Below are 72,089 nucleotides of genomic sequence, written 5' to 3'. Positions count from 1 at the left end.
CTGTCTCCCAGGAAGCACTGAACTGCAGAAGGACACTGGAAGGGCTGAAGCCACCCCATATGGAGAACAAACTTGAACTATACGGGACAGTATCCATCTCCCCAGACAGGAATACACTTGATTTTTCTGGGGGTCAAGAAACCACTAATCCCAAACTGTGGAGGGGAGGGCGGGAAAGGGGAGAAGGTATCAATTTGAGAAGTGAATTTTGTGTCTCTCTGATCGCCAGAAAAGGAATCTACAAAAAAGGGGGGGGGGTGGGTAACCAGCAGGCCCATGGTCTGTCTGCAGCCAAGTCCTGGCACTAGATTCCTTCTCCCCAAAGAACTGAGCATACAATGGTTAGACGCCGACCCATCACTGCCTCTCTCAGACCTCTTGCTGCAAACCACTTCCTCTGGCTGGCAAGGAGGACCCACCCCGGGCTGGGGGCTGAGCAGTAAGGAGGGAATAAAGGGATCGCCTCTCCAGCTGGGGGACCCCTGGCTCCCCAGGCAGGCAGGCCTCTAGCAAGCAGCAGGCTTGGATGGGTTCAGTGATGCAGGCCTGAGCAGCCTGGAAAACCAGGCCCCTGGGAGGTGAGGGCTTTCTGTGCCCCTGGGGCAGTGCCAGGGCTTTGGGGAAGGAGAGAGGAGCTGGGGTCGATTTCCTAGTGGGGCTGAGCCAGGGGAGTGCCTGGCACAGATACATTCTCTGCATTCTTCCAGCAAGGCAGCCAGGACCTGCGGGCCTGTTTCCCAAGCGCTGCCCCCCGTCCCTGCCTCCCTCCCTCAAGCTTCTCTTCAGCATGCAGCCCTGCGAAACCTCGGCAGGGTTGCGCGTGGACACCGGGTCTCTCTTGGCCTCTTTCTGCCTCTCCCACAGCTGCCCCCGGCCACGGGGACTGAAGGAGTGCGCAGAGGAGCCCCAGGCTGGTTCCCGCGCCTGTGCTTTGAGGACAGCACCCCACCACCACCCTCCTGTACACACACTTACACCCCGGCTCAGCCAAGCGGCACCTGATGGGTGGGGTGCATGGCCGGGACCAGGTCAGTCTTTCAAAGAGGGAGGCCGGCCCCCGGAGCATCCTCCACTCCCGAAAGTTTCGCTTATGGGGCCTCAGAGTGTGCCCGAGGATAGCGCGGGGGGCGGGCGGGGTGAGGTGGGGAGGACAAGTCGCAGTGTGACCCCCACCCGGCGAGGGGAGAGTGCAGCGGAGCGAGGGGCGCGCAGCGAGGTGCGAGCAGAAAGCCCTGGCGCCCCCTCGGACCCAGGGCTGCCTCCAGAGACTCACCCTCCACAACCCCAGGCTCCGCCAGAGCCTACAAACCCCCGCCACCGCCCCATTGTCGCCCTTTAAATCGAAGTAGGCCTGGAACTCACCGAAATCAGAAGTCCAGGGCAGGCCGGGTCCAAGAACACGGCTCTGAGGCTTTTGGGGGGGGGGGGGAGCGGGTGCCGGAACCGCCTCCCGTGTCAAGACTTTAAAGGGGCCAGGGAGCCCCGCTCCTCACCCGGGCCCCGCCTCTCTCCTCCAGCGCAGCCAATCCGCGCTCATCCCGGGTGCGCGCCCCTCCCAGTCCGCTCCAGATGTTCCCAGGACAAGAGCGAAGTTGGTCCGGCTGGCGCAGGGCTCTTTTGCCAGGGCGGGAGGACCTCCTATCCCGCTATAGAGAAGCGCTCTCCTCTGGCCCCGCGGGCCTGGGGCATCTCCTCGGCCTGGGGAGGGGACTCTGAGCGCGGGCGCACAGGCATGTGCGTTTGCTCTGTGGGGCTGGGCATGCACGTGTGTCCGTGGTGGTGAGTGGCGGGGCGGTGTTTGTAGTTTGCCTTCCTGCATACGTGTTGGGTGTAAATCCTGGGGAAGAGGTTGGAGTGCCTCCTTGTTCCTCTGCGAGGATTGGTCCTCCCGGGGTAACGTGGAAAACTGGGCGCTAGAACAGGCTCCCCTCTTCCAAGAGCACTGCTGGCCGTGTCCTCGCTGCCTTAGGCGGGGGAGGGCTGCGCAGATAAAGGACACAGCCGTGTTTCTATAGCAGTGGGGGACCAGTCCCAACCACCTGCAGAAAACCAGCACGAAGGCCCCTTTTGGAGGCCCCTTGCATCCCATTCTCATTGGTTCCTAAGCATCTTTGGATACCATAATGTCCCGACCGTCCCGCAGTGTAGCGTACGTAGGTTATGCAGGTTCTGAACTGGGTTCCACAGGAAAATACAAGGGATCCCTGGGCATGGCCTGCCCATTTTATTAAACTTGCTTCTGTGGCGGGTGTTCACAGGATGTGACTTACAATGTGTTCCTCCGTAGAAGGAACATGGAAACTCCGGGAACATAAGGTGTTCAGATTGGCCAGGATTAGTTAAATTTGTCTCTAAAGGAGACTTCTTATTTAAAATGGATTTGAAGGACAGAGAGGATTCAGGCAGAGTAAGGAGACAGACTCAGGCAGGAGAAAGCAGATCATTACTATCTGTATGGCATGTAAACAAATCACCTTTGTAGGCTAGGAAGCAGAAGCTAATGGGAGATTCTGTGTGGAGACTGGGATGTAGATATAGATTTGACAAGCTGATGAGCAAGAAGCCATCCTAGGCTCTCAAGCACAGGGTTAGCATGATGAAAAGTGTGCCTGAGGAAGCTTATTGTTCGTGCCTTTAAAAAAAAATGGCATGATGGGGTCCGGCACTGTAGTGTAGAAGGTTAAGCCTTCTGCCTGCAGTGCCAACATCCCATATGGGCACTGGTTTGAGTCTTGGGTGCTCCACTTCTGATCCAGCTCCCTGCTAATGTGCCTGGGAAAGCAGTAGAAGATGGCCTTGGACCCCTGCACCCACGTGGGAGACCCAGAAGAAGCTCCTGGCTCTCGGCTTCTGCCTGAGAAAGCCCTGGCTGTTGCGGCCATTTGGGGAGTGAACCAGCAAATAGAAGGCCTCTCTCTCTCTCTCTTTCTCAGTATTTCTTTCAAATAAGTTAATTAAATCATTTTTTAATGCATTACGGTTACTCCCACAATGCTCTCATCTTTTTGTTTAAAAATTTTCTTTCACTGGGGCTGGTGTTGTGGTGCAGTGGATTAATCTACCATCTGAGATGCTGGCATCCCACACTGGAGTACTGGTTTGAGTCCCAGCTACTCTACTTCTAATCCAGCTCCCTGCTGAAGCTTCCCTTCCCTGGGAAGGCAGTAGAGGATGCCCCAAGTGCTCAGTCCCCTGCCACCCACATGGAAGACCCAGGATGAAGTCCCTGACTCCTGGCTGCAGCTTGGCCCAGCCCTGGCTATTGCAGGCATTTGGGGAGTGAACCAGAGGGTAGCTCTCTCTCTCTCTGTCACACTGCCTTTCATAAAAATGATTAATCAAACACTTCTGAAAATGATGACACCATCATGAGACAATGTAAGATTGTAAAGACAAGACCATTATTTGAGATAAGAAGAAGAGTCTATTAGGAAAGAAACAAACTGAGAGGCAGAGAGACAAAGAGAGCGCCCATCACTAGTTTACTCCCTAAATGCCTATGACAGCTGGCGCTGGGCCAGGCCAAAGTTAGGAGCCAGAACTCAAACCAGTTTTCCCATGTGGGTGGCAGGAACTCAAGCACTTGAGCCATCACCACTGTCTGCTACTGTGCTAATGCAAGAAGGCTTCTGTCAGGAGCCAGAGCCAGGCACTGAATCAAATTACTCTGATAGGGGGTGAGGCATCTTAACCATTATGCCAAATGCCCACCCCTGGTGTAAATCATTTTATGAACAAGTCCCCCCCCCATTTCCTAATGATGATGGCATCTTCAAAAGCCTACAGCATTGATTACTGTTCATTCAATCATTTTGTATTCGTGGAATAGGGATCAACAGGCCAGTCCTGGAATTATGACAAAAATTACACAATCTTTCCTCAGAAGGTTGAAAGACCAGTACCACTCCATTGCAGCTGCTGCATCCCCCAAGCCTTGAGGTGAAAAAGCCTTACAAGTCTGCTAGGCATTTAACTATTTTTGGGTATTTTCTGATAACAAGTTTTTTGAAGCACACAGAACATTATTTTTTTTAACTTCAATCATCTGTTTACCTTTGTTTAACAAGCATAGCCAGAATCTGAACGAAGCTCTTGCACACTTGCTGGTTAGGAATTTGGATTTTTGGTGGATTCTCTGTGCTCCACAACCTTCACCCTCCCTGGCACGAAGTGAAGGAAGTGTTGTCACCATTGCTCCCAGCTCCTCTTCTCTCTCAGAGGAAGCTGCATTCCCAGTGCTAGTGTTCTCTCAAGTCATTAAAACGTCTGCACAAGTCCCCGAGTTGAATCTCCTCCCTTGTGCATACCACAGATCATACATTGTTCTGTACTTGGTCTGTCGGTGGTGTTACAACACCAGTGAGGATTCTTAGATGTTTGGTAGCTGCAAGCTATTGGTAGCCAGCCAGTTTGGTGGTGTGGTCCAATTGAACATGTAGCTCTGATGAGTGATGGGTCTGTGATCTCAGAAAACCACCCTGCACGGCTCACATCAGTGTGTCCAGACTATGGGGTCATTCATTCAGTTTGAGGCATCTTCATTCTGAAGAGGTTGGCACTATAGCCACTGTGTTTACATTGGTGGATCAACTGACTCAAAGTTGGAACTCCTGAATCAGATATTCAAGATGATAACCAGTCTCTTAAAACATTTTACTAATCCTCAGGTGGGATTTCTTAAAAAGATTTTAAAAATTGATTTATTTGAAATGTAGAGTGACACAATGAGAGGGAGACAGAGATCAAGATCTTCCATCTGCTGGTTCACTCCCCAAATAGCCACAAAAGCCAGCTGTGAGCCAAGCTGAAGCCAGGAGCCATGAGCCAGGAATTCCATCCTGGTCTCCCACATGGGTGGCAGAGGCCCAAATACTTGGACTATCCTCTTCTGCCTTTGGACTGGAAGTGGAACAGCTAGGACTTAATCCAGCACTCCAAAATGAGATCCTGGGGTGGCAAGGAGCATATTTACCCACTACACCACAGTGCCGGCCCCTGGATTGAGTCTTGAGTGAAGTCCTGATGCCTTCCATGCTCTGTAAGAGGAGGAAAGGGGCAGGTCAATGTTTTATTTCTTTTTAAAGATTCATTTTATTTATTTGAAAGACAGTTACAGCTCTCTGTAGAGATAGAGAGAGAAAGAGAGATCTTCCATCCGCTGGTTCACTCCCCAATTGGCTGCAATGGCCGGTGCTGTGCTGATCCAAAGCCAGTAGCCAGGAGCTTCTTCTGGGTCTCCCATATGGGTGCAGGGGCCCAAGGACTTTGCCCATCCACCACTGCTTTCCCAGGCCACAGCAGAGAGCTGGATCCTAAGTACAGCAGCCAGGTCTCAAACCAGTGCCCATATGGGATGCCAGCACTGCAGGTGGTGGCTTAGCCCGCTATGCTGCTGAAGAGTTAAAATTGTATATGTACGGGTGTCAAAAGTTAAGCTTAAGCTTACAGGTTTAAACCTTCCTGGTACAGCTGCGAAAATAAGACAGAGTAAAGTAGCACCTTGACAGTAGGGACTCCATTTTGGAGCACGTGAGACTGCATTCTGGGAAAGCACCCCCCCCCCGTGAGACTCTGGTCTGAAACTATGATCTCAAATAGTCGGACAATAGCAGTGCACTACATCACCCTTGGCAACGCACAAAAACCCCCTAGCATGATTGCTCAAGCTTAAAAGTAGAAAGGTTGCACCTGGGTTACCTGGGCTGCTAATAAAGATGTGATTTGTCTATGTCTTAAGGTCATAATTGCTGATTGTAAGATTTTAGCAACCGCTTAGCAACCGTGTATTCTCTCCCTCCTCCCGATTTTGCGGTTTTTGCCTTTATAAACCCTATGCTGTAGTTCCTCACAGCTCCTCTGTCCTTGTCAGAGGGCCCCAACATGTTGGATCAATAAATTTAACCCTTTGCTGGTTGCATGAGAGAAAAAGTCTCTTGGAGTCGTTCCTCGGGCGGTGGGCTTTTTTTTTAGACCCTAACATTTGGAGGTTCCACCGAGATCTGACTGCTGCCTGTGGATGCCTCCAACGGATATCTCTCGGGGTGAGTAAGGCGCCTATTGTTTTGATTGAACGTGTACACTTTGATTTGTTGTTTGGTGAGGTTTGTTATTTGTTTGTAATCGGCAGCGTGGTTGTCGGGCTCGAGCGAGAGCTCCACCCGACTGTGGCGGGCAGACGTGCTCCAGAGCCACAGACCACATCCCGGGGGACGCCCCGGGAGAAAGGGAGAACTGGGGACGCCCAGTGTTTCCTGTTTGGTGGGTTGCCTGCAGTAGGGAAATAGACTGCAGAGACTCACATTTTGTTTGTACTGCTGAAACTTTGGTATTTGATTGAGCTCGTTAGTCTTTTGCATTTGTTAAGCATTTTTGGGATGCCGTGATGGCTCCCGTTTGGTAGACATTGGTGTGGTCGTTGTATGCTGCTTCTCTACGCTGTTTGTCTGTTTGTGTACATTGTGTTGTTTGCTAACATGGGCCAGACTGTGTCTACACCTTTGTCTCTAACTTTGAATCATTGGTCAGAGGTAAGCCACTAGGCACATAACCTTTCTTTGTCAGTCAAAAAGGTAAAGTGGCAGTCTTTCTGTGTCTCTAAATGACCTGCTCTCAGAGTGGATTGGCCCCCGGAGGGCTCATTCCATTTACCACTCATTAGCTGAGTGAAAGAGGCCGTTCTCCAGCCTGGCTGTCATGGGCACCCAGACGGGGATTTTAAGAAGACATCGAAGGTCAGTATTCCTTCCCTCAAGCGGGACCGGATCTGTGGAAGTGACCGTTGAGTGTCCGGCACCCCACAGCTCTCCGAGAATGCGGAGTCCCCCCGGCCACGGCTTAGCTATGGCCAAAACTCCAGAGGGATTGTAAGGAACGGGAGGGAAATTAGGAAGGGCAGTTGGCTGAGAGCCTGGAGACCCCCTGAGCTCGCTTTGGCTTCCTGGCGGCCGGACTATGACCCGAGGATCAGGTCTCTCTCTCAGAGGGACGCCTGGTCACGCTGCCTACTGCTACGCGAGCAGGGCTTAGCTTCGGTCGAGGCTAATATTGGCCCTTCAGGTAAACTCAGACAACTAGGTAGTGGGTAACCTTGAGCGATAGGAGATTTCAAACCCCACTCAGCCCCCAGACTGAGGAGCTTTATTGCTTTCTGCCTTCCTCCTTCTCCCAGGGGCTCCCTCCCCCCACTCTTTTGCTCTCCTCATCTTCATTCCTATACCACTGGCCAGGAGAAAGGGAGAGGGAAATTCCACAAGTCTCTCCACCCAGGGAAAAGCTGTTACCTGTTACCTGTTAACCCTTTCCAACCTGGTAGAAAGTTTTCCATCTTTGCAGCTTATGGCAGCTCTGGTGTGTCTTAAAGTTTTTTGTGAACTATTACTGTTGCTAAGCTTTGATTGCCTGAGGACTAAATCTGGAAAAAAGCTAAAGTTAACTATCTGTTGTAATTAACTGAGTGTCTGCAGTAGTCCTAATTGATCTGGCTTTGGTTAAATTATAGGAGGTTCCCGACACTCTTAGTAAAACGGAGCACCTACCCAACCCCACGGTTAGTCCTGCCAGGCCCTGGTGTGTGCAGTCTTCCCTGTAAATGGGGGAACACAGCCTTTCTCTGCACTCTATTCTAGTCCATGTGGCCTGCCTCACCCAGGCAGGCATAGCCAAATATCTCTAGGCAGAGCCCCCACGCCAGGGCTGCTTCTTTTCCCTCTCCTGGAGGAATTTCCAATTCAATACCACTGCTGGCCTTACCTAAGGGAGCCAGAACCTTAAGCCATTAACCCTTTCAACCTGATTAGTTTTTCTCTTTGCAGCTAATGAAAACCTAAACAATGGGTTCATATGCTGATAATCAGCTCTTTTCTGTGCTGCTGTCCCTGATTCATCTGAGAGCGTTCACCTGTCTTGAAGGTTTCGCGTTTTGCTATTGTCATTATGAGTCTTGATTGGAAAAACTACAGCACGAAGTTTGTTTACATTGTTTACCTGTTTTTAATGTCTGAGTGATTACCCAACTGATCAGAAATGTACTAATTTTGGCTAAATGGTTTGACTCTCTGACAGCTTAAATTCTAAACCGAGTCTTCCAACTTTGGGCTTCCAGCCGGATCCCTGGAACTCTCAAAGAATGAGACTCTAAATTTGTTAAAGTAACAGCTGCTTGGGTCAATTCAAATTATATAAAATATATTAAAATGTTATAAATGGTGTCAGACCTATGCTGTATTTATGTTTTTGCTTTCCAGCTAAAGTGGTCTTATAAAAATAAGAGTAAATTCTGTGTATACAAGCCTTTATGTTGTTAACTAAAGTAAGCCAATGCAGATTGGTTCAGAAAATTGAGGTAATGCAAACACCCTTTGGTTTGCTCAGTGGCTTGCTTGCTCAGTTTTACATGTCTTTGATATGCTTTAAACTTGTTTCTCTTAATGAGGAAGATCTTTTCAAAGTTGTAAATATACACTAGTGTTTGCTGTCCAGGAGGTATTATCCTCATGTTACTTAAAAACATAAAAATGTAATTTTAACTTCTATTTCAGATAATGGTGTGGTATTCATTAATAACTCAGTGTCTTAAGACATCTAGGCATCAGTGCTAAGTAAAACTTGGGAAAATATATTATATATACTTTTAACATCTCAAATTTGATAAAAAAAAAACTGTTTGAGTTTGTTAACATGTATTCTCATAGGTTGTCCATACATGACAATTCAAGGCTATGTAAAAGAAACTACGGGTATAAAGTTTCAAAAGGTGTAAACAAGTCATAAAAAGTTTTAAAATGTTTACAATTTTAAAATATTGTTTACAGAGTTGAGTGCTAATGCCAAAATTACACTAACATAAAGTTAAAGTCTGATCTTCTGTTATAACAATGGTTTTTTTTTTATAAAAATGTATACTAATGTTAGTAAATATCTAAAAATGGTCTAAATCATAAATCTTAAAATCTGTTTTTGCAAAAACTGTAACGTCTATTTTAACAGTGTCTGCTTATTTGGTTACTCTGCCATTTCTAAAGTTAGGTCCTGTAAGCTTTTTTTTGACTCTGTTAAATAATCCTAAATTATGTAAACTCTTATATACAAGGCTTTTTTTATTTCTGGTTTATCCGACAACAAGAGACATAAAATTCATGTTAATCCGTTGTGTACTCTACTGTCTCTGTTAAGTTATGGTTATGTGGCAGATGCTAGAAAACTGGGTTCCAAAAACCCAAGAAAACTCTAGTGTCCACAGGCTACATGGTAAATACCCGGAAGCCAAAGAATGGCAGAGACCTCTGCCACAATTTCTCCTCTAAGTCAGGCTACACAGTAAACACTGGTAAAACTGCCAGTTAAATCTAAAAGCCCAAAAAGTCAGGCTAGAGACCCAACTCGCTGCCTCACTTCTCCTCTTTTCTCTTCCAGAAGGGAAGTTACTACCATTCTGCAGGACTCTCCACTGTGATGTACGGTTTGATCCCCAGACCTTATGTAAGGGATGACTGACCTTTTCTGTAATAATGCCTGGCCACAGTATAGGGCCCCAAACAACAACAACAACAACAAAAAAGGTTGAACTATAAAATAATGTAACAACTAGATCAATTTTTCGGTGTAAAAAGTTACACTGATGACCTCAAAGTATGCAAGCAGGTCACCACAGTTAATCTTACCTAAAGAGTCATAGTTCTCCTCATGGGCGCGGTCTTAACTCACAGGAAAATACTAAGTGTCAGAATTTGCCCATGACCATAGTTTTTCTAGCTCACCCTGATATTTAAAAAAATCTCCAAAAATCAGGATTGGGTTGAGCACCCCCTTGACTGACATCATAGAGGCTGCCTCCTTGGTCTACTTTATTAGAGACCAGGAAAACGAGGAGCAAGCTAGCAGCAGAGGATAGGCAACAGACCAATCAATGGCTGCTTTACATGGTGATTGCCATCAAGGAGACCCAGCAAGGCCAGTGCACCCCAAATGGCACCTGTTGCTGATATAAGGAGACAGGGCATTGGGCAAGCAGCTGTCGTGACAGCAAATGCCTTCTGTCAGCCCTGCCAAGAGCACGGCCACTGGACACAGAACTGCCCTGGGTGTCGAAGGACTCCTGGTTCAGAACCGCTGACCCTGTGGCCCCGAGCTAAAAAGTCTTTGGCTCTGCCCAGCCTCTGCCCAGCTTCCAGCTCCAGCCACTGATATTGAGGGGATGGCCTAGGGTCAGTAAAACGCAAGTTGCCTATTTCCATCAGCCTCCTATTCAGCTCTCCTCCTAGTCCACCCATGTAATGCAAGTCAACAGGGTGCCTCCCTTAAAGGAGATTTGCATCTCTTTCAATTCTCTTCCAGCACCCCATGGATAGGTCTGGGCCTCACACACCCAGCCAGGCCTTAAAAGTCTATCCAATAACATTAAGCTTAAAAAGCCCTCCCTGCCAGTTCCTAAAAACAGGGCTTTCGGTAACAGCTAACTCAGATAGCCCTACACCGATTTGGACAGGGCCTCACTGAGGACTTAAAGGGTCTATCTCTTGAGGGGGGTGCACAATAATCCATAATATAAATGGTTTAATGTAAATAATTCATTAATCTGTCTTTTTCCCAGCCTGAGACTCTAGTCTTGTACATTGGCTTAACTTCCTAGCAAAACTGGCTACTAAATATCAAATATATATATATATATATATATATATATATAGTCTCTGGGTCAATCAGACTAGACAGGCACAAACCCAAATTTGTACTTTTCCTGGAAAAAGCCAAACAGCTCCAGGACCAGGCCAAGCAGGGCTGGGATTTCTGGCCTGACATCTGGTCACGGAAATCCTGGCTATTTCCTCTCCTTGGCCCACTAACTTCTGCAATCTTGATGCTTCTCTTTGCACCGTGTGTTTTTAATGCCCTTGTTCGTTTTGTCTCTAACAGACTAAAAGCTGTTGAACTCCAAATGGTCATCAGGCAAGACTTCCAGCTCATTCCACTGGATGACTTGAGCAGCCCTCTGGACCGAGCAACACAATCTTTCCAAGGCCACTGTTGCACACCATAAGACAGGTAGCAAGAGGAAATACCCAAATCCCCCTCGACGCCCACATGCCAGCTTCGAAGAAGTTACAGAAAACAGAACTCCATCCATAATCCCAAAGAAGAATTTTGGGTATTACCTCTTGAGGGGAAAATATTAGGCAGAAAGTCAGTTATGAGCTTATGTGTGTGTGACATAAAGGCCTAATGTGTCCAGCATATGCATCTACATCTCAGTCATCCTGACAATGTTTCACGGGCAGCCTGGCCTTTGCATCCTGCCCTGCCCCCTTCTACCTGATAACCTGCCAGGTGGAGATGCCCGCCCCTTCTGCCTGACAAATCTTCCACAATCTCCCAGATGCAGCCCAGTATCTGCATTTCAGTATTACAGAACAGGCGGGGGTTAAATCTCATTTTCATGGGGGTGGGTTATGCGTGGCCCTAAAGAAAAAAATGTTGTTTTTATGCTGACTGAACCGGGGTGGTTAGAAACTCCATGGCCAAACTCAAAAAACGACTGGAAAAATGGCAACGGGAAAGGAAAACTCAACAGGGATGGTTTGAGTTATGGTTCTGCCGGTCCCCATGGCTTACTACTCTACTGTCAGCCCTAACAGGACCCTTAATTGTTCTACTCCTAATTGTAACCATAGGACCTTGTGTGTTAAATAGACTCATCACCTTCATGTGGGAACAAGTTAAAAATGTTAAACTCATGGTTGTAAGACAACAATATGTCACATTAAAAGAGACAAAAACGAATAATCTCTAAGATTAGAGATCCTCACAACAAGGAGTGGGGAATGAAGAGTAAAAATTGTATATGTATGGGTGTCAAAAGTTAAGCTTAAGCTTACAGGTTTAAACCTTCCTGGTACAGCTGCGAAAATAAGACAGAGTAAAGTAGCACCTTGACAGTAGGGACTCCATTTTGGAGCACGTGAGACTGCATTCTGGGAAAGCACCACCCCCCCCGTGAGACTCTGGTCTGAAACTATGATCTCAAATAGTCGGACAATAGCAGTGCACTACATCACCCTTGGCAACGCACAAAAACCCCCTAGCATGATTGCTCAAGCTTAAAAGTAGAAAGGTTGCACCTGGGTTACCTGGGCTGCTAATAAAGATGTGATTTGTCTATGTCTTAAGGTCATAATTGCTGATTGTAAGATTTTAGCAACCGCTTAGCAACCGTGTATTCTCTCCCTCCTCCCGATTTTGCAGTTTTTGCCTTTATAAACCCTATGCTGTAGTTCCTCACAGCTCCTCTGTCCTTGTCAGAGGGCCCCAACATGTTGGATCAATAAATTTAACCCTTTGCTGGTTGCATGAGAGAAAAAGTCTCTTGGAGTCGTTCCTCGGGCGGTGGGCTTTTTTTTTAGACCCTAACACTGCAGCACAGGCCCCAGGGCTGGTTAATGTTTGATCTGTTTACTGAAAGAGAACATATCTTTGCTCCCACTGCTTGAATCTACATGGGATGGTCATATTCCTTGGATTATGACAGCATGGCCAACATGTGCACTGAAACCCCCTATGTGGGCACAAACACAATGGATCTGCTCAGAACCTTGAAACTCCACCTCTTTAAATTCACTTTCCATCATCTACAATTTACTGAGTGGTACCCAGGCACTGTATACAGTCTCAGGTAGCTGGTGTGGGGCTCACCTGGGGTATGTTGAGCAGTGATTGGAAGAGTCAGCAGTGGGAAAATCATATTTTACATGATTGAAGAGACTTTGGATGGATTTAAGGATGGAAAACTCTTATTTTCATTTTAGAAAGACTGCTGTGGTTGCACTATGGAGAAAAGAGCAGGATTGATGTCAGTTTTTGCAGCAACTAAGGGTGAAAAGGAGAAACTATGTGGTCTGGTAAATGGAAAAGAGATGACTTCACGATATAAATAAGAGTAGAGAGGCTGGCACTGTGGTGTAGCAGGTAAAGCTGCCGCCTGCAGTGCCTGCATCCCATATGGGCACCAGTTCAAGTCCTGGATGCTCCTGCTATGGCCTGGGAAAGCAGTAGAAGAAAACCCAAGTCCTGGGCCCCTGCATCCATGTGGGAGACCCTGAAGAAGCTCCTGGTTCCTGACTTGAGATCAGCCCAGCTCTGGCCGTTGCAGCCATCTGGGGAGTGAACCAGTGGATGGAAGATATTTTTGTTTCTCTCTTTTTCTCTCTGCCTCCCTGTAACTTTGCCTTTCAAATAAAATTCCTGATCCCATTCTAACTTTTTTTATTTGACAGGTAGAGAGAGTGGTCTTCCTTCCACTGGTTCACGCCCCAAATGGCTGCCATGGCCGGCGCTGCACCGATCCAAAGCCAGGAGCCAGGTGCCTCCTCCTGGTCTTGCATGCGGGTGCAGGAGCCCAAGCACTTGGCCATCTTCCACTGCCCTCCTGGGCCACAGCAGAGAGCTGGACTGGAAGAGGAGCAATCGGGACTAGAACCTGCTGCCCATATGGGATGACGGTGCTGCCAGAGGAGGATTAACCAAGTGAGCCATGGCGCTGGTCCCCCATTCTAACTTTTTGATTTATTCTTTGATATTGCCAGATATGCTTGTTACTGTCAATTCTTTTCTTTTAGCTATTTTATTATCTTCTATGTGTATATGCTATTTTTATTTTTTAAAATTAACTTATTTATTTGAAATGTGTTGGGGTGAGAGAGGGATAGACACAGAGCTCTCCCATTCACTGGTCCACTCCCCAAATGCCTTCCCAGAACACCATCTAGATCTCCTACATGGATGGCAGGAGACCAAGTACTTGGGCCATCTTCTGTTGCCTTCCCAGGCACATTAGCAGGAATACTGGATCACAAGTGGAGCAGCTGGGACACAAACTGACACTCTGATAAGGAACGCTGACATTTCAAATGCAGCTTAATCATAACACAGCACTGACACAAGCATCTTAATTGCTAGGCTAACTGCCCATCACTACAGTATACATTTTGATGAGTATTGGCAAATTACCTTTCAAAATGGTCACACTAATTTATATTACCACTAACATGGTACAAGAATGTCTATTTTCCTGTATTCTCACCACCAATTTAAAAAAATCATTAATTTGCAAAGCAGAGAGACAGAGACAGAGACAACTTCCATTTGCTGGTTCACTCTCCAAATGCTTGCAGCAACTGAGGCTAGGCCAGGCGGAAGGTAGGAGTGTGGAGCTTAATCCAGGTCTTCCATGTGGGTGGCAGGGACCCAAGCATTTGCACTATTACTTGCTGCCTCCAAGAGTGGGCATTAGCAGACAGCTGGGATCAGAAGTGGAGCCAGAACTCAAAGCTAGGCAATACATTATAGGATGTGGCATCTCATCTTAACCACTGTACTAGTCTGCCCCTCCCCCATTATTACTGTTTAAGAAATCTGTGAATATTGTACTAAGTGATGAAATGCTTTCTTTGTTTTTATTCATGCTTGATTAAGAATAAACAACCTTTCAGGTGCTTATATGCCACTGGTTCCTGTGAATGTCGTCTTTTCTGATACATTTATGAGTTTGTCTCTACTACAATGAAATTAGCCATTTGTCACACATTCACATATACGTTTTTTATATAGCAGTTTGTCATGCAATTTCATTGGCTTTTGGTTGTTTTTCCTTTTTTGCCTTGTGTAGTCAAAGTCATTGATATTTTTTGCTTATCACTTTAGGCTTCTTTTGTTCTTTGGAAACTAGTGCATCTTAAAAAATTACTTTCATTCTTTGGTATGCTTATAACTTCCTCTTTGCTGATAAATATCCTGCTTAGAATATACATAAGTGGTAAAGTTCATCACTGCTTCTCCTGCCCAGCATGAAGTCCTCATTTTGGGACAGCCACTCCTGACTGTTCTCAGTGTGCAAAGCATCCATGCCTGTGTGCTTTGCCAACAGGTGCTCTGGCTCACGGGGATGCTCCTCTTTCTCCACTGCCCCCAAAGCAACATTCCACTTAGAGACAGCTTAAGGCCCACATCCCCCAGAAATTCTTCCATGCCCACACCGACTGTCCTTTTTTAAAGATTTATTTATTTTTGTGAAGCAGAGTTACAGAGGGTGGGTGGTGAGAGATTGTCTATCCACTGGTTTACTCCCAAATGGTACAACAGCCGGAGCTGGGCTAGGCTGGAAGCCAGAAGCCAGGAACTCAATCCAGGTCTCCCACATGGGTGGCAGGGGCCCCAAGTACTTGGCTTATCTTCCACTGCATTCCCAGGTGCATTAACAGGTGTGGGGAGCAACCCGGACTGGACTGAGTTACTGGAATTAAGACTTATTCTATGCATCTGCTCTCCCACAATATGGCACTGGGAGAGGAGGCAACAGCTTCTACCCAGCTGCCTCTCACCAACTTGACAAGCTGCGGGACCTGCTCCTGATTGGAGGAGAGCAGCGTACTCGGCGTGTGGGCAGCCGAGTTAGGATTGGCGGAGGAGGACTATAAAGGAGGAGAGAGACGGCATGCACCAGGAACATCTAAGGGGAACATCTATCTGAAGGAACACCTGTGCAGCCCCTGAGAGAGCCGGCCGGTGGTGTGCTGCTCCCCTGCGGAAGAGGGGAAAGTGGCCAGGGGGAACCGCCCTTCCACGGAGGTGGAAGGGACAGCAGCCAACCCGGGAAGAACCAGCAGCAAACCCGGGAAGGGCTGAGCAGACGAAAGAACAGCGCAGGGTCCTGTGTCGTTCCTCCGTGAAGAGGGGGAGCGACAACAGGGAGCTGAATTAAAAGTGGAACAGCCAGGACTTGAACCGAAACAGTGCTCCTATGGGATGCCAGCATCACAGCTGGTAGCTTAACCTGCTGTGCCACAGTGCTGGCCAGGCTTTTTGAAAGCTCTTTGTCTCCTTAACATCCAAATATTTGCTGAATGAGTCAAATACAACCTTTGGAAGGTTTTTTTTTAAGATTTATTTATTTGAAGGGCAGAGCCACAGAGAGGTGGAAGGAGGAAGGGTGGGAGGAAGGAATGGAGGGAGGGAGGGAGTGGGAGGGAGAGAGAGAGAGAGTCTTCCATTCATTGGTTCACTCCCCAGATGGCCACAATTGCCAGAACTGCACCCATCCGAAGTCAGGAGCCAGGAGCTTCTTCCAGGTCTCCCTCATGGGCACACCTTCCATTGCTTTCCGAGGCACTGCAGAGAGTTGGATAGGAAGTGGAGCAGCCGGGACTTGGACCGGAGACCATATGGGATGCCAGCCTTGAGGGCAGTGGCTTTACCTGCTACACCACAGTGCTGGCCTCAGGGTTGTTTAATCTACTCTTCCTAAAAGTACGCTTGGTATGAAGAGGGAATTTGATAAAATGCTTTTTAATTATTTATTTATTTGAAACACAGAGAGAGAAATGATTGATTTTCCATCTTCTGGTTCACTCTCCAAATGCCTGAAACAACCAAGGTTGGCCCAGGTCAAAGCCAGCAGCTAGGAATTCCAGCTGGGTCTCCTACATCGGTGGCAAAGGCCCAACTACTTAATCCATCCTCTGTGGCCTTCCAGGAACACTAACAGGACACTAGATTAAAGCAGATATGGGACTTTATTCTAGGCACACTGATATGGGATGCAGCCTTTCAAGTGGCAGCTTAACCCCCTGTACCATAACACCTACCCCTGACAAAATACTTCCTGATTTATCATCCAAATATATGCATGAGCCATGTAAGCATCTAAAGTGTGGCTGCTCCAACCTGAGATGAGCTCTAGGTGCAAAATGCAGACCTAATAAGACTTAGCCTAAGAAAATAATTTTATGCCTCATTTTTATGTTGGCCTCACATTCAAATGATAATATTTTGGACATACATGGATTACATAAAGTATATTTTTTAAAATGCTAAAGTATTTCCAAGACTATAATGCTTGGTTTGGCTCCTAAACTAGGTTGGTTTTAGGATAAGTAAGATGATCTTTGCTTGGAGCCAAAGATATTCTGTCTCCAAGGGCTCTCATGGGCCAGGGAGTGATCATGACACATCTTCAGAATTAACTGTCACAGACTTGGAAAGCAATGGCTCTTCCCAACAGCTCAGGTAACTGCTCAGCCAATAGAATGTTACTAGGGGACAGGTCAGGTTACAGGCCAACACATCCCTTAAAGATGTTGGTGGCTAAAGATTTCTCGGTTAATCCTGTAGATGGAGCCCCTGAGTGTCTCTTTGGTCACTGGGGGCTGTTTTCTGCCAGGTATGTTGTTTGGCCTGAGCTCCTGTGTTAGTTTCCTGTTACTGCTGCAACAGAACACCACAAAATCAGGGGTGTTTCAAAGAGCACAGTTTTATTTTCTGACAGTTCTAGAGGTCAACCTTCTGCAAGGTCCCAGGGGAGAATGCACTTCCTGCAAGTTCCAGAAGCTTCCTGAACCCCTTGGCTTGGCGCCCTTCCTCACATCACCCCAGCCTCCTGCTTCTGACTCCCATCTACTTATATGGCCAAATCTCCCACTATTGTCCTCTTCCAAGGACACGTGTGATTGCAGTGAGGGTCCATTCTAACCATCCAGGTTCATATTCCCATCCTTAATTCTTAATCACATCAGCAGAGTCCAGGTTGCTATCCAGGGCAACACTGACAGGTTCCTCAAGATTGGAATTGTAGATGCCTCAGGACACCGGGATCCAGCCCAGTGCTTTGTGTACTGCCTTGGTGGTGGTGACATTAGAGTACACCCAGCAGGGTCACACAGTCTCAACGTGTTCCTCCACTGAGATCCACAGAGAGCCTACCTTTACTCTGTGACCTCTACAGTCACTTCGAGACCATCACAACCTGAAATTTCCCTTTCACTCCCACCTGCCCCTCCCAGTACTACTTCCTTTGAAGTGCTCAGTTGTGCTATGCTTGAACTCCTTATTACTCCCTCATCCTAAAACCAATCAATAGAGAGCAGAAGATACATTTTCTGCAATATGAGATGCTTTTCTTTAAGCCTCTGGGCTAACAAAGTGTACCTGGAGTTTGTAGCCTGCTCAACAGTGTCGCCATGCCTTACGTTTGTTTAACACTCCACATTCTGCAAAACACCTCCATGTCCATTAGTTCCCTTAGGAACAGTGAAAGGAAGATGTTACTCTTTCAGCCACACAGATGAAAACACTGGGTGCAAGGCAGAGAATAGACTGGACCCCAGGGATGTGCCAGGGACATGATTGGAACCAATGGGGCTTACTTGATATTGATAGAAATCGTTGGACTTTCTATTTCCATATGGGGAGTATACGTCCCCAAAGTCAAATGAAACTTCCAGCCTGAACCAGGAGTGGATGCTATCAACTGAGATTGTGATTGTGTTTTGAATGAGAGTAATGAATTTGTTTTGGATCTCTGCTGTGGTAGGATTATAAAACAAGAAAAATATTAGTCTGAAATCATGAAGAATCCAAATACCTTTGGGGGTCATTAACATGTAGCTAGTGGTAACAGGCATGGGAGTGGAAGAACTCACTCCAGCAAGAGTATGGGGAGGCAGATGGATGGAACCATAAGTCCTCAGTCTCCACTTCCACTTGTGCATCTGTGGTTCCTGGTGAATGCAGATTCCTCATTATGAATGTGCTTAATGCCACAGAATTACACACTGAAAAACACAATTAAAAATGATCAACTTTATGTTTTTTACATTTTACCCCATCAAAACAATATAAGGAAACATATTCTGGAGCCCCACTCTGACCTGAAGCACTCACTGTTTTGGGTTCACAATTTAAATCTTTTTTTTTTTGACAGGCAGAGTGGACAGTGAGAGAGAGAGACAGAGAGAAAGGTCTTCCTTTGCTGTTGGTTCACTCTCCAATGGCCACCAAGGCCAGAGCGCTGCAGCCGGCGCACCACGCTGATCTGAAGGCAGGAGCCAGGTACTTATCCTGGTCTCCCATGGGGTGCAGAGCCCAAGGACCTGGGCCATCCTCCACTGCACTCCCAGGCCACAGCAGAGAGCTGGCCTGGAAGAGGGGCAACCAGGACAGAATCTGGCGCCCCGACCAGGACTAGAACCTGGTGTGCCGGCGCCACAAGGTGGAGGATTAGCCTAGTGAGCCGCAGCGCCAGCCCACAATTTAAATCTTTAGAATATTTCTATTTTTATTTATTTTTAAAGATGTATTTATTTATTTGAAAAGCAGAATTACAGAGAGGCAGAGGCAGAGACAGAGAAAGGTCTTCCATCCACTGGTTCACTCCCCAGATGGCCACAATGGCCAGAGCTGAGCTAAGCCAAAGCCAGGACCCAGGAGCCTACTCTGGGTCTCCCACGTGGATGCAGGGGTCCAAGGACTTGGGGCATCTTCTACTGCTTTCCCAGGCCACAGCAGAGAACTGGATGGGAAGTAGAGCAGCCAGGACTTGAACCAGTGCCCATATAGGATGCTGATGCTACAGACTGGGGTTTTAACCCACTGTGCTACAGCGCCAGCCCCTGGAATATTTTTTAAATGTCAGTCAACTCACCTTGTCTACTGTCTGTAACTGCTGTGGCAATCCTAGGTATGGGAGAGATCTGATGATTTTCTCTAGAAAACTTAGACCCTTTTCCTACTAAACCCTGACTTATAGCCAGGCCACTGACTCTTCGTTCTAGGTTGCATTGTGAAATTCTGCCCAAAGATGGGCTTAGCAAATCCAGAAGCTGCCTGAAGAAACCAGAACGAAGCTAAGGAATCCAAGGAATGGATATGTTCTAAGGCTAGCCCGGTCTGATCTTTATAAATAAGTAACCCCCAAAGCAGCACTTTCCATATTTTACAACCAGGACCGCTTTCTTGACTATCACAATCCAGATTTCCCAGCTCAGATTCATTCTCCTCCATAGTTAAAGGAACAGATTCCTTCCATCAAAAATACCTTGGAACTGCTGCCAAAACTTCTGTCGGGCTGCCTCACAGCTAAGGAGAGTGGCCACATTTCCCCTGATAAAAACTCTCTGTCTTGGGTCTTCCTGCCTCCCATCTTAGTGCTTCCAGAATCTCAATCCATTCCTTTTTTCCCTCTCCCAGTCATCCTGGGGTTGTATGAGTCCATGCTTTTGCCCTGAAGAGCAGGAGGCTGCAGTCCCAACTGGTGTTGCCAAAGCAGCATGCCAACTCCATGCCATGCTCCTGGGTCAAGATCTGCCCAATCTGTTTGGCCATATCTCCTCGGATGGCAAGGGAGTAGAAGTGGTCGAAGTCGTGGAGTCCCAGTTTTCACAGACACCGTGTGGCTGCCCGTGAACACTTCCAGGGCTGTGGCTCCACAAGGAGGTAGTGGCAGAGGGAGGAGAGATGGGCCAGGAACTCCCCCAGGCCATGGTCCCTATGATTCAGATGAATCCACATAGTTACTGACATGTAGAAGCCAATGTCAAAAATAGAACTTCCAAACTGGCTTAAGAAAGAACTCAAGAGGACCTTGCAGGTCCTTTGATTCATGAAGTCCAGGGTGATAAAGTCCAGGCATCCAGGAAAGGACACTCCTTTTCAGCTTGCACCACCAGCACAGGGTCTATGTTGCAGCACAGGAGATGGACACCTCCTAAGGCATCAGAGCAGGTCTCCCCATCACGCGAGGAAAGGAAGTGTTTGTACAGAGCCACACTCAGATCCTCGAGGAATCCAAAAGAGCTTTGTCATTGCAGTTTTGAATAAGTGACTGGGAGAGAAATATCCATCTCTCCTTTTCCCATGGAGGCTGCCATTTAACCTGGCTGACATACCAGCCTCCCAAATCATGACCTAAAGAGGGCAGGTTAATTTTCCAGAGCAGGCTCTTAGCGCCCTTCAGGGGCCACAGGCTGTAATGCATCCTGGATTTTTCTCGACTCTCGAAGATTGGGTTGTGTATATCTGATTCAAAGTTACAGCCCAGGAGATGCTGCCAATGAGCCTCAAGCAGTATCTTCCAGGATAAGTAATATCATGGCCAACTCGCTATCTTTTTCTGGGTATCTCAAACCCCAAGGAAAATAGGGGTCCAGAAGCGTAGAGTGTCCGTGACCTGGAAGGTGAGGAACATAGCTGGCACTATCTTTACAAAAACCCATTTCTCAGACCAGTGCTCATGAAAGTCAATTCCAAAAACCCTTATTAAGACTTTACTCTCCAGCTACATTTTACTGCATTTCACTTTACCCCCTTCTCTTGAGACTCATTCTGCTTCTGTAGCCAAGCCATCATCTCCTTTGGCTGACTTGGATTTCCACAACTATTAAATCTCAAATTTGTTACTCTAGTTTTGTCAAGGAATTTTCTTAGTTACTTCCTCATTTGCTGTTGTGTCAGGAAGATATTTATGTCTTTTGTGCAGGTGAAGAAAATGCACAGTGGAAACTATGCAGATGTCCAGAAACAGCAGCATGAATAAATAAATGTGATATGGTCATTGAACTAGAATACTAGATAGCAGTGAACAATGAAGGAATTCAGCCCAGTGCAAGAACATGGATAACTCATACAAATACATGATGCTGAGTTAAAAGCTAAGTCACAAAGAATAATGGATGGCAAGTTAAAATGAAGTTTTAAAAGGGAGAAAAAGGACACTGTTTATAGAGATTTAAAAAAATAGTAGGCTATGAAGAAAAGTCAGGAAATAATACAAGTCAGGTTACTTATTACCTCTGGGTGGAGAGGGGGTACTCTATGACAGGAAAAAGCATATTGGGGGACTTTTTTTTGGTGGGGACAATGTTTTATTCTTGACCTGCACAGCAGTCAAAAAGGTGCTTGTAACTCCTAAAATGTAGATTTGTTTGATGCACTTTTCCATATATGTGGTGTCGTTCACAGAAAAACTCTATTTTAATAATTACAGTGAAATTGGTTCCATAAAACTATGGGACATTTGGCCTAGTGGTTAAGGCACTGGTTGGGGTGCTTACAATTCATACTGGAGTGTTGGAGTTTGAGTCTTGGCTCTACTTCTGATTCCAGCTCTCTGCTAATGTGCAACCTAGGGAGTAGATGGTGATGGCTCAAGTACGTGGGTTCCTGCCACCCACATGGGAGATCTGGATTGAGTTCCCAGCTGCTGGCTTCGACTGGGCACAACCCTGGTTGTTACAGGCATTTGGGAAGTGAACAGTGGGAAGATCTCTGTCTTTATCTTTTCAAATAAAGCAAAAATTGAAAAAAATTAAGATTTCTTTATCTGAAAGTCAGAGTTAGAGAGAGACTAATAGAGAAAGATCTTCCATATGCAGGTTTCCAATGGCCAGATGGCTGCAATGGCCAGGCCAAGCCAGGAGCCAGGAGCTTCATTCATATGCGTGGCCAGGGCCCAAACACTTGGGCCATCTTTCACTACTTTTCCCAGGCCATTAGCAGGGAGCTGGATTGGAAGTGGAGCAGCTGGGACATGACCCTGTGCCCATATGGGATGCCAGTGTCATAGGTGACACCTTAGCCATTACAAGACAATGCTCCCCCCACCCCCATGCCTGTACTGTTCCAGGACAGCACCTGGAATAGCCAGGCCCTGTGCTGTGTTTCCTCCCTGCGTCCCCATCCTCCATTTCTCCCCTCATCTCTGTTTACTTCTTGGCTACCTTCCTCCCCTCTGGTCCTGGGTGTGGCCCAGTTCTGATGGGTCATTTCACATCAGTGCCTCCTCCCCACGTACCTTCATCCTTTCCATCCTCAATTCCCTGAGATCCTGATTCAGTAGGTCTAGTGTGGGGGCCTCAGAGTTTTCACAATTTGAAAAAAGCACCAACAAATTATAGCACAGTGGGGCCAGTGCTGTGGCATAGCGGGTAAAGCCATTGCCTGCAGTGCCTGCATAGCATATGGGTGCCAGTTCAAGTCCTGGCTGCTCCACTTCCAATCTAGCTTTCTGCTATAGCCTGGGAAAGTAGAAGATGACCCAAGTCCTTGGGCCCCTGCACCTGTGTGGGAGACCCTGAAGAAGCTCCTGGCTCCTGGCTTTGGATTAGTGCAGCTCCGGACATTGCGGCCATCTGGGGAGTGAACCAGAGGATGGAAGATCTCTCTCTCTCTCTGTCTCTCTCTCTGTCTCTCTCTGTCTCTCTCTCTCTCTCTCTCTCTGCCTCTGTAACTCTGCCTTTCAAATCTTAAAAAAAATTATAGTACAGTTATACAACAAAATATTATGAAGCTGTTAAAGAATGCTGTGACATGCATGATCTCCAAGTGATGAAATAAAAAGCCAAGTGAAAAATTGTGTGTTAAATTGTTAAAAGGGGGGATATTTACACATGCAGGACGCACACCCCAGAAATCACAGTGGGACACTGTGTGGGGAAAAAGGAGGATTTAGGGCTGGAAGTAGAGGCTTTACTTTCTACTATGTAACCCTCTTGTATTTTGAATTTGTTTTATCCAGGGAAAACTTTTTTTATTTGTAATAGAAAATTGAGAGCTCTGTAAATATACAGCCGGGTCTGGGAAGCACTGCCTTAGTTAACTGGAACCCTGTCTTTGCCTCTAATGGACAAATACAAGTAGATTACTCACAAGTTTAATCTCTAGTGGCCTCCTAATGCCTTGCTAAGAAAACCCAAGCCTCCTGTTTCTCTTCTGGCACCTTCTGCCTCTGCCTTCTTCTCTCACCGCAGTAGACAAGTTTGCAGAGACCCCCCCCCTCCCCAGGGCACCCAGCCACCAGCTCATTCCAGACTATATTCACATGTCTCTCAAGGGCTTGAACCCTTGACTGAAGTCTCTTCTGCCAAAGGCCATCAACCCAGTAAAATTGTGCATACGTCCCCTCCAGCTCCTGGGCTGGAAAGATGGAGGAAATGAAGCGAGGGAGCTTATACCAGCGCCTGCAGTCAGAGGGCAGGCTGCTCCGCTAGGGGATCCGCTGTGGTTAGGAATAGGTGTGAGACATTTCCTTATTTTGCAAGTGGTTTGACTATAACCATCACAGGGCTAAGAACACCTTGCGTAAGGGTGGCAATGCCTCCCTCCATTTCCTCTAGCTGAGTGCTGTATTTTCCTTTTGGATCCTCTCCACCGTCCTGTCTACTCACGGTTTTTTTTTTTTTTTTTTTTTTTAAATTTTTGACAGGCAGAGTGGACAGTGAGAGAGAGAGACAGAGAGAAAGGTCTTCCTTTTGCCGTTGGTTCACCCTCCAATGGCCGCCGCGGCCGGCGCGCTGCGTCCGGGGCATCGCGCTGATCCGAAGGCAGGAGCCAGGTGCTTCTCCTGGTCTTCCATGGAGGTGCAGGGCCCAAGTACTTGCGCCATCCTCCACTGCACTCCCGGGCCACAGCAGAAAGCTGGCCTGGAAGAGGGGCAACCGGGACAGAATCCGCCGCCCTGACCGGGACTAGAACCTGGTGTTCCAGCGCCGCAGGCGGAGGATTTCCCTATTGAGCTGCGGCGCCGGCCACTGTTTTCTTAAAAAATATGCACCTGGCTCAGGGCTCCGTCCTGCACACACACACACACACACACCCACACAAGTCCTCATGGCCGGCCGCGTTCTGTCACCCCTGGTTCATCCCACCCGCCACGCCGTCCCCAAACGTGGGTCTCCGGAAGTCCTGTCCACCTGGGGTCTGGTTCCGAGGGACGGCGAAGGTGGAATTTAGAATGTAGTCGAAGATCCTCCCCACCAAGATTCCTAGGCGAGATGGTGGGGGAGCCTGGCGGACAGGTGACCGTGGTCAGGCTCTGAGAAAGCTTCGGGGTGTGACGTCATGCCCAGGAGGGACCACGGAGGACGCGGAGGCAGCCCACCACCGGGTTCCCAGAGCTACGATCGCGCCCCTCACTCCGGGGGTAACCCCAGAGTTACACCCCATGTCGAGGCCCAGGATCGGCCTCTTCTCGGGACCCCCAGGGTGGAAGAGCCATGGAAGCAGCTCGGGGGGCGAGAGAGGGAGCCGTTGCTCCGGAGGGTGGGTGCAGGAATAACGAGGGACATTTCTGAACGGGGCGGACCCGGGTTCCATAGCTGGCGCTTCCACTGTTCCCGCGGCTTCCTGAAGGCCCCTCCGGCCAGCTCCGCGGACGCTGCCATCGGTCCCGGGAGGCAGAACCAGAAGCCAGGCACCTGCAGCCAGCGAGGGCCGTCGCGGTGCCAGTAAGCGTGTGCCCAGGGGCGAGGTCGGCAGGGAGGGAGCCCTGTGAGGGGCGAGCAGGCGCCTGTGTGCGCCTGCGCACTGCTGACAAGCGGGTTTGCCTCACAAAACCCTAGCTGCATCCCCGACAGGTCAGTTTTCAGTGACCTCGTCCACTTTTTTTTTTTTAAAGATTTATTTGGGCGGGGGGAGATTCCGTCTTCCATCTGTTGGTTCACTCCGCAAATGGCTGCAACGGCTGAAGTTGGATCGGATGTGGAGCAGCCGGGACTCGAACCAATGTCTATACTGGATGACCGGCACTGCTTTACTCCCAGTACGCTACAGCAGCATCCCCTGTCATCTACCCTTTACCAGTAGGATCCAGCGCTAAGAAGTTAAGATCTTGGTCAAACTCACGTAATTTTAAACACGAGATTTAAAAAAGAAATTTTTTTTAAAATAAACTTGAGCTTCTTGACCCCTGAACTAGGAATTTGTTGGGATCTTGGAAACCAGTTTTAGGTCAGTTTCTTTTCTTCATGATCGTAAAAGGCAAAACCGACGGAAGAGAAATTACTTATCCCCTGACCAGGGGTGGGTGGTGCTGCCTGTGAATCTGTGGCACAGGAACTTGCTCTTGGTTCTGCAGGGTGGCCAGGAGCCACAGCTTACTCCAGGTGCCAGAAGATGCCACAGCCCTGCCTGTCAGGAGGGGCGAGGTGGGCAGGGCAGCTGAACGCTGTGCTCCTGCAAGAGCGGGATTCTGCATTGAGATTCCCCTCGTAGAGTGTTTACCATTCACCTCCCAAGCCCCGATGCTAACCTTGGGGAGGACAGGTCTATGTTCCTTGTTCAAGGCCACATGGTTAGCAATGACAGTCCTGGGATCCAAACCCAGGCAGTGTGGCTGCACCAGGAGTGCCCGCAACACTGTGGATTAGTCTCAGCAACACTGTCAATGAGTCAGCTTTGGATCGGCACTGCCTGGCACGAAGAGGTTCCAGATATAAAAACCAGGTCTGTGGTGGGGAAACTAAAAAGGAAGGGAGAAAGGGAGTAAGCTGAGACAGATAAGGTGGAAGGCAGCTAGGCAAGATGTGGGCTTAGCCAGAGGCTGGAAAAAAAAACTGATAAGGAGGGAAGCTGAGGAGTAGGTCTAGGCAGCAGGTTCCAGCCACAAGCTAGGACAGTCCAGCATATCCAGCAGGGGTAGCCAGCGGCAGCAGAGTTGTGCTGACCCCTCCCCACCTGGCCAGCCCTTCTTAAGTGGGCCTCCGGCCACACGAGGCTGGTGATTTGCTAAAATTCTTACAAGTGTCCTCAAGAGGTTAAAATAGGCCTGGTCTCTGCTTCATCTCTGCCTAACCTATTGTTTGACTATTTATAAGAGTCAGAGAGGGGGCCAGCACTGTGGTGTAGCGGGTAAAGCTGCCACCTGCATGGCCACTATCCCATATAGGCAGCGGTTTGAGTCTCAGCTGCTCCACTTCTGATCCAGCTCTCTGCTATGGCCTGAGAAAGCAGTAGAGGATGGCATGAGTGCTTGGGCCCCTGCACTTACATGGGAGACCCGAAGGAAGCTCCTGGCTCCTGATCCTGAATAGATCAGCCCAACTCCTCCCACTGCAGCCACTTGGGAAGTGAACCAGTGGATGGAAGACCTCTTTCTCTCTTTCTTTCTCTCTCCTTCTCTACCTCTATCTCTCTGCCTCTCTCTCTCTGCAACCCTGCCTTTCAAATACATAAATAAATCTTTAAAAAATTAGCCTACTATAGATTTAATAACAAATTCATACAGGTAAGCTAATGGCCCCAAATGACAGTGGAATGGAGTGAACTCCAGTACTCTACCCTTCCAGAAAAGGGGGGAGAAGGGGAAGCCGCACACCTTCCCAGTGTTGACAGAATATGGTGAGCTACGCTTACTGCTTTTCGTCACTAGGTGGCGCCAGCAGATGCACTTCATATCCTGTCATTTTGAAGGGGCGAATCACCTTGCTATTATAAGTCCTTTTTTTATTTGCTCATTTAAACACAGGATGTTTTTTCCCATTTGACACGGGCAGGTTTTTGAGTTCTGGACACATCAGTCCCAAAAGAACAATGGAGCAGCAGGCCCAGGCAGCAAATGGCAAGTTCTTGCTGATTGTGGGTTCTTTTGGGGAGCAAAGGTGTGGCTCTGGCCAGGTTCCTGATGACCTACGATGACCCCATTAAGAGGTGTTTTAATTTGATCCACTCTGGTGACTTTTCTAACCTGTGCCCATTTTTCAGAGCCTCATTAGCCCGGATGACCTAAAAATACTCAACTCTGGCCCTGTGGCCTGAGTAAGCAGCTGTGGCCGCATAGCACACAGCCGGGCAGCACCTGAGTGCTCATTCTGCACTTCTGTCAGCCAGGCTTTGTGGGACTCAATGATCGTATGGTTCCAGGGGTGGGGGACAATGAGAGGGAAAAGATCCCATCAAATGACAAATGGATGTGTATATTTTTATTTATGTTCACCTACTTGAAAGGCAGAGTGACAGAGTGAGAGAAAGAGAGAGGGTGAGCTTCCATCCTGTTTCACTCCCCAAATATCTGCAACAGCCAGGGTCAAGCCAGCAGTTGGAAGCCAGGAGCCAGGAACTCTATTTGGATCTCCCACTTGGGTGGCAGGGACCCAAGTACTTAAGCCAACACCTGCTGCCTCCTAGGATGCATTTGGAGGAAGCTGGATTGGAAGCAGAGTAGCCAGGACTGAAATCAGCACTCCAGTAGGGGGCGTGGGCACCCCTAAGTGGTGGCTTACCCTGCTGTGCCACTACATTTGCCCACAAATATGCAAATAGGTATGAAATTTTGAAAAATCACAAGTTTCAAAACCCACACAATTTAAAAACCGATATGTATCACAAAACCAAAAAATGCTCCTAATTGTTTAATTAAATGACTGTCATACTTGAATGTCATTTTTACTTACTCTTTTGACTTCAAACTCTTTGCTTCTTCATCTGCCACTAATTTGATTACTGTTTTTGAGAGGAAATGCAGAAAAATAACTCAGTCTCTCTTTCGCATGGTAGATCAAATTTGTCATTTATTATTTGATAGTTTTAAGTAGTTTCTTCCAGGTTCACAAGTTGTTATGGGCAATGTTATGTAAATGTTCAGGATTGTTATCAAATTGGGGGAGAATCTGATTCAAATTTCATTTATGAGCTGTAAGATTTCAGAGCTTCTCCATTTTTTTCCTTTTTTTTTCTTTAAAGATTTATTTATTTGTTTGAAAGGCAGAGTTACAGAGAAGCAGAGGCAGAGAGAGAGACAGGTTTTCCATCAGCTGATTCACTCCCCAGATGGCCACACTGGCTGGAACTTTGCTGATCTGAAGCCAGGAGCCAGGAGATTCCTCCAGGTCTCTCATGTGCATGTGGAGGCCCAAGGACTTGGGCCATCCTCCACTGCTTTCCCAGACCATAGCAGAGAGCTGGATCAGGAGTGGAGCAGCTGGGACCCAAACTGGCATCCATATGGGATGCTGGCACTGCAGGCAGCAGCCTTACCTGCTACACCATAGCACCAGCCCCTTCAACTTTGTTATGCAATGACTGATCCTAGATATGCTCTTCCAACTGACTGTACTCATTAGCCAGTTTGTTTTTGAAAGCCTCATTATGAATGGAGAATTATAATTTTTTTATTTTTTGCATTGGTGTCAGTAGTTTGTCAAGTCATCAAAAATTTAAACATAAGAGTTCTGATATTATATTTTGGACAATTCCCATCAAAAAAAGAAAAGAACATATGATGCATTTACATGTAATTAGATAGTGTATTATGGGATAGATTGCTCACAGGACATACTGCCGTCAGTATGGGAAAGAATCTTTTGCTGATAGTTTTGCATGGCTGGAAGAATTACTTCAGGCTAAGTTCTGCCTTCTATTTTTTCTTTTCATATATACATATATAGATTTGCTTATTTTATTTGAAAGGTAGAGTGACAGAGAAAGAGAGAGAGAGAGAGAGAGAGAGAGAGAGAGAGGTTGTCCATCTGCTGGTTCACTCCCCAGATGGCCTCATTAGCCATTAGTGGACCAGGCAGAAGCCAGGAGCTTCTTCCAGGTCTCCCAGATGGGTGCAGGGGCCCAAGGACTTGGGCTATCTTCTACTTTTTACCCCAGGGAGCATTACCAGGGAGTTGGATCAGAAGTGGTGCAGCTGGGTCTCAAACCAGCATTGGTATGGGATGCTGGTGCCACAGGTGGTGGCCGCGTGGGCATATTTATATCTTACTTGAACTCTGTCTTTGCACCTGTAGGTGAGTCAGCATGTACTCCTGGAAGGTATTCCTGCACCTGGGTGGTGAGTGATAACTCCGTGGAGGTGACTCTGTACCACCTGAGCAGATCCTGAATGGAGCGCATTCCTAGCTGAATGGTCTTAGGTGGATCCCAAAATGCCCATGGCCACTGCAGTTCCATCTAACAGGGGAAATGCAGAGGAGGTAGGCAGCCGACTGACATTAAAATAGCTCACTTTTTCAAATTTTTAAAAAAGCCAGTGGCCTGTGAACATATTGCTAGGGCTTTGGGTGGGTCCTGCTTGGAAGGAAGGAAGGCCCTTGAACTTGGAGCTTCCTTAGCTCCACAGTAGATTCCATCTCTGCCCTTGCCTGGAGCTCCTGCCCAAGCACAGGTCAAGTGAAGGGGCAGTGACAGGAAGTGGAAATCCAACTTTGGAATGACTCATAATGGCTTCTGCTGCCTCCCAAGGGAACTTTACACCACTGTCATTCTGGCCTGGGAACCAGTACATCCTGCCTCCAGTCCTGTCCCTTCCCTCCCTCCATCACTGCCTCCTGAGGACCAAGCAGGAATCTATGTAGATTTTAAAGGACTGACTAACAGAAACAGTATTCCAACAAGGGACTCAAACTTGAGGAACACAACCCATCTATACATAGGGAATTCTGTCATTATTATAGTCGAGGAATTCTAGTTAGTCCTTTTAGAGTCTGTTGTTTGAAAGGCAGAGTTGTGGGGTGGGTGGGTCAGGGGATCTTTCATCTCCTGGTTTACTAAACAGCTACAATGGCTGGGGCTGGGCCAGACCAGGGCCAGGAGCCTGGAACTCCATCTTGGTTTCCCACGTGGGTGCCAAGGGACCCAAGCACTGGCTCATATGCTGTGGATTTCCTCTGCCCTGCGGTTGTGGAGGGGAGTGTACGTATATGTGTGTGTGTGTGTGTGTGTGTGTGTGTGTGTGTGTGTATTTATTTGAAAGGCAGTTACAGGGAGGGAGAGACAGAGGGAGGAGATAGGGAAGTAGGGAGGTAGGTGAGTCTTCCATTGCTGGTGGTTCACTTTCCAAATGGCTGCAAAGGCCAGAGCTGAGCTGATCCAAAGCCAGGATCTTCTTCCTGGTCTCTCATGCAGGTAGAGAGGCCAAGGACTTCCACTGCCTTCCCAGGCCATAGCAGAGAGCTGGATCAGAAGAGGAGCAGCCAGGAATGGAACCAGTGTCCATATGGGATGCTGGCACTGCAAGCAAAGGCTTTATCTGCTAGGCCACAGCGCAAGCCCCAGACCCCGTTCTTAACCCCTCATTTGCTCACGAGGAAATGGAGACCCTGGAGGTGAGGCAGTTTCTCCAGAAAATAAGCATGGGCTAAGTGCACTACCTGCCAACCCCCCAATCCCAGTGACTCGTCGGGAAAATGGCTTTTTCCTTGCAGAGCCACAGTTCCATGTGGCCAGGGGAGGGGATGTCCTGCTCCTCTTGGGCTTCGCGAACTTTCCGGAGGCTGCTCCGTTTCCCAGGGCTCTGAGCTCCGCGGGGAAGCATGCGCAGCCACAAACGGGAGAGCAGAAGCCAGCGTCAGGGAAGGCGGGGAATACATCCTGGCCTCGGGCCACCACCCTGCCAAGAGCCGGCCAGGTGCAGGCGGCGCGGACGCCAGCAGGGGTGTGGGGCGCCAGGCAGCCCGCGTGCGGGGAGCGGGAGAGGCGGCGGGGCGAGAGCATCGGGGAAAGCTCGCTGGTTGACGCTGTGCCCGAGCTGCGGTTGTTCAAGGATGTTTCCCAGCCCGCAGCTCTCTCCCAAGAACCGATTTATACCCCAAGTGGCTCGCGAAGCCCACAGTCCGTTCTCACCTGGCGCTCAGAGGGTGCGGGGTGAAACCGAAGGGCTTGGGCGGACTTTTTCTTGCTCACCCTCCACAACCTGAACTGCCTTCCTGGTCCTTCTGAAGTCCCTAGGGAATGAACCAAGATCTCTGTCAATCTGATTTTCAGGTAGGGGAAAAATTATACTAAAGTTATGAAATTCTATGCTTTAATGTCAGCAATGTGGCGAATCAGGAAAAGCCGCTGCCTGAAGCGCCGGCATCCCATATGTGTGTTGGTTCGAGTCCCAGCTGCTCCACTTCTGATCCAGCTCTCTGCTGTGGCCTGGGAAAGCAGTAGAAGATGGTCCAAGTGCTTGGGCCCCTGCACCCACGTGGGAGACCTGGAAAAATCTGGCTCCTGGCTTTGGGCCATTTGGGGAGTGAATCAGTGGATGGAAGACTCTCTCTCAGCCTCTGCTTCTCTGTAACTCTGTCATTCAAATAAATAAATCTTTTTTTAAAAAAAGGAAAGAATAATCTTAATAAAAATAAACTATATGCTTTAAGTGAGTTAATTGTATGGAATATGAATTATATTTCAAGAAATGTTTTAGGAAAAAATGAGCATACACCATACAACCCAGGAACTGCACCTCTGGACACTTATCCTAGAAAAATGAAGAGTTATTCCACACAAAACCTCCATGTGAATGTTCACATGGCTTTATTTAAAGGGTTATCAGTCTATTTTCCATTACTGTAACAGAATATCTGAGACTGGGTACTTTATAAAGAAAAGAGGTTTGGTTTTTGCTTGCGGTTCTGGAGGTTCAAGGGCGTGGGCACCAGCCTCAGCCATGAGACTTTTTTTGTTTTCGATTTTTTTTTTTAGGATTTGATTATTTTATTTGAAAGGCGGAGTTACAGAGGCAGAGACAGAGAGAGAGGTCTTCCATCTGCTGGTTCACTCCCCAGATGGCTGCAACAGCTGGAGCTGGGCTGATTTGAAGCCTAGAGCTTCATCTGTGCCTCCCATGTGGGTGCAGGGGCCCAAGCATTTGGGCCATCTTCTACAGAGAGCAGGATTGGAAGTGAGGCAGCCAGGATTCAAACTGGCACCCATTTGTGATGCCAGCACTGCAGGTGGCAGCTTTACCTGCTATACCACAGTGCCGTCCTGCTCAGCCATGATCTTGGGAGGCATTGCAGGAGTAGGAGCATCTGGAGAGGAAGCAGCTAACCACCTCCCACACGCATCTCTTAAAGATCCCACCATCTCTTAACATCAGCACATTGGAAACCAAGCTTCCAGCACATGAACTTTTAGGGGACAAAGCCTAATAAACCATAGCATTTTGTAGTATCCCCCAATCAGAAACAACCAAAATGTCCTTCAGTAAGTTAATGGTAGAGGTCTGTGTTGTGCTGCATTGGGTTAAGACACTGCCTGCCATGCTGGCATCCCATATGGGCACCAGTTCAAGTCCTGGCTTCTCTGCTTCCAATCCAGCTCCCTGCTACTGACCTGAGAAGGCAGTGGAAGATGGCCCATACCTGAACTAGTATTCAACAATAAAAAGAAGTGAATGAACTACTTCTATGTGTGACAACCTGAATGGATCTCAAAAGCACTACATTGAGGCCCAAAAAAACTCACAAAGATATACTGTATGATTCAATGTATATAATATTTAAAAACAGCAAAATGGTAGGAAGTGAAAATATGTGTAAGGAGTTAGCTATGGTGGGGGGGTGGATGTGACAATGAAGAGGTGCCTCAGTGGAGATGATGGAACAATTTAGGATCTTTTTTTTATTTGACAGTGAGAGAGACAGAGACAGACAGAGAGCAAGGTCTTCCTTCTGTTGGTTCACCACCAAATGGCCACTACAGCCCGTGCTGCACCAATCCGAAGCCAGGAGCCAGGTGCTTCTTCCTGGTCTCCCATGTAGGTGCAGTGGCCCAAGCACTTGGGCCATCCTCCACTGCCCTTCCAGGCCACAGCAGAGAGCTGGACTGGAAGAGGAGCAACCAGGACTATAACCCAGCGCCCATATGGGATGCCAGTGCTGCAGGCAGAGGATTAACCAAGTGAGACACGGCGCCAGCCCCACAATTTAGGATCTTAATTTTAGTGGTGGCTGCAGGAATCTGCCTGTGTCAGTGTCACAACATTACACATACACAGTATAGCAATGGGAATTTCTCAGTTTGGGCAACACACAATAATCACATAAGATGTATCTGTTGAGGGAGAAAAAACGAAGGGTGAAGGAAACCTCCGTGTAGTATTTTGTGACGTCCCATGCATCTGTAATTATCTCAAAAGGTTTGAAAAAGAGAGGAATTATTAAAGAATTAACACAAGCACAGTTGTACCTCCACTTCCTCCACCCACTGCAACCCTCTGTGTCTTGTCCACTGTGCCCATCTCTGGCCCTGGCAACAAAATGAGAAGGGTAAGACAGAGAAGGGGCCGGTGCCATCACGTAGTGAGTAAAGGCACTGTCTACAGTGCCAGCATCCCATATGGGCACCAGTTCGAGTCCTGGCTGCTCCACTTCCAATCCAGCTCTCTGCTGTGGCCTGGGAAAGCAGTAGAAGATGGCCCAAGTCCTTGGGCCCCTGTACCTGCATGGGAGATCAAGATGTTCCTGGCACCTATTTTTGGATCAGTGCAGCTGCAGCCATTGCAGCCAAATGGGGAGTGAACCAGTGGATGGAAGACTATCTCTCTCTCTTTCTCTCTCTCTCTGCCTCTCCTCTCTCTGAGTAACTCTTTCAAATAAATATATAAATCTGAAAAAAAAGATGAAGGACAAGGTCCAAAATGCCTCAAACCATGAAGTCAGACCAGCAAAGGTTATGTAGACAGAAGAAAGCATAAAAAAAACCCTCTTGAAATATTGGTATTTCTTTGAATAGACAGTGCATCCATAGAAAGCTATACAGAGAACACTCAAGGGGCAGGTGCTTAGTCTACTGGTGGAGCCACCAGTTGAGCTACCCATATTCCACCCATGTTTGATTTCTGGCTCTGGTTCCTGATTCTGGCTTGTTGCCAATGAGACCCTAGGAGGCAGTGGTGATGACTCAAGTCATTGGGTTCCTGCTACCAATGTAGGAGACCTGGATTGACTTTCTGGGTCCCAGCTTCACCCCAGCCCAACCCCAGCTGGGGCATCAAGCTTTTGGGGACCTTTCTCTTTCTCTTCCTGTCTCTGTCTCTCTGCTTCAAACAAACACTCAATATAGTGTTTACTGGAAAATTGAGGTTTAATGCTATAACTAGTACTCAAACAGTATTTTTCACTTTATGTTTCTGTGTGGGAGCAAACTGTTGAAATCTTTACTTAATGTATGCTAAACTGATTTTCTGTATATAAAGAGAATCAAAAATGAATCTTTATGTGAATGGAAGGGAAGAGGAAGTGGGAAAGGGGGGGGGTTGCGGGTGGGAGGTACGTTATGGGGGGGAAGCCACTGTAATCCATAAGCTGTACTTTGGAAATTTATATTCATTAAATAAAAGTTAAAAAATTACCTCTATATATTTAGAAACTTTTCTAATAAATTATTGGGGAAGGGAGAACATTTAAAGGACAAAGCAAAAAAATCCTATTGGGAAATAAAGACATAATAGAAAAGCAAAACACTCCAAAGAACAGCTGGAAGATAAGATTGAGATGATTTTCCATGATTTAGAGCAAATGAGGCAAATGGCAGAGCCCAGCCCAGGAGGTCTGACAGTCCAGTCAGGTTTCAAAGGATGGAAGCCCATCATAGTGGCCAGTTGCTCAGGAGCCCCATGGACAGCTGGAAGACCACAGAACAAGGCTCTGGAAATTCCAAAGAAAAAGATGCCCCATCTCTCATGCCATGCACAGCCAAATTTTTAAGAGAAGACAGAACAAAGACCTTTCCAGATCTCCTGTGAATGCTTTCTCAAGAATGTTTCCCACCAGAAGAAAATAGAAAATAAAAAAGGGGAAGTTCATGAAAGTGGGAAGCAGGCTTCCATAAGAGTATGGCAAAGGGGTTCCCCTGGGAAGGAGCTGCTGGGAGATTCCTGGGCAGCTGCTGATGGCCAGATCTTCAGTGCAACCAGAGCAGGTTAGAGCAGGGGGAGGATGACCAGGAGAGATGACACTGATAGAAAGTGTGTCTGGATACACGGAGAGGACATCTACCCACTTAGATGAGAGCTACATAATGAGCTAGCAATAAAGACACAATTAAGCCAACTAGTGAACAACAGCAATGATGATTAACTTCCAGAAAAACAAAACATTGTGTGAGACATGGGAAGTATTCATGTACGGCTACATAGTTCAGTGAGCATCAGGGTTTAGTCTTGATAATGTGCACCTCAAATATGGATCAATCCATAATCAATAAGATAAGGTCATGGTGGTGGGAGGGAATGGGAAGATGTGTGTGTGTGCATGTATGTGCATATATGTATGTGTGTGCACTTGTGTGCATGTGTATATGTGTGTATGCATGTATATGTGTGCATGCACATGTATATGTATACATGTGTATGCCTGTGCATGTGTGTATGTGCATATATGTGTGCATGCATGTGTGCACCACACACGTGTGTATGTGTACATGTGTCCATGTGTATGTGTGCATGTGTATGTGTTTTTGCATGTGTGCGTGTGTATATGTGCATGCATGCATGCATGTGCATGCACACACATGTGCATATATGTCTGTGCATGTGTCCGTGTATGTGCACACGTGCATGCATGTACATGAACACACATGTGTATGTACACATGCATGTGTACATGTGCATTTGTGCGTGTATGTGTGTTTTGCATGTGTGTATGCATCTGTGCATGCATGTATACATATGCACACATGCATTTGTGTGCATGTGCCTATGTGTATGTGTGTTTTTGCATGTGTGTATACATCTGTGCGTGTATGCATGCATATGCACACATGCATGTGTGTGTGCATGTATATATGTGTGTGCACATGTATATGTGTGTGTGCATGCCCTTGATTTCCATTTCTCCCTTTCCTAGTTTGTTTTTAATCCTGATTTTTTTCCATACTATTCTTTCATTTTCTTCTTCAGTTCAATGTGTTTTCCATACTTTCTATCATGTACATATAGAGTTTTATATCAGAAAAACAGTCCAGTTTATTACAAAGAAAAGGCCGGGAGCCTGTCTCCAAGCATCCTCAGCTTCCCTTCCTAATCCACCAGGGATTTGGCACCTGTGACTTTTTCCAAATGTTACTCAAGCCTCCTTATGTTTTCAGCCTATGCCATTGCTTGGCCATAATGTCTTCCACAAGGTCAGCTGAGCAAGTGTTTCATGGGCTCACAGAACCTTATCTTTGTACTGATCCTAGTTAGCCCCTAAGGGATCTCCTGCCTCAAACATTTCAACAAGTGGAGAAGGCACTCTGGTGGTTTATGAAACAAGAATGCCTGTGAGAGCCTGTTCTTACTCTCCTCTGACTAGGGAGTGAACATATGGCATGCAAAGAAATCAATCTGAACATAGAGACACATCTCAGCAAGAGAGGAAGAGGGTCCAGCTCCTCTTGCTGAACTATTCCCTCCAGGATGGAAACAGCTGATCATGCTGAGTGAGGACCAGTCCACAGGCCCTGTCTGAACTTAGATTCTTTCTCTTCTCACTTAAGCTGTTATATTTTGAGTACCATAACTCCTTTTTTAGAAATTTATGCTTCACTGAAGTTCTTTCTCCTGACTTCGTGTTATGTAAGGGAATGAAATATATTATCATTCATGTTTAACACAGAAGGAATGATTCTGAAATAGCTGTAAAATTAATCTCACTTTTTGATTGTTCTGCTTGTATCTTAACTATGACATAATGGATTTGCTATTTCGAGAGACAACAGACTGGGGAATCCTCGTGTCATTGCAGACCATCTGAGGTAATTTCTGCACTTGGAAACCTTTCTTAGGCCTCTCATAGCAGCCTAGGCTCTCAGAAGGTGAGTGCCACACTGTGGACTGTGGGCAAGGCAGGCACTGCCCTTCTGGCTCAGGGCCTTTGTCTCTCAACAAAAGCACTTGCTGGTTAACATTCCTGATGGTCTTGGATGGTGAGGCATTCCTGACCCCCAAGGCTCTCTGCTGGGACACAGTCCTTTGTGGTTGTCTGTTGCCCTGGATACTCTGGCCAGTCAGTCCCACACCAGAATTTCCTTTGGGGTAAGGTGAAACCTCATGGTAGTTTTTCTTTGCATTTTCCTGATGCCTAGTGATCCTGAGCATCTTATGCCTATAGGCCATTTGTATTTCACCCTTTGAAAAATGCCTGTTCATATCCTTATTTCTTAACTAGATTATTTGTTTTATTGTTGATTTTTTGAGCTCCTTATATATGCTGGATATTAGCCTTTTATCAGATGTATGGTTTGTGAATATTTTTTTCCAAATCTGTTGGTGGCCTCTTTATTTTGTTGAGCATTTCCTTTGCTGTGTGGAAGCTTCTTAGCTTGATGTAACCCCATTTGTGTATTTTTGCCATTATTGCCTATGCTTCCAGGGTCTTGTTCATGAAGTCTTTACCTGTGCAATGTCTTTCAGTGTTTCCCCCTAACCTTTCCTCTGGTAATTTGATGGCAGCAGGTCTTAGATGTAGATCCTTGTTCAGTTGTGAGTTGACTTTTGTATAAGATGTAAGGGAAGGGTCTTCTTTCATCTTTCTGCATGCAGAGATCCAATTTCCCCAACACCCAAAGACACTCCCAGGAGTGATTTTAGTTTGTTAAAGTTTACTTGATTGTAAATGTGTGAATTAATTTCTGGAGTTACTAGTATGTTCCATTTGTCCACATTTCTTTTCTTGTGCCAGTACCAAGCTGTTTTGATTATAACTGCCCTAAAGATATAATATGTCTCGAAATCTGGTATAGTGATGCCACCAGCTTTATTTTTATTATTTAGAATTGCTTTAGCTATTCGGGGTTTTTTTGTGATTCATATGAATTTTAGGGTCATTTGTTTCAAGTCTGAACTTTTTTTGAAACTTTGATTGGGATTACTTTGAATCTGTAAATTCATTTGAATTATAAATTGCTTTTAACTGGAGGAAAATGTCAAATGTGAATAATGTTGTCATACAGAACCTTTCTAAATAAAATTCACCCATGGAAAAAACCTTGCTCAGTTGAGGACAAAGACATAGAACTTTTCATTAAGGGTTTGTTGCAGCAGTGTTCATCTGAGAAGAGAAGTGGAATGAACAGAAATTTTGGTGATGGTCCCTTTTATTTATGGGTTATCTTGATTGGTTCCAGTCTCCAGTTATTCAGTAAAACACTAATGTAGGTTGCTGTGACAGTCTTTTGTAGATATGATCAAAGTCCATAATCAATTGACTTTATTTAAGTAAGGGAGATTACCCCAGTGGTGGGGCTGACTCAGTTATAAGGCCCTAAGGTTAAACTGAGTCTCCCCTGAAGAAGCAGACACTCCTCAGGAGTTCTGTCTCCCCTTCTTGATAACCCATCCTGTAGATGCAGACAATATCCAATATCTGATGTTATCCAATATCTGATAACATTTTCAGGTAGACACAGTCTTTTTCTTTTTTGAACCTTGTTGGGCGGTGCCATAAAACAGTGCCTTTGCTATTTTTGAAATATCTCTTGGTCAAGTTGATTACTTCTTCAGGCAAACACCTTGTTTATCAGCACTGCTGTCAGCGGCTTGTGTGAAGAGGGATAATCCTGGAGCTCTCAGTCCTACGTTAGAACTAGCAACTTCAAGAATCTGCAAAATCTTGAGTGATTTGTCCTATCAGAGTAGTTCATGGAGCCATGCCCAAGATGGCTAACATGGGTTGTCCTGGGCCTCATGAGCAGGCCAGTCCTGGGTCTGAAGTTCATCCCTGCCTTGGATTAGCCTCTGCTTCTGGTCAGTGTGTGAACAGTCCTGATGCACACCTTCTCGGGTCTTTCTTCAGTTAATTTATTGTTATTCTTTGACATTTTCCAGATAACTTTACCCAATGAGTAGAAACTAATAACTTCAAGGGTCACACTGCTCCTGTGTAAGTCTCATCCATTGACCAGGCCTTTTTAAAATTTTTTTTTCAGGGGAAATGATCTTTAATGTTTTTTTTTTTCCAGCCCCCTGAACTGCTATCAATTCAGTGAAGAAAAAGGACGGGCTGGAGAGATATGGAGTCAGGAGACACAACAGCGCCCACCCACCACCTGGGTGCACACTCACTCTGCCAGAACTTGCACGGGCGCCCGCCCTCACATGCTCACAAGCATGGCCACACGCACACTGCACAGACACACACATATGTAACCACGGTTAAACACATGTAGCAAGGGACTCTTTTCTATGTACCAGAGAGAGAGAGAGAGAGAGAGAGAGCAAGTAGACATCGGTGCCCCCGGGCTCTCAGCATGCTCTGCTCAGCTCTCGGCCCTGTACCTGGCACCCATGCCCCAGCCAGAAAAGCAACTGTCCCTCTCCCCGCACCCCCCAAACCCAGAGGCCCCCTGGCTCATACACTGCCCTCTCCCCTCCATCTGCCCTCCCCCCAAACAGGATCACCTCCCCCTGGGAAAGGAAGCTGTATGCAGGGGGCCCCTAGAAGTGCCTGGGCGTCAGGGGGCATGTTGCTTCTGAAGCCAGCTGCCTGCTGGCCACGTTGGCTGCAGACTCGCAGCCGCCATTGCTGGAGCCCTCGTCGGTCCTGGGGCTCTCGGGGTCGGCCAGGAGCTCGAAGGTGAAGAGCTGGCCCGAGTCCTGGCAGCCGCTGCAGCCTGCGGGCTCGAACAAGGACAGGCTCAGCAGGGTGCCGGACACCTTCCACTCAGGTAAGGGAACAGCTCCACCGGCGGCTGCGCACAACGGCCCAGGTAGCACGGGCTCCCCAAGGCCGAGGGCAGGGTCCACTCGCTGCCGCTCAGGCAGCTGCTGCTGTAATCCAGCGAGTCCTTGCACGACTGTCAGCGCTCCAGCGAGCTGCCACGTGTCCACAGCTGGTAGGTGTAGGCGCCTCTGCCCAGGCGCAGATGGCCTTGGCGGCGGCGGCACTGGCACCCGAGGATGCGCACAAAGGTGCGCCTGAACGTACTGGAGCACAGGTAGATGATAGGGTTGAGGCAGCTGTTGAAGTACCCAGCAAGAAGACCACTTTGAACATGGCATAGGGTGGCTTCCGTGTGGAGAACAGGGAGCCTCACTTTCCAGCGCTGGTGGAGGCTCTCTGCTATTAGAGTCCCGAGCCGTGGGAACCCGTGCTCTCCACATAGGTCCACCGTGTCCCTCTAATTACGGAGAGTTTCCTCTGCCGTTTCCCCAAACTCTTCCCTGAGACTACAATATCTCCACTTTTATTAAATTATCTCCTGGACCAGATCAGTAAACTCCCTCCCTATTCTGCCATAGTGGAACCCCTGACCAGGCCTTTATAAAGTGATAGATTCCAGTTGTTGCACCAAGGGAAGACAGCGGGGCCTGGGGCTGGCACCGAGACCCATTAGCGGCTGGCACTGGAGATGCTCACTCCTGCCTGCCCCTCTCCTCCTGGCGGATTGAGGCTGATTAGGGGAGAACTGGGTGCCCCCTCTGCCGATCCCCGGCTCCGGCACAAGGAGTGGCCGCGATGCCTTTGGGCTTAGGATATGCAGCTCAGCCCCCTAGCTTTCCCAACTCTTAAATGGCGTCTCTATGCCCCAGCGTGATCCTGCAAGTCCCTCTGCTGGGAGGGAAGACAACTGCATGGAGCTGACAGGACAAGCTGGCCCAGCAGGCCTTAGAGGGCCCGGAACCGGCTGCAGGAAATGCTCTTGGCCATCCTAGGCTTTCTGAGCACCGAGCTGGGCCTCGACCTGGGCCTGGAGCTGAAGCAGTACCTGGGCTGGGTGATCCTGGTGGTGCATGGGCGCACTTGGGCTGCTGCTGCTCTTCCTGCTGGGCTAAGGCTGGGCCGAGGCTTGCACCGGCACCGGCAAGAAATGCAGGAGGTGGTGGCCTGGCCAGCCTCGGCCCCTGACGACCTAGCCTTGCTGAAGAACCTCAAAAGTGAGGAGCACAAGAAGAACCGGAAGAAACTGCCCAAGAATCCCAGACCAAGTGGACGGACTGTTGAAGTGGCTGAGGATGAAGTTGTTAGAACTCCTCTAAGTGGAACAGCAAAACAGCCACGAAGAGACAGACAAGAAAAATAAGAAGAAATCAAAGTCAGATGCTGAAGCAGTGCAAGACAGTTCTTACAATGATGGAAAGGAAGTTGATGAAGGAGCCTGGGAAACTAAAATTAGTCACAGAGAGAAATGACAGCAGCATAACGTGATAAAGTGCTGACTGATTCTGATTCAATGGATTCAACTACTCCTGGGATAGAAAATATCATCACAGTTCCCACTGAAGACCGTAAGCACCTGAAGTACTCATCAAAAATAGTCAGCCCATCGAGACCTTTCCACCTGCTGTTTCTACCGAGTCACTGTTAGCTTATCAGAAAACGATTCCTGCAAGAGCTCTTCCCAAGTGCTGCCAATGCTATCAGAGACATACATCGAAGTAAAATAGGAAGGAAACTAGTGTGCCTCCTTCCCAGACCAAGTCTGGAACTAACGGAAATCTCCCAAATAAATAAAAAAGAAGAAAAAAGCCAGATGGGAAACATGAGTGTTTTTTCTTTCCCTATATTGGACATGAGTTTGCAAACACTGTCTTGACGATTATGCTGTCTATGCAATAATTTGTGGACATGTCCAGAGTTTTCTATAAACTTAAACCAATTTTTAAAACAAAACTGAAAGCAACCACCATAAAAATGGAATCAAAGAAAAGTTAATTTATGAAATTAAGAGATCAGCAGAATATTCTACATAGTGTTGGAAGACACTTGGGACAGTCTTTGCATTGAGTGAGAACGATCTTAATTTAAGACTATTATCCTGGCTTTACAACAGTGCCCTGTTTACAACAGATGGTGCCCTATCTCATCTGCAGCTGAGGAATAATGGATTCTGATTAGAGAAAGGATTGTCTTCAAGTTAGCAGGCAACTCCTGGGATCTTATGCACAAACTTGCACCTTTTGGATCTATTTTATGCTTAAATCAAAGTGCTTTGTTTAAATGCATAATCTGACATATCTTTACATATTTGTTGGTAGCAATTTGTATTAAAAGAATCATAAGTGCAAATAAAAAATCATTTATCATTTATTTAACTAAACTGTCATGATTCAGTCTACAATTTTTAAAATGTTCTTAATTCAGACATTGAAAATTGACATTTGTATGGCTTATGAAGTTATTTCTGATAGTCTTGCATTACTTGAATCATTCAAAGTACAGTATATTTTAAATTAATAAAGGAAAACTATTGTATTCTTTTATATACATTTAAGGTTCAGACTCACAAGCTCTTGTTTATGCCTTGAAAACTTTCAGGTAAAATTCAGCTCACATTTTCCTTTCCCTAGCAATTCCTTTTCTTACAGCATCAGCTTTTAGTTGCTGGTAATTTTTTACTTTAAAATTGAAGTCATTCACACACATGGTCAGCCATGTACACTGTAAATGATTTAATGGTTTAAATTATTTACACTGTAAATGGCCTTTACCAAAAGTGATTGACAAGGACCATAATTAACATCACTTAGTGACTTGTGAGAAAGAAAAAAGTCATGTTTTATTTGATGTGATTGGCTGATCTGTTTTTATGTGGCACCAAGAATGAACTTGTTTAACAGCTGTAAACAATGCTACTGATCTGTCCATCCAGCATTGTCTTTGTGGTTTGATGGTATTGCATTGTCAGACTAGGAAAGCTAAGGAAACAGAATGGTTTTAGTTTTGCTGAAGACTGACCTTATTAATGGACAGCTTTCCTAACAAGGGCTAACTTTTATTAGGCGTTAGCATCTGTTTCAGGAACATGCCAGTTTGTTTACATGTCAGAAGTTTTGTTTAATTTTATGGTATTTCTAAATTGATTTGTTTAAATAAATTCAGCAAATGGAAAAAAAATAATGTGAAAGATTCCTCAGAAGCCTTGCAAGGCTGTTGGTCTGACATTCCATGCCTCAGTTTGTATTTTTTAAACAAAGAACACTGTTATGAATTCTCCAATACCGACACATCACCATATATCTTGATAACTGATATAGAGAGGTATTAGCATGAGGACCTTACACATTTAAATAAAATAAATTTTAAATAAAATAAAATTAAAATAAAATAAATTTAAATTTATATGACTGTAGGCCATATACTACCATGCCAGGAACTCCACTACCAAAGGGCCACCACTCTAGTCTCAAGTACTTGACTGGAGAATTTTCCTCTTGATTTTCATTGCCTTGTCATCTAATCCAGTGTTTTTAAAACTAGACGTGTAGGCATTTGATGAAAAACCTGACAGCTACATAAATGCTGGATTTTATTTAAAAACAGTCATTCAGACATTCACCAATCAAATAGTCTAGGTCAACAATTCCTAGAACTATGTGAGATGCAGGGTTCCAGACATGAGTGTTCTAAACTTTCATTTGGAACATAATAATTGAAAAATCTAACACCCACATATGATTATATCTCAAATCTCTTTACACACTGTGTTTTCCATTTGTTGTCCAGAGCATCTAGGTCTTTGACAGCTTTGTGGCAGACCTAATCATAATACAGCTACTTCCACTATCTGGACATAAAAGGAAACTGCTGTAAAAGCACTGCTTTTAGAAACAATGTGGTTCTGAAATATCATTTCAAAAATTCAAGCTCTTTCTCCCTTTGTCATAAAAATTGTGCATGCCAGCCATCAAGGAAATGAAAATAAAAATCACAATGAGGTTTCACCTCTCCCCAGTTAAAATTGCTTTCACATATAAATCAAAAACCAATAATGCTAGTGAGGATATGGAGGAAAAAGGTACTATTATTGACTGTTGGTGGGAAGGCAAACTAATTCAGCCATTGTGGAAGACAATATGGAGATTCCTCAGAAAGCTGAAAATAGATATACTATATGACAGCCATCCAATCCTGGGAATTTATGCAAATGAAATAAAATCAGCATATAAATGTGTTATCTTTACTTCCATGTATATTGCAACTCAAGTCACCATAGCAAAGATATGAAATCAACCCAGACGTCCAACACCAATGACTAAATACACACACACACACACACACACACACACTATGGAACACTACTCAGCTGTAAAAAAATTGATGCAACTGGAAACCATTATACTTAGTGAAATAAGCTAGTCTCAAGAAGACAAATATCATATGTATTCCCTAATCTGTGGTAGATCAAACAGTACCAAAAACATAATGTATATTAGCAAAACTGTCATTTTGAGATTTGATGATTGTTTATATCCCTTTTCTCTACTGTTGCTCAACAATGTTTATTTCTTCTTATAGATTCTTGAATTCTTTACTTAGTTGAGGGTTAACCTTATGATTATAAAATAAACTGAAAGTATGTCATTATAAAAATTAAAAGAAAAATAAAGACAGAAGGAGGAAGGTGGTTAGGAGGGTGTGCAAGAATGGAGGTTATGATGGGAAGTATTATATGCTCCTAAACCCATATATATATATATATATATATATATATATATGAAGTACATAATATGTATACTTCTTGAGTCACAGTTGTTAACATACCAAATGCCCTCACCATATACCTGAGCTAATAGGTATGTTAACAACTGTGGTATATGGTATATGGTGAGGTGTATGGTGAGGGCACTTGAAATCCTCTCTTTTGGCCAATTCATTACTGTTTACTATAGTCAACTTGCTATGTGGTAGAGCATCAGAACTTATTCCTCCTATCTGACTGTAACTTGATACCAAATGACTCATGTCTCCCTTTTCCCTTCCCACCACTTCCCTTGATTGAGCCACTACTCTTCCATGAGACTGGATTTTTTAGATTTCTTACATAAGTGAGAGAGATGATATTCGTTACTCTATCCCTGGTCTGTATCATTTACCCTGGTGTCATTTTGGTTCATCCATGTTGTCTCAAATTTTAAAAGCTGAATATAAACATATATCCCTTTAAATATCCTTTCAACCACTGATGGACTGGTATATTGTTTCTTAGCTGTTGTGAATAATTCAGCAATAAGCATGCGAGTGCAAATATCCCTTCAACATCAGGATTTAATTTCCTTTGAGGGTGTTCCCTATAGTGGGATTGCTAGATTGTATGGTTTTCTATCTTCAATTTTTTGAGTAATATTCATGCTATACAACAAAATGGCTATCCTCACATATACCACCAAGAGTGTGTAGGGGTTCATTTTTCTCCACATTCTGACCAACACCTGTTATCTCTCATCTTTCTGATAATAGCCAATCTAACATGGGAGGGAATATCACAATGTGGTTTAAATGTGCATTTTTAAGCAGAGATGTTGAACATTTTTTCAAAGTTGTAGTAATCAAAACAACATGGCAGAAATGCATTCAGATGGAGATCCAAGATGTCTAAATAGGGCATAGCCGTGCTGACTTCAGCTGCTCTGGGTTATAAAAAGAACAAAGGAAGGACCACATTTCCAGGGGCAGGTGTTTTTGGTGGGGAAGTGACAAAACAATGAAGATTCTGTAGGGCAAGAGGAGAGAAGGCAGCAACACAGTTGTGGTCTGTCATGCAGTGCAACCAGCTGCTCACTCTGAGCCTCTGCCTCCATCTTACCAAATCAAGGTAGAAAAAAATGACTGCTACTCGCAGCTTTAGCAGAGAGGGAATTCCACACCCACCCAATGACATATACTTTAGTCTGGGAAGCTGACTGGTGTCTGAGCAACTGCAGGACTTTAAAAGGAAACCACATTGCTCATCTCTCCTCCCCATCCTGGAAGAAGGCCCAAGTACTTGGGCCCCTGCACCCACATGGAAGACCCAGAGAAGCTCCTGGTTCCTGGATTTGGAACCACCCAGCTCTGGCCATTGTGGCCATTTGGGAGATGAACCAGTAGATGATAGAACTAACTTTCTGTCTCTCCCTCTGTCTGTTATAACTCTACCTCTCAAATAAATAAATAAAATCTTTACAAAAATTATAAAGGCTATATATGACAAAAAACAGCCAATCTCATACTGAATGAGGAAAAGCTAAAAGAATTTCTATCCAGATCTTGAACAAGACAAAGATGTCCACTTTCACCAATCTTATTGAATATAGTACTGGGGGTTTTAGCAAGAGCAATTAGGGAGAAGAAAGAAATAAATGGCACCAAAATTGGAAAAGTGGAAGTCACATTATCCATGATTTCCATGATGTTGTACATGGAGAAACCTTAGGACTTCACTAAAAATCTGTTACCATGTATAAGCACCAACTAGTGAGAGGTTTCCTTTGCTGGCACATCCCATGCAAACAAATGTAACTGATGGGGGTAATCAAGTCGTTCATCAAGGTTAGGGAGACATCCATCTTTTTCTTCTTAAACTAACATTCTTCTACAACAACTGAGTATAGGGCACAATTTAAAATGTGCACGATGAAAAAGGTACTTGTCAGAAATCAGAAAGAATTTTAAAGGATCCCACCATTCCTGAGAGAGGAATTATTGAAGAATTTGAAATGAATTAGTGATTTACATATGAGAACAATTCATATATAACACTTATATTATACATCTTTGCTTTATAGAGGTAAGTTTTGGTGTTTCCCTCTGCTTTTTACATATTTGTTATATTATAGCAACTTTACTCCAAGTAATACATCAGTTGTTCCTGCATGGCAATTATGATTGCACCATCCTCACACTGGATATTCTCTTGATCTCAATAGTAAATACAACCTTGCATTATTTTTGTACCACAAATAGTATTTCCACTGAAAGAAACTATTATTGGCAGAAATTTGGTAATGGAAATATAGACAGAAAAGACTCCTCAGAAATCCAGGATGATGAAAATAAATGACAAGCATGTATTTAAGTAATGGAATATTCCATGAGTAGATACACCTCATATAGCATGGAGAGATGTGTATTAAAGAAATATCAATTTCACTTTCTCCCACGGTGGTTATTCTGCTCCTGAAAGAAACCAAGTAAAAAAGCAGTCTCCACAGTGGACAGAATCTCTCACAGGTCTGTCTGGCTTGAAGTCTTGAGACAAATATTATAAATCTCATGTTCTGTATCCACCACTGATGTTCAAAGAGAGTTCACATGTCAAAAGCCCCATCATAAAAATGCAGGAGACCTCATTCCTATAAATCAAGGTTCCAAGGAAGAAAATTCTCTGTGTTAAGATGAAAAATCACTGTTGACTTTGAGTAGTTAAGTCAAATATAATATACTTGTATTTAAATGTAAGCTAAATAAATTATACCCCTTTCCAAAAACAAAAATTGACCCAGTTATATCTTTAAAGGTAAGAATTAAGGAATTAAAAAAGTGATCCATTTTCATAAAACCATACTTTTATGTAAAAACATAGTAAAACTTACCAGAACTACAACAGTATAATCACATCCTTTAGAGTACCAGCAGGCACAATTTACTGAGGAGAACGATTTAGGAGCCATTTCAATTTAATTGTACAGATGGATGGTGAACTATGTAGTTATCAAATGTCACACTTCCTATGGATTGTGAAATCAACCCTATTTTATTTGAACACTAGTATGGACAACTATGGCAAAGGTTTTGAGGGTGGTGAAAATTTGAACAAACCGACAAGAGCTCAGTATGTTCTCACAGAAAAGATCATATGAGTGAACAGATTTTACCTCACTCAGCCATCAGTATCTCCATTAAATTTTACAAAATTGAAAGTCCCTTAATCTAAAACTGGAAAGTCAAAGGCACTAAATATACTCTGCCAAGCACTTAAATGAGTGCTGATTTAGACACAAGGATTCTGTATCTTCAGAGGTCAGTTTTAAAATGGACTAGAATGAATGCAATAATGTATTTTTAAAATATATACATATATATTCATTTATTTAGAAAGAGTTACAGAGAGAGAGAGGGAGAGCCAGAGCCAGAGATATTTTTCATCCATTTCTCACTGCCTAAATGGCTATAATCTTTAGTGCTAAGCCAGGTGGAAGCCAGGAGCCAGGAGCTTCACCTAAACACACTTGGGCCACTGTACACTGCTTTTCTCAGGACATTAGCAGAGAATTGGATTGGAATTGGGGACATGAACCATCACTCATATGTGATGTTGGTGGTACAGGTGATGGTTTTATCCACTAAACCATAATGCTGGCTCCCATAAACAACTTATTAATGGTAGACAAAAACTCTAAGAGTTCTAGATATAAAAATAGTAGACAACGGGAGCTGGTACTGTGGCATGGCAGGTAAAGCCACCGCCTGCAGTGCCAGCATCCCATATGGTGCCGGTTCAAGTCCTGGCTGCTCCACCTGTGATCCAACTCCCTGCTAATATACCTGGGAAAGAAGCAGAAGGTGGTCCAAGTTCTGGGGCCCCTGCACTCACATGGGGGACCCAGAAGAAGCTCCAGGCTTCTGGCTTCTGATTGGCCCAGCTTTGGCCATTGCGACCATTTGAGGAGTACACCAGTGAGTGGAAAAGTCTCTCTCTCCCTCTCCCTCTCCCTCTCCCTCTCCCTCTCCCTCTCCCTCTCCCTCTCCCTCTCCCTCTCCCTCTCCCTCTCCCTCTCCCTCTCCCTCTCTCCCTTTCAAATAAATAAATGAATCTCATAAAAAGAAAGCATGGGAGCAGTTCTCTGCCATCATTTTAAAAAATCGCAGACAAAAAAATAAAAAAAAGAATTCAAAAAAAAAGGAATAAGCTAGAAGATGAAAAATAGCAACTATTAAAAAGCATTACCTTAAAAAACAGGGAGGGAGGTAGACAGACAAAAAGAAAACAGAAGACACAAAAGACTCAAATAAGAAATATTTCTAGGAGTAAATATAACAAAAGAACACAAATAAAAAATTCATCACCAGAAAAAAAAAACCGACAATAGATGTTCATTATTCATGTACAACTACTTGCCAGGAAATTCACCTGACCAAGGAGGAAGTGGTTTTGTAGCTGACTTGGGGAGACACTGGAGAGTAAACGGGAGCTTGTGAGCAGCTCACCCCTACTTGGCAGCATTTAGGGCAGACCTCCTGGTGATACAAGGTCACCTGGGCTCCCCTTCTTCTTGTTTTCCTCTTAACAGGGTGCCTTAGGGGCTGCATTTCTCCATGCTCACTTGGGAAAAAGTAAACACTTCCACAGATCTGCCACCAATGATGAAGCTTCCAGATACCCACCACAGCTCAAACCATCCCAGCCCCCATCACTCTCACTCTCTACCTCATCTTCCATACTAAATAAAAAAGGATTATCCTTATCCTGAATACTGTGCAGCATCTTTCTCTAGATTACATGTTAAATACATCTGAAAGAATATTGTCACATATTAAGAGATTGTTACATTTTCTTACACAGATATATTGTAATATGCATGTAGGAGACAGGTCAAATTACAAAAAAATTGTAAATATACTCAATATAACAGTAGTTATAATGTATAATTACAGAGAAAAAAGAAATATGAATATAAACAGTGTGCATATTTGAACTTTATTTTGTTTAGTGAAACAACAGTGAACACTAAGTGAGAAATATTGAACAACTTAATAAGTGTTCATGTTATTAAAGTGACAAAGGTGAGCATTAATAAGGTCCTGGCATTTTTAAAGTCATCTTTTGGTTGATTAATGCTATGACAATTGGGAAACACTATAATAAGAAAACTAAGAAATTAAACTAATAAAAATAAAGACACTATAATAAATATTAAAAAATATATTTTACTTAAATCACAACGATAAAAATGACAAAATTAAAGGAAAACTTAAATAATGGCATGGCTTAATCAGAATTGTGAAAAAAGATCACCACGTCCCAGTATATAAAACATCATGAGGGACTGGTGCTGTGGCTCACTTGGTTAATCCTCTGCCTGCGGCACCAGCATCCCATATGGGTGCTGGTTCTAGTCCCGGCTGCTCCTCTTCCAGTCCAGCTCTCGGCTGTGGCCTGGGATAGCAGTGGAGGATGGCCCAAGTGCTTGGGCCACTGCACCTCCATGGGAGGCCAGGAGGAAGCACTTGGCTCCTGGCTTCAGATTGGTGCAGCGCCTGCCGTAGTGGCCATTTGGGGAGTGAACCAATGGAAAGAAGACCTTTCTCTATGTCTCTCTCTCTCTCACTGTCTATAACTCTACCTGTCAAATAAATTATAAAAAAATCATGAAAAAAGAACACTTACTTCTAGATAGAAATTTGAGCAAGTGAGATTTTGACAAATAAAATAACTTTGACTTAATTTGAGGCATATTCATATAAAGGTTCAGTTTCTCTTTCATATTTGTCTATGTCCAAGTGTGTCTATGTCCCAGACTATCACTGATAAATTAAAATCTTATTTTATAATTTGTACACCTTATCATTTATAAGAGCCAGGGTTTAGTAAGTAACCAGACTTCATAAATCCTCTCCCTCTTAAGATCCATGCATGTCTTAAAGTAAAAAAGAAAATGTAGTGATTCACAACTTCCTTCCAAAATGAAAAATGCAGACCCAATATACAGTAACCAGACTCATATCTGAGGCTGCTCACTACAGCAGGCTCAGAAAGGAGCAGCTGGACTGACCATCAGGGATCACTGAGTATCAGCACACCTGAGCAAAGAACCTGATTTAGATTTCCACCTGTACAGTTCAAGGACCAAACACTCTTTGTAGAGGAAAAAGTATGAAAATGTAAAGGTTACCAAAGGAACTACAGGGGCCAGAGTTGTGGTGCAGTAGGTTAATCCTCCACCTGTGGTGCCAGCATCCCATATGGGTGCCAGTTCTAGTCCCAGCTGCTCCTCTTCTGATCCAGCTCTCTGCTGTGGCCTAGCAGAGAAGTAGAAGATGGTCCAAGCACCCCTGCACTTGTGAGGGAGATCCAGAGGAAAATCCTGGCTCCTGGCTTCAGATCAGCTCAGCTCTGGTCATTGCGGCCATTTTGGGAGTGAACCAGTGAACGGAAGACCTTTCTCTCTGTCTCTCCTTCTCACTGTAACTCTACCTAACAAATAAATAAATAAAATCTCTCTAACAGGGATAAATCCCACTTGGTCTGGGTGGATGATCTTTAACCCTGGTATGCAGGGATGGTTTAATGTGCGCAAGACAATCAATGTGATACACCACATTAACAGACTGCAGAAGAAAAACCATATGATTATCTCAATAGATGCCGAGAAAGCATTTGATAAAATACAACACCCGTTCATGATGAAAACTCTAAGCAAACTGGGTTTGGAAGGAACATTCCTCAATACAATCAAAGCAATCTATGAAAAACCCACAGCCAACATCCTATTGAATGGGGAAAAGTTGGAAGCATTTCCACTGAGATCTGGAACCAGACAGGGATGCCCACTCTCACCACTGCTATTCAATATAGTTCTGGAAGTTCTAGCCAGAGCTATTAGGCAAGAAAAAGTAATTAAAGGGATACAAATTGGGAAGGAAGAACTCAAACTATCCCTCTTTGCAGATGACATGATTCTGTATTTAGGGGACCCAAAGAACTCTACTAAGAGACTATTGGAACTCATAGAAGAGTTTGGCAAAGTAGCAGGGTATAAAATCAATGCACAAAAATCAACAGCCTTTGTATACACAGACAATGCCATGGCTGAGGAAGAACTTCTAAGATCAATCCCATTCACAATAGCTACAAAAACAATCAAATACCTTGGAATAAACTTAACCAAAGACGTTAAAGATCTCTACGATGAAAATTACAAAACCTTAAAGAAAGAAATAGAAGAGGATACCAAGAAATGGAAAAATCTTCCATGCTCATGGATTGGAAGAATCAATATCATCAAAATGTCCATTCTCCCAAAAGCAATTTACAGATTCAATGCAATACCAATCAAGATACCGAAGACCTTCTTCTCAGATCTGGAAAAAATGGTGCTGAAATTTATATGGAGGCACAAGAGACCTCGAATAGCTAAAGCAATCTTGTACAACAAAAACAAAGCCGGAGGCATCACAATACCAGATTTCAGGACATACTACAGGGCAGTTGTAATCAAAACAGCATGGTACTGGTACAGAAACAGATGGATAGACCAATGGAACAGAATTGAAACACCAGAAATCAACCCAAACATCTACAGCCAACTTATATTTGATCAAGGATCTAAAACTAATTCCTGGAGCAAGGACAGTCTATTCAATAAATGGTGCTGGGAAAATTGGATTTCCACGTGCAGAAGCATGAAGCAAGACCCCTACCTTACACCTTACACAAAAATCCACTCAACATGGATTAAAGACCTAAATCTACGACCTGACACCATCAAGTTACTAGAGAACATTGGAGAAACCCTTCAAGATATTGGCACAGGCAAAGAATTTCTGGAAAAGACCCGGGAGGCACAGGCAGTCAAAGCCAAAATCAACTATTGGGATTGCATCAAATTGAGAAGTTTCTGTGCTGCAAAAGAAACAGTCAGGAGAGTGAAGAGACAACCGACAGAATGGGAAAAAATATTTGCAAACTATGCAACAGATAAAGGGTTAATAACCAGAATCTACAAAGAGATCAAGAAACTCCACAAAAACAAAACCAACAACCCACTTAAGAGATGGGCCAAGGACCTCAATAGACATTTTTCAAAAGAGGAAATCCAAATGGCCAACAGGCACATGAAAAAATGTTCAAGGTCATTAGCAATCAGGGAAATGCAAATCAAAACCACAATGAGGTTTCACCTCACCCCGGTTAGAATGGCTCACATGCAGAAATCTACCAACAACAGATGCTGGCGAGGATGTGGGGAAAAAGGGACACTAACCCACTGTTGGTGGGAATGCAAGCTGGTCAAGCCACTATGGAAGTCAGTCTGGAGATTCCTCAGAAACCTGAAGATAACCCTACCATTCGACCCAGCCATCCCACTCCTTGGAATTTACCCAAATGAATTTAAATTGGCAAACAAAAAAGCGGTCTGCACCCTAATGTTTATTGCAGCTCAATTCACAATAGCTAAGACCTGGAACCAACCTAAATGCCCATCAACGATAGACTGGATAAAGAAATTATGGGATATGTACTCTTTAGAATACTATACTGCAGTAAGAAACAACGAAATCCAGTCATTTGCAACAAAATGGAGGAATCTGGAACACATCATGCTGAGTGAAATAAGCCAGTCCCAAAGGGACAAATACCATATGTTCTCCCTGATCGGTGACGACTGACTGAACACCAAGAGGGAAACCTGTTGGAGTGAGGTGGACACTATGGGAAATGGTGACTTGATCAGCATAGCCCTGACTGTTAATGAACAACTTAACACATTATCCCTCTTAGTAGTTTTTTTTTTATCTGTTCTACTTAATATGACTGGTTTAGATCTGTAATTGATGCACAGTTATTCTTAAGTGTTGAAAATTAACTGAAATGTGATCCCTGTTGAACATGGTGGTGGGAATGGGAAAGGGAAGAGATGTATAATCTGGGACATGCTCAGGCTGACTTGCCCCAAGTGGTGGAGTTGGAAGCATACCAGGGGATTCCAATTCAATCCCATCGAGGTGGCATGTACCAATGCCATCTCACTGTTCCAGGTGATCAGTTTCAGTTCACAGTTGGTCATGGTGAAGGGACTGGGAGTCAAAGGGAACACATAGACAAGTGTAGTACCTGCTAACGCTAACCGATGGAGTAAATAAAGGGGAGAGTGATCCAACATGGGAAGTGAGATACTCAGCAGACTCATAGAATGGCAGATGTCCTAAATAGCACTCTGGCCTCAGAATCAGCCCTAAAGGCATTCGGAGCTGGCTGAAAAGCTCATGAGAGTATTTCAGGCATGGAAAGCCAAGACACTCTGGCAAAAGATCTCTGCGAGTGAGATCCCAGTGGAAAGAACAGGTCATCAAAGAAGGAGGTACCTTTCTCTGAAGGGAGGAGAGAACCTCCACTTTGACTATGACCTTGTCTAAACAAGATAAGAGTCGGAGAACTCAGAGGGCTTCCATAGCCTTGGAAACTCATGACTGGAGCATAGGGAGATTACTGAGGCCATAGACAGGAGTGTCAATTGGTAAAGTCAACAACAGGAGTCACTGTGCACTTACTCCTCATGTAGGATCTCTATCCTTAATGTGCTGTACATTGAGATTTAATGCTATAACGAGTACTCAAACAATATATTTCACTTTGTGTTTCTATGGGGGTGCAAACTGTTGAAATCCTTACTTAATACATACTAAACTGATCCTCTGTAAAAAAAAAAAAAAAAAAAAAAAAAAAAAAAAAGAAATTATCAATTCCCAACTTGACTCTCACTGGGATTAAACATGACAATAGGTCTGCTCTGATTTCATCATCATTTAAAAAAATCATCTATTATTTTTCACTTTATGTTTCTGTGTGGGAGCAAACTGTTGAAATCCATACTTAATGTATACTAAGCTGATCTTCTGTATATTAAGACAATCGAAAATGAATCATGATGTGAATGGAAGGGGAGAGGGAGTGGGAAAGGGGAGGGTTGTGGGTGGGAGGGACGGTATGGGGGGGAAGCCATTGTAATCCATAAGTCGTACTTTGGAAAATTATATGCATTAAATAAAAGTTTAAAAAAAATAAATAAATAAAAAAAATAAAAAATTAAAAAAAAAAAAAAAAAAAAAAAAAAAAAAATCTCTCTAACAAAGGAACTACTTGTGCCAGAAAGAGATCTAGTACATTGATTCTGAAATGAGAAAAGTTACTAAAAATAAATAATTGTAGGAATCATAGGTTATTGATGCATTAGCAGTGAGTAGATCAAGTAATTGAAGTTCTGAATGCAAGAACAGAGAGAAGTATTAATCATCATGAGGATGGATGGAGTAATTTTCCAAGCTGAAAAAGTAAGTATACCCCCTTCCCTACAAAACCAAATTATGCATCAGGAAAAAATGTGATAGAAGGACATTGATATATCCAGATTCAATATGTTTAAATTTATGTTTAACTCTGTAAAATAACAAAGTAGAAAACAAAGAAGTAATCAAAGAACTATGTGAGAAGTCTCGAACATAAAAATGGTTTGTTTATAGACAGAAAGCACTGACATGATATCCTCAGTGTCAGGAAAATTTGAGAAAGATTACCTAGTTTTGTTCAAAAAAGCACCCCTCCATTGAGAAAGAGAGAGAGCGAGAAAGAGAGGTAGGTAGAGAGAGAGATGTCTTCCATCTGCTGGTTCACTCTCCAATTGGCCACAACAGCTGGAGTTGTGCCGATCCCAAGCCAGGAGCCAGGAGCCAGGAGCCAGGAACCAAGAGCTCCTGGGTCTTCCCCATGGGTGGAGGGGCCCAATGACTTGGTCCATCTTGTACTGCTTTCCCAGGCCATAGCAGAGAGCTGGATTGGAAGTGGATCAGCCAGGTCTTGAGCTGGCGCCCATATGGGATGCTGGCACTTCAGGCCAGGGCACTGCTCCGCAGCACTGGCCCCTGGTCCTTTCATACATCTGGGCTCAACTGAGCAGTAGCCTACCCCTCAGTATCACCTAAGCTACTGACTACTGTGGTCTTTTCTCATTCTGAGTGTGCACCTGAATTTATCCTTCTCATTTCTTCCATATTTATTCTGTTGCTTTTCTGGAAAGAGAGAATGCCACCAAACAGTGATGCATCATATTTGTAGGGCTTGATTATACCTCATCATGATACAGTGCAATTTACTGTTACAAAATAAATGCAAAGAATAGATCTGTTTAATCTGTTTCTCAACAATTAAGAAGTAGTGGAATAAATAATTTTGGAATATATAAATGGGAAAATTCTCTCAACCATATCTGAAAATAAAACCTGACATCAGTGATTACAATTGTATAACTGATTATTGTGCTCCCAACCAGATTGACAGTAATGAGAACAAATAAATTATACAGAAATGAATAAATAAAAAACTTATGCAATAGTGTCATATTACAGCGTATTTTCCCAGAAAATATGTTAAAGTATGTGAATTTTCTTTCTGGTTGATGAAGACCCTCAATTTTGCTTTGCCATAGAGCATTTAACATAATTTCAAAGATTACTTGTTTGTTCAAATGTGAAATATATTTATACATGTAATGATTTAGTTTCATACCTCTAAAACTTTTAATGAAAACATCATTAATAAAACAGTTGAATGAAAATATCTTAATTAAAAAAAACTGGGCTATAATGCCTATAAACTAACCATGAATAATTGCATACCTGTCAAACTACAATTTTCACCTTAATTCCAAAAATGTTATGAACTTTTTAATGGAGTACTTTGATGAACTTGAAGATACCATGCTGAATTTAAATGACCATGAGATACAAAATCAGAGAAATCATATTTCTCATCATTATTGCAACCCATAGTATAATATTCAACTCTTCTCAAATTCTGATTATTTTCTGTCTGTAGGTGGGATAGTTGACTCTGAGTTGAGATTTGAGCTTGTACTAATGACTATAAATGGGTGGAATGGATAGCATTTCAGGCTCAAGTGTTCAGATGGCATTGGAACTTCTAGGCATATTTATAAGATTTGGTTTTCTAACTGTAACATTTTCCAACTGTAACTGTTTTCTCTAGTTATTAAGTTAATAGTTATGATTTGTCAAAAATTGTGAAATACTGAAATTCTATGTTACCTTGACAGGAATAAACATTCTGGGAGTTATGTAACTCCACAAAAATTATTTTTACTCTGAATATATTTGAAATATGCAGCCCTATGCATGTATGGTCTACTTGGAATGAGTTTTATTCTGTGTGTGTATATCTCACTAACTAAAGTTAGTTTCAAAGATAACAGGGCAACACAGTGCATTATTTTTGCTTTATTCTCTATCATCTACACATTAAAGTAAGGGATAAGAAAGTCAGTATTACTGTTCAGATACTGCTTTATTTGTCTTCAGAGAAGTTATCAAAGCACTCTGGAGGTTTCCCACTATTTAAGAAACATAGAATAATTTATAAACTATCATGTTTATAAAAAGTGAGGTGTTTTTTCTATCCAATTTTTGCTGATTTTAAGATAAGCATGTATCATTATACTGCTGGTATCAAAGAGAAAGCACTTTCTGTAACCGATCTAATTTTTCTAGTCTCTATAAAAGTGATGCAAACATTTTACAAGATTATTTCAGAAGCAAAAGAAAAGTGAACATGTAAGCAAATGGGTATGCAATTTTCTCTCTTGCGTAAGACTGCTTGAATTCCATGAGCTGCCCCTACTAGTACCAGCAAAAGGGCAGTGCTCAGGGGCCAGGCTCAACATAGTCTGATAAAGTTGTCAGGATGATAAGTAATTTTCCCCCGAGTAAGCCCAACAGTTAGTTCAATATATTTTTTTAACAGGGCAGGTGATTGGCACAACAGTTCAGATGCCACTTTTGATACCTGTGTGTCGTATTAGATTGCATGCTTTGAGTCCCAGCTCCTTTGCTTTCTTTTTTTTTTTACCAGAACATCACGTAAGTTTATTTCAGATGTAACAGCAATGTTAAAATTGACAAGTTTAAACTTTACTGCACCAAGTAAACTTAGCCATTAAGTATTTTTTTAAAAGTTATTCCCTCCAAAAAACTGAGGGAGCTTTTCTTTTTTCCACCATCACATATCAAAGTTTCCCAATAGTTCTCTTTTTGGAGGACTTTCAATTGATGAGTAACTGCCTTTGAGATACATTTCAGAACTTCTTTCCTCAAATGAAAACTAATCTGGACAAATTATATATTGCATAGATTTCTCTACAGATACTTTTATTTAGAACCCAAATGGAAATACTCTACAGTAAAATTTTGACTGTTTTTCTCACAGTAAGAACTATCTGTCCTGAAAAAATATGAATATATACTGTGATCTTTCAGTTAACACAAGTATTGTTTGACTTTAAAGATAATTTTTGCCATATATCAGATAATCAAATCAACATGTCCTCCACCTAGCGGCACCGGCACATGGAGTTCTAGTCCCGGTCAGGGCGCCGGATTCTGTCCCGGTTGCCCCTCTTCCATGCCAGCTCTCTGCTGTGGCCCGGGAGTGCAGTGGAGGATGGCCCAAGTGCTTGGGCTCTGCACCCCATGGGAGACCAGGATAAGTACTTGGCTCCTGCCTTCGGATCAGCGCGGTGCGCCCGATGCAGCGCACCGGCTGCAGCGGCCATTGGAGGGTGAACCAACGGCAAAGGAAGACCTTTCTCTCTGTCTCTCTCTCACTGTCAACTCTGTCAAAAAAAATTAACATGTGACATTACATAAGACTTTACTGATTCATAGGCATATGAACTAGACCTAGCTTCTTCCTGTTCCACGTCCTCTTCCTCTGTAAGTGGATAGAATACAAGTTTGATGTAGGACAATTAACCCTTTATATTTACAATTTAGATTAAGTCACTGACTAGTGTGGAAAAAGAAATTCTATAATGACAGGGAGCCTAAACACTCAATTCAAAAATTTTTTCTTCCATAAATAACATGAAGTTAATAATGAGGCAGCTATTTGGTTTTTCAATATCAACATTTAGGGATACATTCATAGGACAAATTAGACAGTCCAGGTGAAATAGCTATAGAAATAGAGGCAATGTCATTTATATATCAAAATCTATTTTGGGAGCCGGCACTGTGGCACAGCAGGTTAATGCCCTGGCCTGAAGTGCCAGCATCCCATATGGACACCAGTTCTAGTCCTGGCTACTCCTCTCCCCATCCAGTTCTCTGCTATGGCCTGGGATAGCAGTAGAATAAGGCCCAAGTTCTTGGACCCCTGTACCCATGTGGGAGACCCGAAGGAAGCTCCTGGCTCCTGGCTTTGGATCAGCGCAGCTCTGGCCATTGTGGTCATCTGGGGAGAGAACCAGTGGATGGAAAACCTCTCTCTGTCTTTACCTTTCTCTATAACTCTGTCTTTCAAGTAAAATAAAATAAATCTTTTTTAAAAAAATCTATCTTGATATCTGGAAGTTTACAAAAAAGCTGAATTCTTCAAACTAATTATGCCTTTCGTGACTCAAGCACTCTTTTTGGCAAGACCAAGCTGAAACTTATCCATGAATATAAAGGTGCTTACTAATAAACTTTTCTTCTAACCTTAGATTTGGGCTATTTAAACATTTAAGAAACTGATACCCTAAAAACCAGTATGGTTCTTTCTACATTTAACTATCCGGAGTTTAGAACCCTATAAACTCACTCATCAATTATCTTTCTTTTCTTTATTATTCTTGACACTCAATTAAGTCTGGCAAAGTCTACTGTACTTTGTACTTTCACATTCTCAAACAAAAACTGAACATTATAAAGTGTACATAAGCACTTTGCATAATAATTGTCACTTAACATATTTGGAGATGAAACCTCATACCAGCACTTACATAACAGCATAAGTATTATGAATCAATATTCCACTTAAGTCCAAGCCCTGTACACTGTTTCAAAGTTTAATGAGAGCATGTTTGGGATCATCAGTACTGGCAATCTGTTCTAAATATGGGAGGTGGGGCTATGGGAGGAAAACAGGAATATTTCAGATATCTCCCATCTCACAAGTTATCAATCTGTCAAAGTCACTCCCTAAGTGCCGAGAAACTATCTGGCATAAACCAGTGTTATCAGTAGACTAGGTCACAGTGATGTCTGCATTATTAACACTTTGTACTTCTACTTTTCAAAGAATAGAAGCACTATGTTTAACAACTCCCCTTCCCCAAATTCTTCAACTCAAAATACATAGGCACAGAGTCTAAGCAAATCTGAGATGTTCTCCAACAGATAAGGAATAGCACAGCTATGTTATTCTCAAAAATACTGTGTAGATATTCTTACCTGTATTAGCAAATGATTGGTGGTCACACTTTTAACAGCCTGCATTAATCAACATTAAATGCATTTATTGTGTCACAAGTACATCTATGCTTCCTTTTAGGTTATTTTTTAATATGTCCAAGAAGAAACATCTGCTTCAGGATTATTTAAGGGCATTGAGCTAGAAGGACACCAACTCCATTTTTAATATTAAACTATTACTGGATTTACTGAAGAAAAAGAACAAGAGAAAAGACTTAAATCACAACAAACCTCTTTAGATCAGTTAAAGGCCATATCTCTAGCTGGGATATTGAAAAAAATTAACCTCACCAGCCCAGCTCTCAAAGTTAATGCCACTAGTAACAATCAACAGCAGGAAAAACAAACCTGCCAACAAGCCCACTCATTAGCAAAAAAGCAGTTTAATTCAAATACTTAAAGTATAACACCACCTACCCAAACTGCCCCATCCACCAACAAGAGAAAAAATAAATTGCTTTAGAAACCAAAATAAACTTAGTTCTTCTAGCAAGGATAACAGTGGTTCAACTCCTGAGAGTGATCAGAAGGAGTAAAGGTGGAGTGAAGGCAATGCCAAGGGATTAATACCACAAATAGTCTTTAAAAATTCAAAGTACCACAAACATGCTAAACTTATCTATGAATTAGAGAACAAGATATTGCTGCTGCTTCTTTTTGTCTTTTGAAATGAAAGGTTTTGTAGGCTCTGACCTTCAATGTGAAAGCAGGACATTAAAAAAATCAGCTAAAATATCTGAAATTATTTGACACCCAAAATTTTGGGACCATATATCTTAACTGTGAAACTATACATATCTACCTTCTCTTTCCTTCAATCAAACCACCTTACAAAAAATAAGAGAACTGAAACAATCCAAACATGATTATTTTTGAAAGTCCTTGAAATAATGAAGCTTCTAGAAGAAAGGAAAGAAAGGAGGAGAAACAAGAACAAGGAAGGAAGAAAGCTTTAAAAGAAGGGGGTGGGAATCAATGGGTCTTTCTTTTATTTGGCGACAAGCAAGTGCAAGAAAATTCATTTGTAATTTGGTCAGTTGTCTGTCTTTTGCACATTTGCATTCTGACCAGAAGGGACTTTGAGGTTTTTCTGTAGCATGTGAGCGTCCTCTGCTGGCTCTATCCTCTTAGAGTAGTTCTTTGTCTCAATAATCTCAAAGTCAAACTTCCTGTAGAAGTCAATTGCCAACTCATTGCTGATCTGGGCATGCAGAAAATTTTGTCAAAAGTGCCATCTTTTTCACAGATGTTTAGGATGTGATTTAACATTTTCATTCCTATTCCTAGCCTTTGGTTAGGTGCCAGACATCCTAGTGTCATGATGTAAAGCCTCTTCTGATTCTGTGAATGATCTACCTACAGCAAATTGCACCTACAGCAATATCATTGAATTAGGCAAGTTTGCTAACTCTCCACCCTCTAGCACAACCTTGTAGAACTTGTCATTGTAGCTGACTGGAAAGATGAGTTGGTTCAATCTCTTCAACTGTTTAATATTGTGTGGTGTCACATCTCCTAGCTCGATCTGGCTACCTTACATCTTCCCCACCTGCTGAGGCTGTAGTTACCACCACTATCAACGCTGTCGTTGTGGCCGCCCAGAGCCCTCAGCACCCTCAGCTCAGGCCACTCAACCTCACCAGCCGGCCTCCTCGCTTAGGAGCACAGCCCTGAGCCTCCAGAGGGGGTGGGAGGTGTCTCCTGCCACCACGAGGGTGCCTGTGCTGCCCCACCCATGCACCCATCCTTTGCTTTCTATCACACTCCATGTTAATGTGCACTCATGTACTTGTATCTTTGCCACCCACGTAGAAGACTAAGACAGGGTTTCAAGTTTCTAACTTCAGTTTGGTTCATCCCTGGCTGTTATGAATATTTGAGGTAGGGAACCAAATGAAAGATCTGTAACTCAACTGTCTGTGCCTTAAAAATACAGTGAAAAACACTTTATTTGAAAAAAAATTTAAATCTTCCTTTGAAAAACAAATAAAAATTAAAAACACTTTATTTGGAAAACAAATGGAAATTAAAAATGAAATAAAAATTCTGGATGGTATAATAAAATCTAAGGTATTTTAAAAAAAACCAGCAAAACCTTCAAGACCAAAAACCATGAATGATGGGAAAAAGTTAAGTGTTTATAGTGATGTTTTCAGCTAACTTGAATGAGAAGGCAATAACAACTGCTCAAAAGTTGATCTGAAAATTTGAGTGTGGTGAGAACCAAAGGTAATAAATTAAGAATATAGCATCACACAAGTAATAGAATGAATATATGCTTACAAAATACTTTTTCTTAAAATAGGATTAAAAGCATAGAAAAAGTACATGTAGGAAAAGGAATAAATGTAGATTTAAGGTTTATTTTAGGTCTTTGCTTGCATATACCTATTTGTGAATGAGAATCATATACAGGACTCATATGAGACTACTGTAACCACACCATTTGCTGCCCCCTCAGTATTTTCTTTATTCTCAATACTTTTCAAATCATCGATATATCTAGCCAAATTCCTGAGCATCATTGATTTATATTCTTAGTATTTATGGAGTGTGATAATAAATTTTTGAGACAATTTTGTATTAGAACCAGCAGAGAGTTTAGAATAGTGTGAGAGCAGGGAGATGCTTAAAATAGTCTTTTTCTTTTGAGTTTTATCTAATTGGACTTTCAAAAAATAAAGTTTAAGCAAATAATTATCTTAAAGTGTTTTTAATGGATATTGGAAATGCTGATTCATATCAGTCACTAGTTAAATATCTTCGTTGTCCCAACTTGGAGGAGTGAATGTTTAGATTATACTCATATAAAAGGTTGCCTAATAGATTTTGTAATGCCCTTCAAAAAGCTTACTGACACCATTTTGCCCTCAATTGGAAAATGAAATCTATGAAAATGAAGGATAATTATGTATGTGTGGATTATCCATAAGACAACTGTAAAGTTTATTCCCTGAAATCTCAATAAGCAAAGTTTTCCTCATTTGGACTGTTTTGTCTTGGCTTTCTTTCCCTGTTAGTGTGCATCAGTTAAATCAGTGTGCATCAGTTAAATCAGTGTGCATCCTGTAGACTCCCATGTCTTCTCTTGTTAAATGAGGGCTGGTTTAGATTGGCACTTTTCTACATAGGATTTCAGATTTCTAAGTGTACATTAAGGTCGTTTTGGGGATCTGTGTGCTTGGGTCAAAATTTGAAAGAACTTAATTGCTGTAGTTGCTTAATTGCAACTAAAATGTTAGCATCTTTGACATTAATAGTATTGCTAAGTATTGTTTTTGAGTCTTACTGTTCCTCATTTTATTCTTGTTGGATTTGGCTGCTTTGAAAATTTACAGGATGAAACAGAAACATCAGACTGTTGCAACTGAAGGTTTAGGTATTGTTTATTTCATCATAAATTGTATGTGTGTCAGCAGTGCTGGTATTTCTGTTGCTTTGTGTTTACATGCAACCAAATTTCACATAAAAGAGACAACTGGCAATAGGTGCATATCAGCATAGACAGCAATACAAATAGTGAAATTTGGCACCCCGAGTTTATTGATGATCAATGCCAAATATTTATGAGAGAAAGGAAAATCAACATCTTTAACTTCCATTCAATGAAGTTTCTGATTTAAAAGTCCAAGCTTTGGGGCCTAGCACAGAGCCATAGCAGGTAGAGCTGGCACTGTACTATTGGAATCTCATATGTGTGCTGGTTTGCTCCTTGGGCCCTGCACCCGCATGGGACACCAGGAGAAGCACCTGGCTCCTGGCTTCGGATCAGTGCGGTGCGCCGGCTGCAGTGCGCCAGCCATGGCGGCCATTGGAGGGTGAACCAACGGTAAAGGAAGACCTTTCTCTCTTTCTCTCTCTCTGTCCACTCTTCCTGTCAAAATTTAAAAAAAAAGATATTTACTTTGTACAAAAAAATTTAAATCAAGGCAGTTTTTTTCTTAGTATATATTTTCTATTAATTTTTAAGACTCATATCATCCCAGATCTCATAATGAAAATGCAGCATTTCTTTTTCCTATATGAGAACATTCTATGAGCAGCACAGTTATATGATTTCATAAATATTTATTTTTGTCCAGCAGTGCATTTCTACCCAATTTAATGAAGAATGATTACTTCACTTTTTCCACATGTCAGACATGTCCAAGGAACAAAGCAGGACAAATGACTGGATCCGGTTTTTAGCCCATTTCTGACATTTAGTCTTGCACATTTGCTATAAAATTTCATTGACTTACTGGAAACAAAGGCCAGTTGTCCCAAATCCCACCTCATTGTCATCTTTGTTCTGAATTCTCTTAATTTGTCCTTGAATATTTTATTCTATATTGAAAATCCTTCAGAAATGCAATTTTTTTTACTTTTATTTAATGAATATAAATTTCCAAAGTACAGAATATTGATTACAATGGCCTCCCCCATAACATCCCTCCAACCCGCCACCCTCCCCTTATTCACTGCCTCTCCCCTTCCATTCACATCAAGATTCATTTTCAATTCTCTTTATATACAGAAGATCAGTTTAGCATACATTAAGTAAAGATTTCAACAGTTTGCTCCCACACAGAAACATAAAGTGAAAAATACTGTTTGAGTACTAGTTATAGCATTAAATCTCAATGTACAGCACTCTAAGGACAAAGATCCTACATGAGGAGTAAGTGCACAGTGACTCCTGTTGTTGACTTAACAAATTGATACTCTTGTTTATGGCATCAGTAATCACCCTAGGCTCTTGTCATGAGCTGCCAAGGCTATGGAAGCCCCCTGAGTTCACTGACTCTGATCATTTTTAAACAAGGCCATGGTCAAAGTGGAAGTTCTGTTCTCCCTTCAGAGAAAGGTACCTCCTTCTTTGACGACCCATTCTTTCCACTGGGATCTCACTCGTGGAGATCTTTCATTTAGGATATTTTTTCCCCCCAGAGTGCCTTGGCTTTCCATGCCTGAAATACTCTCATGGGCATTTCAGCCGGATTCGCATGCCTTAAAGGCTGATTATGAGGCCCAGAGTGCTGTTAGGACATTTGCCATTCTATGTGTCTGCTGTGTATCTCACTTCCCATGTTGGACCATTCTCTCCCTTTTTTATTCTATCAGCTAGTATTTACAGACACTATTCTTGTTTATGTGATTCCTTTGGTTCTTAGTCCTATCATTATGATCAATTGTGAACAGAAATTGATCACTGGGACTAGTGAGATGGCATTGGTACATGCCACCTCGATGGGATTGAAGTAGAATCCCCTGGTATGTTTCTAACTCTACTGTTTGAGGTAAGTCAGCTTGAGCATGTCCCGAATTGCACATCTCTTCCCTCTCTTATTCCCACTCTTATATTTAACAGCAATCACTTTTCAGTTAAGTTTCAGCACTTAAGAAGAATTGTGTATTGATTACAGTATTCAACCAAAAGTATTAAGTAGAACAAACAAAAAAAAATATTAAGAGGGATAAGATATTAAGCTGCTCATCAACAGTCAGGGTGAGGGCTGACTCTGATCAAGTCACCATTTCTCATAGTGTTCATTTCACTTTAACAGGTTTCCTTTTTGGTGCTCAGTTAGTTGTCACCTATCAAGGAGAACAAGTGGTATTTGTCCCTTTGGGATTGGCTTATTTCACTCAACATAATGTTTTCCAAATTCCTAACAGGGATCACTTTTCAGTTAAAATTTAAACACCTAAGAATAATTGTGTGTTAATTACAGAGTTCAACCAATAGTACTAGAACAAAAAAAAATACTAAAAGGGATAAAGTATTACATTGTACATCAACCGTCAGGACAAGAGCTGATCAAGTCATTGTTTCTCACAGTGTCCATTTCACTTCAACAAGTTTCCCCTTTGGTGCTCAGTTAGTTGTCACCAATCAGGGAGAACATATATTTGTCCCTTTGGGACTGGCTTAATTCACTCAGCATGATGTTTTCCAAATTCCTCCATCTTGTTGCAAAGGACTGGGTTTCGTTGTTTTTGACTGCTGTATAGTATTCGATAGAGTACATGTCCCATAATTTCTTTATCCAGTCTACTGTTGATGGGCATTTGGGTTGGTTCCAAGTCTTAGCTATTGTGAATTGAGCTGCAATAAACATTAATGTGCAGACTGCTTTTTTGTTTGCCAATTTCATTTCCCACTTCCCCAAGGAGTGGGATGGCTGGGTTGAATGGTAGGGTTATATTCAGATTTCTGAGGAATCTCCAGACTGACTTCCATAGTGGCTTAACCAGTTTGCATTCCCACCAACAGTGGGTTAGTGTCCCTTTTTCCCCACATCCTCTCCAGCATCTATTGTTGGTAGATTTCTGAATGTGAGCCATTCTAACTGGGGTGAGGTGGAACCTCATTGTGGTTTTGATTTGCATTTCCCTGATTGCTAGTGATCTTGAACATTTTTTCATATGTCTGCTGGCCATTTGGATTTACAGCAAAATCTTTATAAGTTCAAGTTAAATGTTTGATTGGAAGACAATGTGTTTATGCAATATCACACATTGCACTGCTACCAAGACAGTACCTTCTAGATAAAATGTAGGGTGTCCTCATACTGTGTGGAACCTAATCAAACTAAAATTTATGTTGTTTAACTGAAATTCAAATTCAGCTGAGTGCCATCTTCCTATATCTGATCATTTTGTTCAAATGACATACGAAAGCTTCTCACGTTAACTAATGAAATGATGATAAACTGCTGCCTATACTGTATCCTTATGATTATTTCCCCCTTATAACATAAAATAAGAAAATTCTGTATGTCAAGTAAGTTGAATCACATTTTGAAAACTCCAAGCAATCAACTGAGAAAAACTACACAACTGGGACCAGCGCCATGATTCACTTGGTTAATTATCCGCCTGAGGCGCCAGCATCCCATATGGGCACCAGGTTCTAGTCCTGGTTGTTCCTCTTCCAGTCCAGCTCTCTGCTGTGGCCCAGGAAGGTAGTGGAGAATGGCCCAGGTGCTTGGGCTCCTGTACCCGCATGGGAGACCAGGAGGAAGCACCTGGCTCTCGGCTTCGGATCTGCCTAGCTCTGGCCCGTAGTGGCCATTTTGGGGGGTGAACCAACAGAAGGAAGACCTTTCTCTCTGTCTCTCTCACTAACTCTGTCAAATAAATTTTTTTTTGACAGGCAGAGTGGACAGTGAGAGAGAGAGACAGAGAGAAAGGTCTTCCTTTTTGCCGTTGGTTCACCCTCCAATGGCCGCCGCGCGCTGCGGCCGGCGCACCGCGCTGATCCGATGGCAGGAGCCAGGATCCAGGTGCTTTTCCTGGTCTCCCATGTGGGTGCAGGGCCCAAGCACCTGGATCATCCTCCACTGCACTCCCTGGCCACAGCAGAGAGCTGGCCTGGAAGAGGGGCAACCGGGACAGAATCCGGCGCCCCAACCGGGACTAGAACCCAGTGTGCCGGCGCCGCTAGGCTGAGGATTAGCCTAGTGAGCCGCAGCGCCGGCCTCTGTCAAATAAATTTAAAAAAAAATTTACACAGTCAAAATTTCTGGTCCAAAATTACAGGCACACTCCAAACTTCTAAGGAAGCAAAAAAAAAAAAAAAGTTTCCCAGGCCTATGAAAAGTGCACATAAACAGATATTTTAAAATTTCTTTTGTGAAACTAACATTACATCCATGATGAGGCAAATGGGCCAGGATTTGAAATAATTTTTTAAAAGCATCCCTTTCATAAACATAGATACAAATATGCTAAGCAAAGTATTATAAAATAGTAAATAAAATCATGTATGAAAATATAATAGATAAAATGCAAGCGAGAGATAATAAAAAATACAAGATTTGTTAAATTACCAAACAAGTCATCCAAACAGGTGAAAAATACAAAAAGGAAATCGTATGATCAGTAAGATTACATGTTGAAAAGCATTTAATAAAATTCAGCATCAAGTGAAAAAATACTTGCTATCAGTAAAAATAAACAAAAAGTGACTTTCTCAATCTGGTCAAGACCAAAGGGAACCTGCAACAAACAACAACTAATACAGCATCACTGAAAAATTTTTTCCCTGAAAGTAAGCCTGGATCAGGATGCTGCCACTGTTTATCTTCAACTTCCTACTGGAAGGTAGTCAGGAAAATAAAATGGTAAAAAGTAAAGATAATTTCTAAGGAATAAAATTGTCATATAGGATGACACTTATATAAAGATAATTCATGAAAATCTAAACAAATACAAATAATAAATAAATCTAATGAGATTACTAGAAACATTTCCACTAATTACTAAGTACCAGCAAGAGATAAATAGAAAATAATATTAAAGGACAAGAAGCAGACTAGCAAACAAATATCAACAGGAGAGATACAAGAAAAAAAGGATTAAATAATGTAATAATTGTTAACATTCTTAAAATAAATATTAAAAACACCACAAATGACACCATGGAGATGTGAGTCATAAATAAGAAGAAAAGCAAAAGGCCCAGAAGCCAATAAACAGCCATTACTCTCTAACTCACCCTAAGCAGGTTACTGCAGCCTCAGGTGGGATTCTCCCAGGAAGACCCGTGGGGAGGCAGGAGGGTCCCAGCAGGTGGCAGGATCCCGCTGGTGAAAGGGTGCAGCCTGGAGGAGGCCCTTGGCCCCTGTCCCAGGCCTCACCTCTCTGCTTATCTGGAGCGGCCTGGAGTTCCCGTCCCTGCTATGGAGGATGCTGATTTGTTGCTTCTTTTGTGAGGTCTGTGCTGACTGCTATGCGAGCTGTCCAATCAGGCCCGGTGGAGTAAACACTACGTAATCTTGCGGGATTTTGACGCCATAGTAGTCCGGTTCCGCCGCTGAGAGAGGCCCAAGGAACGCATTCTGCTGGGAACCTCTGAAGTAAAGAAGACGTCCGCTGTGCTCTGACCGTTCACCGCGGGACACCACCCATTTCTGATCCCTACAAACAGTGAGTGTGTGGGGTCGGGAGTCCAGAGTAGGGGAAGGTGGACCTGGTAAGCACGCAGACAGGATACGGGGCTCCCAGAGGTCGTCTCTGGAATCTGTGGGGCCCATCCTGGCTGGCACAATGCTTCCCTGGGTCCCCTCTGGCCCTCAAGGTGGGGCTGGACTGGCACCTGGAACCCCTTGAGTCCTGGCCTTTACCTGCTCTCAGAGACTTCTGGGCCCCCGGGCCATCTGTGCGATTGCAGCCCTGCGTCTCCCTGATTTTGCAGTGGGGACTGGAGTGGTCACCAGGGAGAGGCTGGGCTGTGTGTATGGGGTTCCCGCAGGGCAGGAGCTGTCGTTTATGGGTCTTCAATTCCTCTATTCTTCCCAGAGTTTCTTGATCTCTTTATAGATTCTGCAAATTAATCCTTTATCAGTTTCATAGTTCGCCTATATTTTCTCCCATTCTTTCGGTTTCCTCTTCACTTTGCTGAGTGTTACTTTTGCAGTGCAAAAGCTTCTTAATTTGAAGTAATCCCATTTGCCAATTTTGGCTTTGACTACCTGTGCTTCTGGGGACTTTTCCAAGAAGTATTTCCCTATGCCAATGTCTTACAGAGTTTCCCCAATATTCTCTAGTAATTGGAAGGTGTCTGGTTGTAGATTTGTGTCTTTGATCCATTTTAAGTGGATTTTTGTGTAAGGTGTAAGGGAAGGGTCTTACTTCATACTTCTGCATGTGGAGATCCAGTTTTCCCAGTACCATTTATTGAAGAGACTGTGCTGGCTCCAGGGGAGCTTCTTTGCCAAAGATTATTTGGTTGTAGATGCATGGATTGGTTTCTGGAGTTTATATTCTGTCCCATCTATTTTTTGCCAATACCAGGCTGTTTTGATTATAATTGCCTTGTAATATGTCTTAGAATCTGTTATTGTGATGTCTCCAGCTTTGTTTGTGTTGTATAAGATTGATTTAGGTATTTCAGGTCTGTTGTGTTTCTATGAGTTTTAGCCTCCTTTTTGTCTAAATGCCATTGGTATTTTGATTGGGATCACATTGAATCTGTAAATTGTTTTTGGTAGTATGGGCATTTAGTGATATTATTTATTCCAATCCCTGAACATAAGTATTTCTGTGACACTGTCAAGAAAACCTGAGAAAAGTTCCACTTTACTACATACAAATTAATCAGTTTTTTAAGGGATCATATAAATCCATTTTTGCATTGACATTTAGTAAATAATGAAAGACTTTCCCATGGGACTGGTGCGGTAGCGCAGTAGGTTAATTCTCCACCTGCAGTGCTGGCATCCCATATGGGTGCCGGTTCTAGTCATGGCTGCTCCTCTTCCAATCCAGCTCTCTGCTATGGCTTGGGAAAACAGTAAAAAGATGGCTCAAGTTCTTGAGCCCCTGCATCCATGTGGGAGTCTGGAGGAAGCTCCTGGCTCCTGGCTTTGGATCGGCACAGCTCCAACCATTGGGACCATTTGGGGAGTGAACCAACAGATGGAAGACCTTTCTCTCTGTCTCTCCCTCTCACCGTCTGTAACTCTACCCCTCAAATAAATAAAATCTTTAAAAAATAATAAAAGACTTTCCCTTAGTCTTTTCGTAAAGGAATTAAAAATATTTTTTATCATTTGATGTCTTCAATTTTCCATTCAAATGTTGTTTTTAGCCACTGTCTATAGTCCCTCTAAACTAGGATTTTTTTTTTTTGCTTTTTACTTATTAAACTTGTTCCTTGAATCATTAAGCCTTTTCACTGTAGTGAAATTTACACTATAGTGTAAATTTAAAATATTATCTCAGAAGCTGAAAAGAAGACAAAGAAAGAAGAATAGGGTGGAGCAGAAGGAGGATGAGTTTATAATTATGTTCTTAGAATTGTATCTGCAATCCATATTAAATCTGTTAAATGCTAATTAAAATTAAAAAAATGATCAGTTTGACTAATATTTAAAACCAAATGGTGAAACACTGTAGATATCTTCAATTTTTGATTATCATTCTTATTTATGAGATTTGAAAGAAATCCTATTTTCTTACCTTAAAATATCCCATTATATTAGAATTCAGTATTAAACTACTCTGTTGAGAAGTCTAGTTTAATATACTTCTTTATGTGGTAACAGCATGGGCACTAAAAAACAAAGTGTTTATCATTTTTGATAAAACAGAGCCTTTGAAACATCATCACTGAAGACATTAAGAGACCTAAAAGATAGTATTCTTAAAACCCAAGTGACTTACTCCCATACAAGGTTTTCAGATATGCAAGGATAGTTCTTATACCAAGCAAATAACCAAATAATTTTTAAACCTAGATATGTAATAACTTATACAAATACTTTTGGCAAATAGATGAAGCTGTTTGTTATACATTTCAAGTAAGTAGTAAACATACTAGAAAAATGTCTTGAATAAAGTTCAAGCAACTCATAAGTATACACAGAAATGTTTGACTATAACAAAATAGCAAGTACTAATTTTCCACACATTACATTCTTTAACTCTAGAGTGAGTACTATAATGACAGAACAGTGGCTGATGTGTTGAGATACCTAATTCTATGTAGTTATCACTGTTACAAATTACCTACATGACCTTGAACTGGACCGTAACACTTAAGATCCTCATGTGAAAAATGAAGTTTATATAAGATAGTTTGTACTCAAGATAGATTTCAAGGATCTCTCATGTAGGGAACAAAGCTTCTGTCAAAGCATTTTCAGTTGAGAACACATTTTTCCTGCCGCAGAGTGCGGCCACAGGAGATGAGTACAGCTCCTGCCAAAGTGTTCTCAGTTGAGGACACACTCTTCCTGGCCATGGGGTGCAGCAGCAGGAGCTGATTAGAGATAAGGAACTGGTTGGAAATAGTAAATGACCTTTTATGAAGAAGATCGTTGAGTTCTCACAGAACTTTGGCTTCCACAAGGACATGCAGCTACTTTCCCAGGCTTGCTTATCCAGTAAACCAATTCACATGGTGCCCCACCAATGTTTTCAGAATCATGTTCTGAGGATTATCAAGTAATGGCACAAGTAATATTAGAGCATGCTCATGCACTGTACAAATGGCTGATGCAATCCCTGTCGATAGAGGAAGCACGCTGGGGCTGCACAGGGAGCATTTCAGCAGTGCTCTTCAGAGGAAAAGTTCCTGTGTCCTGTCCCTCC

General features: G+C 43.5%; 2 long non-coding RNA genes and 2 pseudogenes across 2 annotated transcripts; 1 reads left to right on the top strand and 3 right to left on the bottom strand.

Moving 5' to 3' along the window:
• Positions 1 to 15,972: 15,972 nt before the first annotated feature.
• Positions 15,973 to 69,341, bottom strand: LOC138846293 (uncharacterized). The gene is made up of 4 exons (XR_011383757.1): positions 68,491 to 69,341; positions 31,159 to 31,259; positions 27,984 to 28,032; positions 15,973 to 18,593 (listed from the first exon to the last, which is right to left on the bottom strand). It is a non-coding gene; the product is annotated as an uncharacterized lncRNA (long non-coding RNA).
• LOC138846124 (RNA 5'-monophosphate methyltransferase pseudogene) lies at positions 19,157 to 20,794 on the bottom strand (annotated as a pseudogene).
• LOC138846294 (uncharacterized) lies at positions 36,190 to 42,314 on the top strand. Its single transcript, XR_011383758.1, has 2 exons — positions 36,190 to 39,951; positions 40,817 to 42,314. It is a non-coding gene; the product is annotated as an uncharacterized lncRNA (long non-coding RNA).
• LOC138846292 (N-alpha-acetyltransferase 50 pseudogene) lies at positions 54,889 to 61,548 on the bottom strand (annotated as a pseudogene).
• Positions 69,342 to 72,089: the final 2,748 nt, after the last annotated feature.

This window comes from Oryctolagus cuniculus, chromosome 17 (genome assembly GCF_964237555.1).
Source record: "Oryctolagus cuniculus chromosome 17, mOryCun1.1, whole genome shotgun sequence".
In the NCBI taxonomy this organism is placed as follows: Eukaryota; Metazoa; Chordata; class Mammalia; order Lagomorpha; family Leporidae; genus Oryctolagus; species Oryctolagus cuniculus.
The sequence above is the reverse complement of the archived record's forward strand: the minus strand, read 5'-3'. Positions and strand labels throughout refer to the sequence as shown.